At 36.6% G+C, this 72089-nt stretch overlaps 6 protein-coding genes and 1 long non-coding RNA gene across 7 annotated transcripts in view; 4 read left to right on the top strand and 3 right to left on the bottom strand.

Annotated features, from left to right (window-relative positions):
• LOC103431055 (protein ALTERED PHOSPHATE STARVATION RESPONSE 1-like) overlaps positions 1-4443 on the top strand; it is a 5621-nt gene extending 1178 nt beyond the window's left edge. Inside the window, exons 1-4 of the mRNA XM_008369204.4 lie at positions 1-489; positions 713-900; positions 1511-1734; positions 2635-4443. The exon at positions 1-489 is cut by the window's left edge and continues 1178 nt beyond it. Of these exons, the coding sequence (XP_008367426.3) occupies positions 1-489; positions 713-900; positions 1511-1734; positions 2635-3379 (1646 nt within the window). The 3' untranslated portion in view covers positions 3380-4443. The remainder of the gene's footprint in view (positions 490-712; positions 901-1510; positions 1735-2634) is intronic.
• Positions 4444-12611: 8168 nt separating this feature from the next.
• LOC103424388 (serine/threonine-protein kinase BSK1) lies at positions 12612-16867 on the top strand. Its single transcript, XM_008362469.4, has 9 exons — positions 12612-13097; positions 13232-13367; positions 13833-13966; positions 14077-14182; positions 14304-14389; positions 15131-15319; positions 15761-15925; positions 16012-16125; positions 16485-16867. The coding sequence occupies exons 1-9, from the start codon at positions 12771-12773 to the stop codon at positions 16737-16739; spliced, it is 1512 nt and encodes a 503-aa protein (XP_008360691.3). The 5' UTR covers positions 12612-12770; the 3' UTR covers positions 16740-16867.
• Positions 16868-19851: 2984 nt separating this feature from the next.
• On the bottom strand, positions 19852-20947 carry LOC139188922 (uncharacterized). The gene is made up of 3 exons (XR_011572340.1): positions 20810-20947; positions 20657-20683; positions 19852-20074 (listed from the first exon to the last, which is right to left on the bottom strand). It is a non-coding gene; the product is annotated as an uncharacterized lncRNA (long non-coding RNA).
• Positions 20948-20972: 25 nt separating this feature from the next.
• Positions 20973-25537, bottom strand: LOC103424387 (uncharacterized). The gene is made up of 8 exons (XM_070806994.1): positions 25339-25537; positions 24616-24661; positions 23281-23309; positions 22668-22858; positions 22058-22397; positions 21659-21806; positions 21494-21562; positions 20973-21288 (listed from the first exon to the last, which is right to left on the bottom strand). Exons 1-5 carry the CDS (start codon positions 25348-25350, stop codon positions 22283-22285), a joined length of 393 nt encoding a protein of 130 aa, XP_070663095.1. The 5' UTR covers positions 25351-25537; the 3' UTR covers positions 20973-21288; positions 21494-21562; positions 21659-21806; positions 22058-22282.
• A 16212-nt stretch (positions 25538-41749) lies between these two features.
• LOC103454654 (uncharacterized) lies at positions 41750-42586 on the bottom strand. The gene has a single exon (XM_008394255.4). The coding sequence runs from the start codon at positions 42584-42586 to the stop codon at positions 41750-41752; it is 837 nt and encodes a 278-aa protein (XP_008392477.3).
• Positions 42587-59338: 16752 nt separating this feature from the next.
• LOC103454652 (uncharacterized) lies at positions 59339-60288 on the top strand. Its single transcript, XM_008394253.4, has one exon. It carries the CDS (start codon positions 59375-59377, stop codon positions 60203-60205), a length of 831 nt encoding a protein of 276 aa, XP_008392475.3. The 5' UTR covers positions 59339-59374; the 3' UTR covers positions 60206-60288.
• Positions 60289-62088: 1800 nt separating this feature from the next.
• Positions 62089-63000, top strand: LOC103454653 (uncharacterized). Its single transcript, XM_008394254.4, has one exon. The coding sequence runs from the start codon at positions 62089-62091 to the stop codon at positions 62998-63000; it is 912 nt and encodes a 303-aa protein (XP_008392476.3).
• The last annotated feature ends 9089 nt before the right edge of the window (positions 63001-72089 follow it).

Below are 72089 nucleotides of genomic sequence, written 5' to 3'. Positions count from 1 at the left end.
TCTTAAACCCATTCGAGGCTTACGAAAAGTCCTACTCTGTTTACACTCCGAGTCGGGACTTAAAGGAGGTGAGAGACGAAGAGGGAATTCCGGAATTGGAAGATGAGGAGTACCAGCAGGAGGTAGTGAAGGAGGTGCAGAGGGACCACAAGCATGTGGTGGATGGCGGGAGGCATTCCAAGGCTATTCTGGACGATGAGGCAGCTGAAACGCAGCCCTCCTCCCTTTATCAAGCTCGGCCGAGCGTTGGGACCGATGGCATTGGGGTAGAGTATGAAGTAAATGTTGTGGAGAAGAAGATTGTGGATGAGGAGGAGAGGCGCGAGGACCGTGGCAATGGCGGAGATGCAGCTAAAGCTCGACCGGGGTCTCGAGATGCTTTTGAAGTTGCTCGAGAGATTGAGGTCCAGTTTCAGAGAGCTTCGGAGTCGGGGAACGAAATTGCCAAGATGCTCGAGGTGGGAAAGCTTCCGCATAATCGAAAACATGGTGGGTATGGGATTATACACCTTTTAATAGATTGATTTTTAAAAATTTGCTTGCTTGAATTTTGATCTATCCGGGAAGTTTTAACTACTATGCTTTTGATGTGTAGTAGTTTTAGTTCCCTAAAGTGGAAAGTTTACAGATCAGGGCTTTATTTTTAATTTATGTTGAATTTGAACTCTATCAGCAGATATTTGACTTTTGTTGTGTGGGTCTTTGTGATCAGTTTCTTCCAAGATGATGTCTTTGGTCTCTTCGCAACCTTCTACTAGCGCCGAGCCATCGACCTCAGCTGGAGTGGCTGCTCCTGCGCAATTGGGGTTCGATGAAGAATTGATGTTGAGGTCCAAAAATCTCTCTTCCACCTTACACAAGCTATATCTTTGGGAGAAGAAACTCTACAATGAAGTAAAGGTATGTTGTTTCCTCCTTTCCCATTACTGGTTACATGTTTATATGGTCATCTTATATACTTTTGAACTTAATGAGTATGAGCCATCAGGGTTTCTTGAACAATTCAAACTTTTCTAATTATGCTTCACCAGACAATTGACTCATGACCCTTTGTTGTTCGAAAGCATTGTCGGATTACAATTTCTTTTGTTTTCCTTATTCATAATTAAGTCTCGTCTTTTGTTTGCTTAAATGTGAATTTCAAATTGAGTTTCTTAATTTTTACATCTCTATATGAGGAACAATTTTCTTTTAGGTCCGACCAGAGCATATTGGCCCTCTGAAGGACTGAAGGGCCTCTTTGTTGGTATTTTGGTGTTCTCTCAAACATAGATCATGATTTGCCCACCAAAACTAGGCTACTCTCCGTCTAACAATATCTGAATAAATTATGGCAAAGTTCTCTTTTGTATTCAAGCATTAACCCCTAATTGAGTTTGAATAGGTCTTTTGCTGATGTACTCTTCCCTTGCTTATGATTTAAACCACAAGGCAAACTCAACATTTCTTCAAATTTCTGTCTATGTAAGTTGTGACCCTATAACGAGTTTTCATGCTTATAATTTTTCAGGCTGAGGAAAAGATGCGGGTGATCCATGACAGGAAGGTTCGTAAGTTGAAGCATTTAGATGAAAGGGGCGCAGAAGCTCATAAAGTTGATAAAACTCGAACTTTAATAAGGAGTCTGTCCACAAAAATCAAAATTGCAATTCAAGTGGTAGACAAGTTATCTGTGACTATAAATAAGATCAGGGATGAAGAATTATGGCCGCAACTAAATGAATTGATTCAGGGGTATGTCCATCTTCCAATTTCTGTGGCACTTTGTATGTTTCACGTTCCTTAATGAGGGGTGAAGTCATAGTTAATCTTACCTATATCATGATGTTATAGGTTTTGTCATATCTGAATATATTTTCTGGACCTTCTAATTGCTAGTCCTTGATATTTGACAAATTAATTTATCCATTGAATAATTAGCTCCGTGTGGCACAAGTGGTGAGGGGGTGGGGAAAAGGGTTAGAACTGTAATAGATTAAGGGAATTGGTCAGGTCCATTGGTACTTGTATTTTATTTTTGTGCTAAGACTTATTCAAGACGAAGAATGGAATTTTAAGAATTAGGCTTGGTTAGAGAATAGAAGTATTCAAGCTAGAAAGAGACGCAGAAGCAAACATTAGAAGAGTGAAAAATCTTAATCAGAGTTTCTTTATGATTTTTGTAATTTGATGGTTTTATCCACATTGAGAACTGCATGTTACAAGAAGAAGAAGAAGAAGAAGAAGAAGAACAACAACAACAACAAAGCCTAATCCCACTGAGTGGGGTCAGCTGTATGAATCCTAGAATGCTACTGTGCTTGGTTTTGTGCTAAGTCTTCCGTTAGCCTTCCTAGGTCTTCCTCTACCCCTTTTGCCCTGAGCGAGAACCGCATGTGTGGCTTCCGAAAACCCTTGTGACCTCAAAATTATGAAATAGCTCTTTAAGTCTCATACTATCTCCTGGTGTCTTGAACAATACATGCCTATATAAGGTTCTTAATAAGAATTAAGGTGCCTCCAGTAATCCATGAATCTCATTTTGGCAATAGGAAAGATTGGCTATTTACGCAAAGATTGCTTTGTTGGAAATTGTATACTTTATGGATAATATTCATGTCACATGTCTAATTCTTTTATTTTCTCACACTTCAGGTTAACCAGGATGTGGAAATGTATGCTCGAATGTCATAGTAGCCAGTGCCAAGTGATTAGTGAAGCCAGAGGTTTAGGTCCTATCAGATCTGGAAAAATGCTTAATGATGCTCATCTTGCTGCCACATTGCAGCTTGAACATGAGCTTATTAATTGGACTTTCAGATTCTCTACTTGGATTAGTGCGCAGAAGGGATATGTGCGAGCTTTGAACAAGTGGCTTTTAAAATGTCTTCTGTATGAACCAGAAGAAACAGCGGACGGAATAGTTCCCTTTTCACCTGGTAGGATAGGTGCACCCCCAATTTTCGTAATATGTAACCAGTGGTCACAGGCTTTGGAGAATGTATCAGAAAGGGAGGTGGTTGAGTCGATGCGTATTTTCACCATGAGTGTGCTTCAAACTTGGGAACAAGATAAGCTTGAAATGCGCCAGAGGATGGTGGCACAGAAGGATCTAGAGAAACAAGTTAAGAACTTGGATAGAAAAGACCAAAAAATACAGAAGGAAATTCAGGCATTAGACAAGAAAATTATGCTAGCGTCAGGGGACGGTGACGGTCTCTCGGTTGCTGGACAGATTGTATATCAGAGTGACACTAGAAATATTACTTTACAGGCTAGTCTGCAACGCATTTTTGAGGCGATGGAAAGGTTCACTGATTGCTCTACAAAAGTGTATGAGGAGCTTTTGCAACGTAATGAAGAAGAAAGGCTTGCTAGAGCGGATGAGAGAGCTTCGTAGGGCTCTGCGGTTAAATGGAGTTATGACCATCCCTTTTCAGCCATCTAGGTGAAGGATTTGGAAGCTCAAGATCTTTGAGAAAATTGCATTCCTTGGAGAAAGCTTTTCCTCCACTCTTCGCCTGTAATAGCTCAGTAAGCCATACTTGTGGGCCTGTGGCTTTACATCGACGGTGCAAGATATTTATCTGGGTTGACTATACAGTTTTAATTTAATGAGACAGGCAGCACAGTTGATTCACAACTTACACAAGCTAAGACGAAGGGCAAGCCCGAGGTAAGTTATCGCCGATTATAAATCAGCTTGGTCCACTGCCCAACAGCAGAAATGATTCTAACGCCGGTTCTGGCCAAAGTATTCGCTGAAGTGATGGTTGCTTGTGCCATCAATCGCGTTATGAGTGATTCCCTCTGCCTATGAATCAGCCAAGTCTACTTTCCGCGGAGGTTGGGCTCATTTCTTGACATAAAGTTTGCAATTTGCAGCGTAGGAGCGACATGGAAACAAGGGCTGGAGCTGCTTTCGCAAATCAAAAGTGCGAATTTTGCACAACTGGGGGCCAAAATAAGTCAAGTACGCAGATTTCCTTTTTGGTTTTGTGATGGCGATGAGCTTCGGCGCAGTAGTTGTCACATCCCGGCCCAGGCCCTCACCACATCCCGGGCTCGACTCCGTCGTAGTACGATATTGTCTGCTTTAGGTCCCTACCATGTCACGGTTTTGTTTATAGGAACTCACACAAGAGCTCCCAAAAGGCTTAGGTAGAAATGAGAATATACATATAAGGCTTACATGATTCACTTCTCTACTTCCCTGAGCAATGTGGGATGTAACAGTAGTAATCTCTGTATGGGCTGCTTTGAGCGACGCAAGTCCTGTATGTGCCCAGAAAATAATTTAGATATGTGCCCAGAAAATAATTTAGATAAATTTGTATAAATAATGCATTTTCATTCCTCCTCTTTCTTTTACAGCATTTCATTTATATCAATTATTGTACATGCAAGCTTTGGCAAAATTCAAAGTGACAGCAACATTTAATAAGAAAACGAACCGGGTTAATTTTTTTTTGCATTCGGCCGGTGTTGGTCAAGCGCGATTGGATGTCGATACTATGTGTAGATCAGTGATTACCAAGTGTGAAATGCAACTTTGTAAAGCAAAAGTGGGTTTTGGTTTTGGTCATTTTTGGATGTGATTGGGCCATTTTCCTTGACGTATGCTTCCCCAGCAGCCACACTAGCGTAATTTCGCAGAAAACTGAGATTATTTGGAAGTGATTACATTAATTAAAGATTAAGATTGATGGAAAATCCCAAGATGTAATGTAAAATCTCACTTTAATTAAACAGGTTCATGCTAATCTTTGAATGGGACTGCATTAACAAGGCTTATGATCCGTTTCCATCCAATACGACTTGACATTGTCCCAAAAGTCGTATGGACTATTCTATGATCCTCACAACTAGGCCTGGCAAACGGGTCGTGTCAGTCGTGTTCGTGTAACACATGTTATCTTAACGGGTCGTGTCGTGTCACACCCGTTATCTTAACGGGTCCTTAACAGGTCGTGTCACTTTACCCAACGGGTAAAGTGACCCGACCCGTTATGACCCGTTAAGAAAAATATATTTTTTTTCTTAAATTTGCACATACCACACATTGCCACATAAATATTACTTCAAAACATTAAAACACATTTGTCGTTTAAGTACTACATCTACACTCGAAAATAAGAGCCTAATAAAAAAATAATACATACACTACTAATCTATTACAAATTTTAAATGTGCAAGGATATGCAAAATGAAACAGTTTTTGTTTTCAAGGTTGTGAAATCTTTCTCAAAAGTTTAAACCTCAATTTACAAAATCCTCGATTTACATCGATCATCATGAAATTGCATTGGAACTTTGGCTTGATCTATTGCCTTCAAGAGTTATGTTGATGATGTTTTCAGTAAGGTTTTCCACGTCATAACTATCTTCTGCATAAACTAAGCATAGAAAAACCAAACATTAAAAATCATTCAAATTATGATAAGTTTACCAAAATAATTATGAAAAAAAATAAAACAATAGTACTATACCATACTTTTATTAAGTATAAACATAAGATTTTGTGATATCCACTAGTGTAAATATTTTAAATTGAAGATCGAATTCAATCATTGTATTCATATAAGGTCAAGGAGTGTAGTTGTAAAAAATCATCAAAATCGGAGTTAAATTAACCGTTAAATCGTGATTTTTCGTTTATAACCGTAAAAAAGTTTTGTCCCGTTACTTGATCTCTGAATGTTTGTTTTTTCCAATTTTTGGCGTATGCAATCTCGAAGTATATATAAACATGTTTGACGGTTGGATCATTGAAACTAGTTTCGTAGAATGAGTATCCCATCAAAACAATAGATTCACTAATACTTAATAGTTTATTCATACTTTTATTAAGTATAATATAAGATTTTGTGGTATCCACTAGTGTAAATATTTTAAATTGAAGATCGAATTCAATCATTGTATTCATATAGGGTCAAGGAGTGTGGTTGTAAAAAAACATCAAAATCGGAGTTAAAATGACCGTTAAATCGTGATTTTTCGTTTATAACCGTCGCAAAGTTTTGTCCTGTTACTTGATCTCTGAATGTTTGTTTTTTGTAATTTTTGACGTATGCGATCTTGAAGTATATACAAACATGTTTGACGGTTGGATCTTTGAAACTAGTTTCGTAGAATGAGTATCTCATCAAAACAATAGATTCACTAATACGTAATAGTTTATTCATACTTTTATTAAGTATAATATAAGATTTTGTGGTTTCCACTGGTGTAAATATTTTAAATTGAAGATCGAATTTAATCATTGTATTCATATAAGGTCAAGGAGTATAGCAGCAAAAAATCATCAAAATCAGAGTTAAAATGACTGTTAAATCGTGATTTTTCTTTTTATAACCGTCGAAAAGTTTTGTCCCGTTAATTGATCTCTGAATGTTTGTTTTTTGTAATTTTTGACGTATGCGATCTCGAAGTATATACAAACATGTTTGACGGTTGGATCTTTGAAACTAGTTTCGTAGAATGAGTATCCCATCAAAACAATAGATTCACTAATACTTAATAGTTTATTCATACTTTTATTAAGTATAACATAAGATTTTGTGGTATCCACTAGTGTAAATATTTTAAATTGAAGATCGAATTCAATCATTGTATTCATATAAGGTCAAGGAGTGTAGTTGTAAAAAATCATCAAAATCGGAGTTAAATTAACCGTTAAATCATGATTTTTCGTTTATAACCGTCGAAATCTTTTGTCCCGTTACTTGCTCTCTGAATGTTTGTTTTTTTCAATTTTTGGCGTATGCGATCTCGAAATATATAAAAATATGTTTGACGGTTGGATCATTGAAACTAGTTTCGTAGAATGAGTATCCCATCAAAACAATAGATTCACTAATACTTAAGAGTTTATTCATACTTTTATTAAGTATAACATAAGATTTTGTGGTATCCACTAGTGTAAATATTTTAAATTGAAGATCGAATTCAATCATCGTATTCATATAGGGTCAAGGAGTGTAGTTGCAAAAAATCATCAAAATCGGAGTTAAAATAACCGTTAAATCGTGATTTTTCGTTTATAACCGTCGAAATGTTTTGTCCCGTTACTTGATCTCTGAATGTTTGTTTTTTGCAATTTTTGGCGTATGCGATCTCGAAGTATATATAAACATGTTTGACGGTTGGATCTTTGAAACTAGTTTCGTAGAATGAGTATCCTATCAAAACAATAGATTCACTAATACTTAATAGTTTATTCATACTTTTATTAAGTATAATATAAGATTTTGTGGTATCCACTAGTGTAAATATTTTAAATTGAAGATCAAATTCAATCATTGTATTCATATAAGGTCAAGGAGTGTAGCTGCAAAAAATCATCAAAATCAGAGTTAAAATGACCGTTAAATCGTGATTTTTCTTTTTATAACCGTCGAAAAGTTTTGTCCCGTTAATTGATCTCTGAATGATTGTTTTTTGTAATTTTTGACGTATGCGATCTCGAAGTATATACAAACATGTTTGACGGTTGGATCTTTGAAACTAGTTTCGTAGAATGAGTATCCCATCAAAACAATAGATTCACTAATACTTAATAGTTTATTCATACTTTTATTAAGTATAACATAACATTTTGTGCTATCCACTAGTGTAAATATTTTAAATTGAAGATCGAATTCATTACTTGTATTCATATAGGGTCAAGGAGTGTAGTTGTAAAAAATCATCAAAATCGGAGTTAAAATAACCGTTAAATCGTGATTTTTCATTTATAACCGTCGAAAACTTTTGTCCCATTACTTGATCTCTGAATGTTTGTTTTTTGCAATTTTTGACGTATGCGATCTCGAAGTATATACAAACATGTTTGACGGTTGGATCATTGAAACTAGTTTTGTAGAATGAGTATCCCATCAAAACAATAGATTCACTAATACTTAAGAGTTTATTCATACTTTTATTAAGTATAACATAAGATTTTGTGGTATCCACTAGTGTAAATATTTTAAATTGAAGATCGAATTCAATCATTGTATTCATATAGGGTCAAGGAGTGTGGTTGTAAAAAATCATCAAAATCGGAGTTAAAATAACCATTAAATCGTGATTTTTCGTTTATAATCGTCGAAAAGTTTTGTCCCGTGACTTGCTCTCTGAATGTTTGTTTTTTGCAATTTTTGGCGTATGTGATCTCGAAGTATATACAAACATGTTTGACGGTTGGATCGTTGAAATTAGTTTCATATAATTCGTATCCCATGAAGTTCAATGGTGTGTGTGTGTGTATATATATATTTATTTATTAAGTAGATTTAAATCTATTTATTTTGTATGTATAATTATTATAGTTTTTAGGGGTATAAAATTTAATATATATATATATATAATTATTATAGTTAATATTTTGGGTATAATTATTATAGTATATATAATTATTATAATTATTATAGTTAATTTAATATATATATATATAATTATTATAGTTTTTAGGGGTATAAAATTGTTAAATTAATATATATATAATTATTATAGTATTTTTTTAGGGTTATAAATTATTAAATTAATATTCTGCTTATCGTGTATCGTGTTACCCACGTGTATACCCGAACAAACCCGTTATCTTAACAGGTGCTTATCGGGTTACCCGATAACGACCCGTTTCGTTATCGTGTCGACCCGAACACCTGTTAATTTCGTGTCGTGTCGTGTCGGGTTATCGGGTCGTGTCAGGAATTGCCAGGCCTACTCACAACACAGGCAGCAATCTTGGGTTTGCCCTTGACATTTTTCCGTTAATTAATTTTGGTTGTTGATGCATGAGGAATTTTCATGTGCATGTAGATTGTTCTTGACGACATACATTAATGTTAACTAAGTCTACACGCGCATGATCTATCATTGTCATTTTGGATTTGTTTTGTAATAAGTCTATTATGACCACGTGTCAGAACTCAGAATCAATCTATATGCGTCATAATTGACTTTAACATTGTCTTTTTTTTCTAAGACAAGAAACGATAGAGATTTTTATTAACCAAAGAGAATCATTACAACGGTACCACATACATGTGTTTTCTCCAGTGACCAATACATTGATTTGGAAATAATTTGCTTAAATAAACGTAATCAGTAATCCCCTACACGGCTATAACAAACAACAAACACAAGACCGCCACCAATACAAAAAGTGATAGTTGCAAAAGAATTATACGAGGCACACAAAAGTCATCGTCACCAAGCGAAGTGAAACCACATCAAGCCATCGTTGATAGGCGATGCCACATCACTCACTAGGAGAGACAATAATTGCCAAAAGCGGTACAAACTACAAAACTACTGTTAAGAACTCCGTTAACATTGACCTTTTGAGTTTATTTTGTAATGAAATTTCTTAAGTCAAACATAAGCACGTCAATCTTCCGACATTAAAAAATTAGACCACATGCATCTCAAATTACCATATAAATAAAATGGGTTTTCCCAACACTCCCTCGTACAACTAGAAAATGACAATAAAAGCTTGTGATTAACATGATTAATTAGCAATTTTTAATAGCTCTTCGATTGCCTAAACTTATTCTCTTTTTGCGAGTGGAAGCAAAAGCAATGGAGGAACCAACAACTACCACTCCCAACCAGTCCTCTCTCAATTTCACCAGGTGTGTTGAAAATCTCTTTTTACTTGTTTGTTCTTTTCTCCTTTGGCAACTGTGTAGGATCTGAAGATAGAGATGATTTTTGGTACAAAACTTTGCTGGTAGTATTGAGTTTCACCCAATGATTTCAATTTTTTCTTTTTTTTTTTGGTAAATTCAAATTTTATTGTGAGAGAGAGAGAGAGAGAGAGAGAGAGAGAGAGAGAGAGAGAACAGAAGAATGAAAAAACTAGCAGTTCAAAGGGAACTGCAAACAACTACAACATGAGCCGAGGAAACCCCTCAAAAGAACAATAAGCTAGCTTCAAGGAAGATCATTTTTTTTTCTAGGAAAACTAATAAAAATGGTTTGAAAATTTTGAGTTTTAACGATAAAGATAAAATAAAGAGTAAAATGAATAATATCATGATTGACTTTTTAGTGTAAAAATGTGATTTTTCGTTAAAATGAACAATACCTGGAGTTTTTCGTTAAAGTTTTTTTTTTTTTTTTTTTTTTTTTTTTCAAACGATAGATTTTGTTAGTTATTGGGAGAAGGCTTTTGGTCCATAGGAATCAATTACTTCTAATAAAACTAATTGGCTCATTGCCATTACTTCTAATTGGAGGTTCTATCCTATATAAAATTAATTGGTAATGTGAAAAATAATCAAAATTGACATTTTTCTCATTGTAGTTAACTGACTCGATGAAAATTGCAATGTAAATGTCACTTTTACATCTTAAATTTACATATCTTTGTTAAAAATACTCTTAGAGAAAGAGATTCGAACATCAATACAAAACGCGATCACACTGTTCTGACTAACTGAATATACAAATATAGAATGCCACTACTAAACAAAACAATTATAGCCGAATGATGCCTACATTGAATCAAACTGTTAAACACATAAAGTGGCATATCATGATTTGTCTCCACAAAGCAATATTGGAGCTTTATGTGAAAGAATATATGATTTCAATTGGATATTACACTTAATACACATCTATATATATTCCCCTTGTTTGGTCAAATATATATATGCCCTTTATTCAAAGGGGTCCCAATATTTTAAAAAATGAAGATTAATTGTGGAGTTCATTCATATCGAACGTTAAATATTCAAATTATTTATTTTTTAAGTTGCACTTCATAGATCATTCTTGTAAATTATTAGCTAAATCGAAAATGTTTGAGTTATATAATTGAGTTCAAAAAAATTGACGAACACAATATTCTATGAAATATTGAAATTTCATTTTGATAATTAAATGAGTAAATGGTTTCGAATTGAATTGACATTTTTGTAAAAATGACCTATGAATGGAGACTCAAAAAATAGACGGTTTGAATCATTGAAATTGATATGATGTGGATTCCACAATTAGTCATTTTTTATTTTATTTTATTTTTATAAATGAAATCCCTGTTAACAACCGAACAAGTTGTGGTATACATCTATCAATAATGATGAAGTACTATAAGGAAAAGCAAAAGAAGAAAAAGCAATAGAGGACAACTGAAGTACTGCAAAAAATCAGTTGGCTTTTCTTATATAAATCAATTTGTAGGTCAATTATGTTGCAAAATTAACAGGCCATGAGATTCTCTGTTTGTTCTAAACACTTTTATAATTTGAGAAAACAAAATAAGAGGAGTTTTTGCTTGATTCTGGAATTTGCCCTTAACTGTCTCTATTATTTATTTATTTATTTATTTTGTGGTCAACTATTCCAGGAAATTTGGTATTTGTTTAAACATGTTTTCTTCTGTTTTTCCTTTGTAGTAATATATGATTATAAACTACCCCAGTTGGGGATAGTTTAAATGATGGCATCAAATTATAAATCTAATTTAAGAGGGGCAAATCTTATGGGGTTTAAGGAAAATTATAAATAAATTACATAAAATATTAACACAAATTACAAAGATTAATGTAATCTTGCAATCCTAATACGGTTTCTCATTTTGAATGATATAGGTCATTGTAAAATTGATAAGTAAGATTATAAGAAAATTGCAATAGATCCCAATAAAACTTCATAATCAAACCTTGTTTAATCAAAATTTTAGTATTAATACGGAAAAAATGAAAGTAAAAAGATGCTCAAATTGCATTTCTTTTTGAAAATTCGAAAAAAAATATACTACTGAAAGTGATAATTAGAAATTTGAAACTTATTTCATAAAGGATCAGTATTCGAATCATAGGAAATGGATCATCTTCGGATCCATTCCACCTAATCCTCCTCATCAAACAATTCGGGCTCTTGAAATTGATCAAACGGCTAAAAACACGGGCTAACTCTAAAAATTATAATAAGATTACCCGTTGGATCAATTTTCAAAAACCCAGATTGTTTGATGAAGATGATTAGGTGAATCCCTTTCCCGAATCATAAATATTGATGCGGAAAGGTGTTGCCCTCCTATGTTTTGCTGAAAGAGAAAATCTAATAAAACTTTCTGTTTTTTTTGACAAAAAAAAAATAAAACTTTCTGTTTTTGGAGATTTGAAAAAAACATATTACCAAAGGAGATTAGTGACAATTACGGATGGGAAAACGTAAAACTATTACTAAAAACTTGCATAATATCTCATCAAAACTTCATAAAAACAAGATTAATGTTGTTAGAATGTTTACATTGACGTAGAAGGGTGCGTGTTGCGTCCATATCATTTTCTTCGCACAAGGAAATCCAATAAAGCTATATCTTTTTAGGGAAAATTTAAAAAATCAAATTACCAATAAACAAAAAAAAAAGTGGGAGTTCATAGATTTGATGCTTTGAGCTGGTGAGTCTATTTAACTGTGATCACGGGTAAAACGGAACTCTCCATAGCCTTTTTAGACTCAAAATGGATGAATAACTATGATTTACCACCAATTATCCTAATTTCAAAAAAATGAAAAAAAAAAAAAAACCAAAAGTGATTAGTGAAAATAATGGAAGAGTAGTAACTAATTAAACTGTAGCAACTAGAAAATGTTTTAATTACCATAACCTCTAACATTAAACCGCCAGGAAACTCTTTCTCTCTCTCTCCCCTCTCAACCCACTAGGCACTCCAAAGCAGAGGCAGCAAGGAGCCAGCTCATGGTTTTCCTCTAAAAGGCTTCCATCTTTCCAACTCCGAGAAGCTCAAAATCTCACTGAAATTCAAACCCCCACAGAAAACCAAGTCATGGGTTGCTGTGAATCCAAAGTTTCAGAGAAACAACCACCAGAGAAAATTCAAACCCAGCAACTAGCTCACAACAGCAGGAACCCGACCCACCACCCGAATCCCACCTCAGGATCCGACCCGGAAACCGGCGGAGCCCCACCCTTCTCCGAATTCTCCTTCGCCGACCTCAAAGCCGCCACCAACAACTTCAGCTCTGACTACATAGTCTCTGAGAGCGGCGAGAAGGCCCCAAATCTTGTTTACAAGGGTCGGCTGCAGAACCGCCGTTGGATCGCCGTCAAGAAGTTCACCAAGATGGCGTGGCCTGATCCCAAGCAGTTTGCGGTGAGCTTTTTTTTTATTTTTTATTTTTTGTGCTTTTGCTTCATTGGGTTTTTGAGTTTTTGGTATTTTTGGGGGGTTTTCAATCGTTTTTTGAATTCAACCTGTGAAATTATTTGTGGGTTTTGGTTCTGCAGGAGGAAGCTTGGGGTGTTGGGAAGCTGCGGCATCGGCGGCTTGCGAATTTGATTGGGTATTGCTGTGATGGGGATGAGAGGCTGCTAGTTGCCGAGTACATGCCTACTGATACTTTAGCTAAGCATTTGTTCCACTGTATGTCAACCAAAATCTATCATTTTTTTTTGCTTTTTCGTCTTTTGGCTTTAGCTGTTGCATCAAGAATGCTACTTTTTAGCTTAGCTTCTAAGATTTCTGAATGACCCTTTTGTGAAGTACCTCTAAATATATAGTTTTTAAACAATCAATGAAATGCAAGATGTCATTCACATTAGTTTTCTATGACATGAAACAGTTAGGCCATTAATCTTACCTGGTAGTATTGCTAATGCTATGATGTTTAACATTGCCCTTCATTTGGAGAAGTCGTGGCAAGGTGTGGTTTTTACTTTTTAGTATAGTTTTCTATCTAAAGTGGCTGTACTGTGCTTGTCTTCGTACTGCTAGTTTCTTAAGGTTTGCATAAGCAATCAATTCAACGTTTGAGTTTTGTTCCTCCAAATTGAGAACTAGTGGCTGAATTTGTCGAAGATTAATTTTTGGTCTCTGCTTTTCATACAGGGGAGAATCAAACCATTGAGTGGGCCATGCGTTTAAGAGTGGCTCTTTATATTGCTGAAGCTTTAGATTATTGTAGTACTGAGGGCCGTCCGTTATACCACGATTTGAATGCTTATAGGGTTCTCTTTGATGAGGTATTCCTTTTTCAGATCTGATCATCTTAGTTAAAAATATATGTATTTTCAATCATGTCCGTGTCCATTACTATTTAGGGTGATAATGTAGTATTTGGATGGACTTGTAGGATGGTGATCCTCGCCTTTCATGTTTTGGCTTGATGAGAAATAGTAGGGATGGGAAGAGTTACAGCACAAATCTCGCTTACACGCCGCCTGAATATTTAAGAAATGGTAATAACTTCTCTAGTCTAAATACTACCCATCTGTTTGATTATTTTTCTTGTTACTATATCTGAAGGACTTTTCCTGCTTGAGATGTGCTGACTTTACTGGTTGTTTATTTACAATGTAGGAAGAGTCACTCCAGAAAGTGTTGTTTATAGCTTTGGCACTGTCCTTCTAGATCTGCTAAGTGGGAAGCACATCCCTCCAAGTCATGTAAGTGGGGTGCTATATAATATGTCGGATGCACATTTTACAGTTAGTCTGTCCTACACCTTTATTGCTTATGCAAACTAGAGCCTTTAGTACTATAGTCATCTTGGAGTGTGTCAACTTGTAGTTGTCGCTTTTATATTAAACTTGATTGTTGGGATATGATATGCAGAAATATCTTTGTGTCTCTCCTGCATGTTGGATTTGAGCATCAGTTGTCTTTGTAACTTCCATATCTTATAGGAAACAAATAATCAGCAAACAAAGTCCCTCTTTATATAACTTGATTCCTTCTCCATATCATTTGCCCATCTTGATACTTGATGTTAGTCATAACGCAACACTACCTTCATTTTATCTCATTGCAAAACTGGTTCGATGGTTTTCCTAAATTTGCATAATTATAAATTTCAATTTATTTTTTGTTTCATTACATGAGAAGTGTTTTCTTCACTATCAACATGATGTCCAAATTATGAAGTTTAACAGTACTTCAATATGCTGGGTGTGTCCTCCGTCGTGCCGTTTGACTTGTTTACCAGTTTCTGTTATTATCTAGAGTTAACCATCATGTAAGATAATCATACTTCACAGTGTTTATATTGATGGAAAACATTGATAAGTATGTATATTTGTTTCGTAATTTATACGTCAATTCTACTTAAGGTGTAGGATGACATGTTTAATGCTGGCCTTTTTTAGAACATACTCTAGTATTTAAATGATTTAAATTCATGCAAACAGGCTCTTGATATGATACGAGGGAAAAATATCATTCTGTTAATGGATTCACATTTGGAGGGGAAATTTTCTACAGAGGAAGCAACAGTAGTTGTTAATCTTGCTTCTCAATGTCTCCAATATGAACCTAGAGAGCGGCCTAATACGAAGGACCTTGTTGCAACACTTTCTCCACTGCAGACCAAACCTGATGTAAGAGGCTTTCCCGTATTGGATTATTAAATTGTCGAGTCCATGAACAAAGCTGTTATTCTTTTCTTAGTGCTTTGTTCGTGGTTTTGTACTTGTGACTTAGTATGTCCCTGGCACAAGCTGTTTATTGATGGCTTAGTGTGGCTGAGTCCAAAAGGAATCACTTTACACTATTTTTGAAGTAGTGGAGACCCATGGACTGGAAAATGATGCGTGCACAGGGCATATATGGATTGTAGCGGCATCCTTGCCATAGCCGATGCCTTTTTAACTTCAGGCATTCCCCTGTGGTGCATCCTCATATCCTTACATGGCCAAAACTTTGTTGATTTGATGATCTAATAAGGGATCATATATGATCTGTACTCAGTCGTGCTTGTAAGATGATAAAGGAGGACTACTTCACAAGAAGAATCTAATTACCAAGGTTTTGGATTGCAGGTTCCATCTTATGTGATGCTTGGGATTCCAAAGCATGAGGAAGCCCCTTCAACCCCACAACGTCCCCTATCTGCTATGGGTGACGCCTGCTCTCGGATGGACCTCACAGCAATCCATCAGATCTTGGTTATGACGCACTACAGAGATGATGAAGGAACCAATGAGGTAGTTAAGTGGTACTAGGGCATCATGCATATCCTTGTTCAATCAATTTATGCTAAGAGATCTTTTTTGAATTTGGATGGCTTCAGTTATCTTTCCAAGAGTGGACTCAACAGATGAGAGACATGTTGGAGGCAAGGAAGCGAGGGGATTATGCATTCCGGGACAAAGATTTTAAAGCTGCCATTGACTGTTACTCCCAGGTATAACTTTGTTGTTTGCACATGCGTGTGTATTTTTATTTTTAATCTTGTGGGCTGGAATTACGCCAATAAGTTGACAAAATTTTTGCCTCGGAACCTTTACACCTGTAAATTATGTCATAAGAGTGGAAAAGTTTCTGGCCCCAACTGTTAGTCTTATCATGTTTGCTTTTCTGATATAACCGTTTTGAATCAAATTACTGCTGCTGCAGTCTTTCGTACTCGCTGATTAGCATAGCTGTTTGAGGCATTTTTGTTTGTTTCAAATTTAGGATGGGCTCAGTGAGTTATAATCTTGAACTATGGCCTTGAGTAGTGATGCTCACTGAAGTCGTTCCTTTTGTGTTTTTTGGGCGCAGTTCATAGATGTTGGAACTATGGTGTCGCCAACCGTTTTTGCGCGACGCAGTTTATGCTACCTGTTAAATGAGCAACCAGATGCTGCCCTACGAGATGCAATGCAAGCGCAATGTGTTTATCCAGACTGGCCCACGGCCTTCTACATGCAATCAGTTGCTCTAGCCAAGCTAGACATGCACAAGGACGCTGCTGACATGTTAAACGAAGCAACTGCGCTAGAAGAAAAGAGGCAACGAGGAGGCCGGGGATCGTGAGGATCAACTCTGTGTAATAACTAATAAGTGATAATCCATTATTTACCATATTACCAATTGACAATTGTTGTTGAGGCTACCCATAATTTGTATAAAATCTGAGCTGGGAATCCAATTTGTCTTTACCATCGAGAATGTATGTACACAGAGCCGCCTTCTGTTGCACCAGTGAATGTTTGCCTCTCTCCCACGCCAAAATCTTTCCCGGGCAATTAGTTCCAGTGTGTCATTTTGTTGCTCGATGAATTAAATCCAAAAATTAAAAACTATTTTTCGTGTTTGTTTCTCCAGTGCTTCGAGGATGATGTGTTTGTGAAAACTCCAACGCACCCTTTTAAGTATATTTGTAATTGCCATTACCTAATGCTAGTGAGAGTCGCCAGTAACCTAACGGATGTTCAATTTTTAAAATGATATGTATTTCTTTGGAATTTTTTAAAGGGCGATACCAGTTCGGAATCAACTCCACGGGAAGTAGGCAAGGGGGAGGCATTGGACAAGCCACGGTGGGCCTCAACTTGTGTTGGTTGAAGTTTACTAGTTTTAAGTTTAGTTCTGGTTCGGATTAAGTTTTAAGTTTTTTCATTAGACGGATACACTCAATTATGTATGACTTTCGGTTATGTTAATAAATGTCCAATGATTTATTCGTTGTTTGTTTGGTTGCCATTGTAAGTAGATTAGAACCCCAAAACCCGGAACTTTTCTAGGGTGTTAAACTTTCAAGCACACATTTCTGTTGCTTGCTTCCACGCTTTCTACAAGTTAGGAATGCCCAAAAGACCAGCTGCTATTGTTGTGTTTTTGACGCAGATAAAAAGGAAACAAGGATTCAAACTCCTTGAAAGGGTGAGGATGTGTAGTCCCGCATCACAAAGTTAAAAAACTTTGTAAGAGCTCATAAGGATTTGGGCTTACTCCTTTATAGTTAATTGGTTTTAGGCTGTAATCTCAACTTAAAAAATTGACTCCTTCAACTTGTCTTAATATGTAGACCATGACCATGTCTCATTGTCATTATCTATGACGGATGTAGGGGACATGGGCGAAGCTACATGGGGACAAGGAGGGGCGGCCGCCCCTTTGATCGCTTGAAGTCGCCACTGAGAGTGAAGATTTCGCCCTTCTAGTCCTCTGAACTGTCGCGAGAAATCTGTTGTGCTACTTCACTGCTTCTGTGTTTTATGCTTTGCTACTTCTTCTGCATTTTATTTTTAAATACTCAGCCCAAAACTATGTTGTTTTGGTCCTGGAAAAAAAAAAAAGCGTAGAACGGCGTCGTTAATGAGGGCTACGGTCAGTGGCGGATCCAGGATTTTAATACTGGGTGGTCCCAATATAAATGGTGCAATCAGTTTTTGTTAAGTACTATTTATATTTAATTTTAAATTTTAAAATAATTTATGACAGCACAATATACAATGAATAGTTACGATCACGGGATCCCTAGGATTCTCAAGAAAAGGATTCGGCGATGATCCTTTTTCCATATAAATGCTCCAAAAAATATTAGATGAAATATAACTTTGAAAATTTAAACGATAAATTACAATTTTTCATTCATAATATGTGTACAAACAACATTACAAGCTATAAAGACTAAATTTGTCTATGACGAGGTTTTTACACTCTAATATTTTTGCTTGTAATATCGTTTCATACTCCTAATTTCTACACATATCAATTAAGCAAAACAAAAAACCATATCAATTGATGAAGTAAAAAATATAAATGAACTAACCAACACATGATCCAAACTATAATTTAACATTCTACGTGATTAATTTAGACTAAAATGAAAATTTTACTTAAATTTAAAAATGAAGAGATTAAAAGGTAGTGGAGAAAAAACAGCTTACTGGTTGTGGAGCCGGTCGTCGAGGATGGGGGTGGAATTGGGGAATGGAATAGCCAATTAGGATTGTTAGTATTGGAATTGGAAAAGTCAGATCTCTTTGAAAGTTTGAATCTTTTTTGTTTTTTTTAATTAACAAAATGCTAAAAACTATATATCAAAGAATGGGATTTAGTATAGGGCCTACAGGCTCAAAGGAGGATGTCTTTCCAAACCATTTAACCAAAACCGTTTTACTTAAATGACTTGGCTCAAAACGACGTCGTTTTGGCCAGGTCATTTGAAATAGAATTAATCTTCTTCTTCCTCCTGGTTTCCAGAATGCAAAATACCAGAATGATGTGCAGCCACGCTCCTCCTCCTCCACTACATGCTTAGACTTGGGTGGTCCTCAGAGGCCCTCACAGCCACTTATTCGGACTTCCGAGTGGTCCTGGGACCACCTGGGTCCCTTAATAGATCCCAATATGCATACTTATAAGTCTCTCTCGAATCCCGCGCTCAAGAGCTACGGTAGAGAGAATCGATGGGAAGATACCTTGTATCTCTTCCATAACATGATATCTGAGTCAAGAGGCAATGATGAAAAGCCCAATAATTTTACCATTCCCATTGCTCTGAAGGCGTGTGTGAGGTTAAGGCACTCACATATGAGAAAATAATACATGGATTTGTGAAGAAACATGACAAGGTTGCATTGAATATGTTTGTAGGTTATGCGTTGATTGAATTGTATCCCAAATGTGGAGAAATGGGCAAGAATGTGAAAGTATTTGAAGAGTTTTTGCAACCGAATTTGTTTTTATGGAGCGCGACAAAAATAAGGTAGAAGCTTCTACCCTTTAATAGCCCTCCCCTTGACAATTCCTAGCTTTGCCACTGGTAGGGGAGAAGGTGTATTACTCAGCCTCATTGATGGAATGGCAAAACAAACTTATATTCGCAACAATGGTACTAAATAAGCAGAGCAAGTGTGGATTAGCTTCTTTTCCTCAGCTACAAGAAAAGGAGGTGCATTTTTCTTTAATTTATGTCTACCCCATCTACATTATTATGAATTTTCTGCGTTTCTGAATGATCTTATTGCAAGAAGCAAGGAACGCCATATCATAGACTTAGCACATTTTTTTAGTCTCCATATGCCTCGAATGTATATAGAGAACAGAAATGGTCAAATTTTAGCATTTACTAGTAAATATGCTTTCGTGTTGCTGCGGGACTTGAATATACTAGCCTTAACTATATGAATAAGACACATTTAACCTAAAAAAAATTCAATATAATCATGAACGAACAAAAGGGACATATGAGTGAACGGTGTCGGTAAGATAAGCAGCTTGGCTTTTATATACGTTCAACCGAGCTGATTACAAAAGATATGGTTGCAAAAAATGCTTTGTTTCCCTAAGCAACATGCATTTTGCACATATATTGCCCTTGAAGTTAAGATGGCAAAATAAATGTCATGCAGGCCAGCCACCTGTTTTAGCAATTAAACAAAAAAACATAAAAAGTGTTTCGTTCTTGTTTCAGCAGCTAAGCAACTAGGTAGAAGAATGTTTGTTCAAGTTGATGCAATGAGAGTTCTCCTTATAAATCAACACTAAGCAAAATTAACTGGGTTAGTTTGTGGATATGCAACCAAAATTAACACTAATAAAACTAGCACTTGAATCAAATGCATAAGCAAAAGCAGATGTTAAACATGAGAAAGATTACATGGAAAAGAAAACAATGTTAAATATCCTAGGTGCTCCATTTATAATTATTCTCTATTTCTATATATTTAAACTACCAATTATCAACACAAATATGTCATTTCCTTGCAACTACCACAACTACATATAAAACATACTTGATAGAGCACGTACTTGCTTTAACTACATCTTTATTAAAAAAATTCATTGGGTGGGAAATGCAGAGTGTTGCAATGGAAACATGAAGACCGAATATAGGAGTGTGAATTAAGTGTGCCGTATGCTATATCAATGTCAACAATTTATTTTTACTTAAAATAGCCCCAAAGATTATATAATAATACAGAACTCACCAAACCACTTACCCTAACAAAAAAATGCCGAGAATAAACCTGTGTCAATATGTAGCCAAAGGGAGACATAAACTACAGATCAACAGTGACTAAAAACAAAATCTCAGAGACCAAGCATGCACAAACATGCAGCAAAAAGAAAAAAAAAAAGTTGGAAAAACTGACCTTTAATTGTGATTCTAATGAAAACAGCGAGGTTGATTGAACCTACAGATCATGCGCAACCCTCTCCTAAAACCAAACCAAACGCAAGATAAGCTAAATAACAAATGACTTCATTCAATACATTTACAAAATTAACTCCAAATCACTAAATTAGCCTCTTGAATTTGGCGAGAGAACTCATAAGGAAACCCAACATTTTTTTAGAATATGATTAGCATTCTCATGTGTCACTTTCAATGTGAATTTCACACTTGTTTTTGACTCTTGCATTATCAACCACTTTTGTTCCAAATCCTGTATTCCAGTAACCAGTCCCAACATCTTGCAATTGAATAAAAGAGCATTGTAAGATTGTAGAGATGCATAGAACAGATAAAGCTAATGACAGACAGCTAAGCTACTTCATCTCTTCCATAAGTCCACGTCTCCACCCAAGCCTAAACATCCCGACATTGCCCCAATAGGTGTGGTGTCCTGACCTGCAAGATTTACAAAGAAGAAGTAGAGAAATTGATGCCACAAATTATCACAGCCACCAAACAAAGGGTAAGTCTACAAATGTCAATTTTCATGCCACAAATTTGTGATATATTACAATCTAAAATCACACACATACATCATACATAGACATACATCAGAGGAAAGGAAGCAAATATTTTCAGCAAATGCGATGGAATTCCTTACCTGGGAAAGGTTTGGCCCAGTGATGTGTACTATCCAGACTTTGCACATCCAGAAAGTGAAAAATATGACCTACCAAGGAAATCAGAGCATGCATGTGTTAGGTTTATCATTTGTCTGTCCAACTGTGCAGTAGAGACCAAAATCAAAGAGATCGGTGTGTTTTACCTTTGAATTTTCCTGTTTCCAGACTAATTTGCAGTGGTGGACTGCATATAAAGTTGCAGGCCTCCTTGATTTTCTTTTGCTTTGCGGGAGAAAAGAAGGCTCTAGGTTTGTTGGGGAGATGATTGAAGCCTATGGAAAACTTATACAGCTACCCAATGGAAAATTTAGGAATAACAAACGATATTAGGCATAAAAACAGAGTAAAATGTAGAATCAATCCAGAAACTGGTAATGGTTTTTTCAAGGATTAAAAGGGCAGTTAAACTGATTGGAATAAAAATAGTCACAACACATGACATGATTAGATGGACCACTGCGTTATCTGTAAGTTAAGTTGTGGCCCCATAAAACAGAAACACTTTCCAATGCATAACACAATAGATTTTGTTTCAAGTATACCTTGTATGACAGTGAATAAGTTCCTGCTGATTTTCTCCATCCATCTAGCCTGTTGTGAGAATCAGATGTACAAACTTGAACTCTGGAGCTTTGTTCACCAGAATCACTTCCTATTCCTAAAATTAGGCAAATTCCCAACAATAACAACAAAAAACCTCTTAGATTTCACTTTCACTTAATCATAGGCATCCACTCATCCATAACAAATGGAGAAATAAGCAGAAATCATCTTGAGACAACAGAGTCCAATGTTGCTGCCTCGGCAACATCTTGAATGTGGAGAATACCAATTAACCCCTTCTCTTCTCGCTGCCATAACTCATGCTCCACCAATTTGACACTACATTAATCAAATTCCCCAATTTTATCAATTCGATAATCCACCAGTTAGAAAAATCCAACTTACAAACCGCATAATGATCAATTACCTAGAAAAAGAAAAAAGGAAAGTTGGCATTTGAAATTGACTCTGGCAAAATTGAAGAACAAAATATGCAAAATTTTTGTGCTGAGCTAAAACAGCTAGCGGTTAAAGTACATCCAAAGTTTTCTTAAGATTCAAACAGAAAAAACAACCAATCAAAAGACAAATTTTAAGGCTCAAAGGTACCTGCCGGGTGAAGTGCAGTGAATTCGAAGATGGCACAGGGTAGAAGGACCTTGTTTTAGAAGGGAAAGATGCCTAGGCGAGTGGGAAGCTCCACCGATTCCACCATATTTGGAAGTTGCACAAAGAGAAGAAGAAAAAGAAAAAGGAGTTGGAGGAGGAGGTAGAGAACACAAGCATAACCATATAAGTGCCTAATAAAAACTAAAAAAGTTAAAACAATTATGGACGCCTTTGTATGATAATAAACAAAAAAAAAAAAAAAAGTGCAAAAGATACAAAAAGTAACAATAGCATCTTTATATTTACCGTTTACACTTGCGGTAAAATCTCAAAATATTTCACAAATATCATATGAAATGCACAATATTACAAATAAAATTGATTAATTAGCACAAAAAAAAAATGATAGTGGAGAACTGGAAATAACTATAAAATTTTTAAAATATCAATAGACCAAATTCCAGATTTGAAAGCACCTAAGGACGAAGATAAAATATTGCAGGAGAAAACTATTTTAAACAAAATGAAAACTCAGAATTTAGGATAAAAAAGAAGGAAAGCAATCAAACAGAAAAGAAGACAAAAGAGAAGAAAAAAAATTAAAGCAAAATACCTGAAGGTCGATGAAATTCAAGCTTGGAACTGAAAAAAGAAACATTCGGTGGTCAACACTCAACACCCAATCACTAAATAATTAAGTGGTGACCATGAACACATGAATAAATTGTAGAGTATAATTATACGGAATCTTACTGTGGAAAAAAAACTAAGTGAAATTATGTGTTGCGCACAATGATATCAAAGAAGAATAATTTCTATTTAATTGACATTAAATCCGAATAAATGATTCATAAAATTACAGATTTTCAATCAAATGCGGAATATATACAACAATTTTATTTCTGATTTGAATATAACCAACTACTTCCCAAGTTGTATCAGTATCAATGGCTCCAACATGGTGACCATCTGCCCCTCAAGTATTCATATCTGCAAACCCTCGTCCAAAGAAACATTCACCCAGAAATTAATCACTGAGTACGCAAGGTTGGCATGCATATTCACGTTTAATCATGGCCATGATGATAGGAATTAAAAAAACACGAAAATAGGAATGATGTACCTTTACTTAGATTTCAGGATTCTAAAACCTATCGCTGAGATTTGAGAAACATAGGAAATGTGTTTCATGATTTCAAATTAGATTTGCATAAGAGTTCAGAAACGCAGACATGCCTTCTTTTCATTCTCCTAAACGCTAAACGCTAAACCCTACCACAATCAAGCACCATCTATCTAAACATAATCAGAACCCAAAGCACATACCAAATCTCTAAAATCAATTTACCCAACCCCTAAATATATAATAATAATAATAATAATAATAATAATAATAATAATAATAGTAATAAAGCCTAGGCTTTCAAAACCAAAACTCCCAAATAGTACCAGAATTTTGCAATGTGCAGGGAATATACTAAAAAAACTTAAACCACAATCAAGCACCATCTATCTAAACATAATCAGAACCCAAAGCACATACCAAATCTCTAAAATCAATTTACCCAACCCCTAAATAATAATAATAATAATAATTCCAGTAGAAATTCCAATCCATTACAACAAAACATAGATCTAAAACAACAAAACACAGAATATCAGATATTGCTGGATGTAGATATCCAAAATAGCGGCACCCATCAAGTGATCTAATTACGTATCCATTCCCTATCCATGGCATACAAAGTATATACTCCCTGTTTACATGTTATAATACATTTAGTAGACCAGCAATCATAATTAACAACCCTAATTGTTGTAACTTGTATACACTAAGCTCTGCAACTGAAAATGTTTAATTAAATTTTCCAACTTAAAACCCTAAATTAAATCCTACAAATTGAAATAGCAGAGAAACAGAATTAGAGAGAAGGAAGAAATCACTAACCTTCGTGTTGTTGGAAGCTCTGATGGATGTTTCTTTTCATCGAGCCCTAAAAACAGAACCCACAATTGTAATATAATATCCATTCATAGGTTAAGAATCAAATTAACCCAACCTTGTGTATAGAAAAATTGAACAAATTTAGACATTTATATGTATGTATATTCCAGTAAAAAAGATTGAAATGCACTGAACCCTAAATTGCAAAGCTACGTCAGACTGATTGAAGAAGAGAAACAGAGGGAATGGGAGAAAACCCTAAAAACAGAACCCTCTCGCAACCTAATACAAAATCAAGCCAACAAATTCCATTTCAATTTTGACAAAACAAATCGAAAAAGAATAATGAAAACCTAAACGAATTACAGAGGAACTGATGGGTTTATGCATCAACAACGTGACTCAGCCGGATGGAAACGAAGCACAGCCTCTCTCCCCCCTTGAAATCTGAAATCCCCACCTCAAAAAACCACAAACTTTACAGAGATTAGAATAATTAAGGAACCAAGAAATACATAAGGAACCAAGAAATGGAAAAACAGTCTACCTACAGAGGGATGAGAAGCAAACAGCAGGAAAGTATGAAAAAGCACAGAAATGAGCACAATGAAACAACAAAATTCCAATGACAGTTTTAACAAAGCAAATGGCAAACCAAACAATAAACAATGAACTTAAAACAGTGCATTATCTGTTGAATCAGAGGAAAAAATTGAAAACCCATACCTTCCCATACATTCCTCTGCCATTCTCTCCTCACCGACCCTGTGCGATAACAAATCAACCCGAAAAAATGGACACAGCCAGCCTTTCTCCTCTCTCTCTCTCTCCCTCCCTGTCCATCCCTCTCTCTAAAATTGGCGAACATCCCATAGGTCCTGACCTAGCTAAATCTCTCTCTCACTCAGTCCAAACCCGTAGCTCCCATCTCTCTCCAATCCGTCAGTCCCTCTGCCCCCTCCTCTCCTCCCCCAACAACCCTCTGACCGATGCATCAGCCACAGGACACCCACCCCCACGTCCCTGCCGAGAATCCTGGAAATTTGGAAAAATAACTAAAATTTACTCTGTATAGAATTATAGCCATTTTTTTAAATGAGTAAACTGTCGGTTTAACCCTTTCACCTTACTTTCGATTTCACCCATTAACTTTTCTATTGGAAAATTAAGGACTCAAACTAATTTTTTTAGCCAATTTGCCCCTTACCGTTAATTTTTCATATATTCCATCCATATTTTCGTTAAGTGAGACCATGTGCACAACATGTGAGGGTAGTTAAGTTATTTCACTCTTAAAAATGATTAAAAAACTGAAAATAAAAAAAAAAAAACAAAACTTTCCCTCTATTTTTTCCCGCTAATTCCTATCCTCGATTTTATTTTTCCCTCCCATTCCTATGCATGAGAAATGACATATGGTGTTATTGTCTACCATTTTTATTTTCTCTAACAAATTAATAATTTGACAAATGCTAATGGTGCTATGGTCTCCAAAGCAGTGCATTAATATAAGAAACCTTAATCTTTTTTATGGACATGTTTCTTATATTAATGTACTGCTTTGGAGACAATAACACCATGAGCATTTGTCAAATTATTAATTTGTTAGAGAAAATAAAAATGGTAGTACATGCTTCAAAAAAAAGATTAACTTAGCTACTTATGAAAACAATAACACCATATGTTATTTCTCATGCATAGGAATGAGAGGGAAAAATAAAATTGAGGATAGGAATTAGCGGGAAAAAATAGAGGGAAAAATTTTATTATTATTTATTTTCAGTTTTTAATCATTTTTAAGAGTGAAATGACTTAACTATCCTCACATGTTATGCACATGGTCTCACTTAACGGAAATATGGATGGAATATATGAAAAACTAACGGTAGGGGGCAAATTGGCTAAAAAAATTAGTTTGAGTCCTTAATTTTCCAATAGAAAAGTTCAGGGGGGAAATCGAAAGTGAGGTGAAAGTTCAGGGGGTAAACCGACAGTTTACCCTTTTTAAATATATGATAATTACAACCAAAAGTTGACATAAAAGTACTGATATACCCTTATTGACTGAAATTATTCATTGCTTTTAACTGTGAAAAAACAGCAATTGGTTGAGATCTTAAGGAACTCAGCCTCTTGAATACTACCCTACTCTCAAACCCCTCCATTTCTTACACTCTTCTTCTCTATATCCCCCATATATATATACAGCATTACTTTGGGTCTTATTTGTATCCTCTGTTGGAAGAGACTCGAGCACAAGTGCATTCAAGTGAAACTATATACAAAGCACCATTTGATGAAATAATTGCTTTTAAGAGTATGGGAAAAATCTATATGATGTCAGATAAACAGGTTCAGTGATCAGGGAAAGTTTGGCCGGTAGTATTTTAATTTCTTGTGGTCAAAGTAATTGAGAAGAATGAAAAATTGAAGGGAAATACTGCACAATGGAAAATATATAGTTTTGTAATTAGTTTAGTTAAGAAAGGATATTGTAGTATTTTTACGTCAAGTCTTGGTTAGAATAATGAAATTTTTTAATTGTTGGTTAAAATTCTATTTAGACTTCAAAGTTTGGCTAATTTTCCAAATTTCCCAAGAATCCTCTCCCGTAAATCCCCGCGAACGTCTCCCTCCAACGCGTCAACCCTTCGGTCCCCCTTCCCTCTCTCTCCCCGAGTCAAAGCCCAGATCCAGCCCAAAGACTGAAAACCCGTTCTTAAGCCCAGTGGCAATCTTGTAAATAAAGCAAAATTTGGGCTGAAATCAGCCCGGTGGCAAGGTTGTAAAGTAATGTACTAGCAAGAGTTTATGAACAGTTCACAAAATGAAAGCTTTTTGATCAAATAACAAGAATAGTTGAAATTGAGTATATCATTAAGTATAATTGATTTGATGTGTAAGGTTTATACTAGTATGTTTTTCATGTACAAAATAGAAGAACATAAACATCTAGTGATTTAGTGATTTAGGATCTTGAATGCATGACTCCAGCTTCTCAAGCTGGTTCTGTGCGTTATCAGATTTGCTTGTCTTATGCAGTACAGCATCGACTTGTGCAAATTCATTTGCCTCGGTTTCTTCCTCGCTAGGCAATTTTTTTGGTGGGAATCATCTTAGAAACCAATGACCAGCTGCCTGGCTTTGACTTTGGCCCACAGATGAAGGACAGTAGAGATTCGAGCACTGCGAGAGTGATTTCTTTTACATCTCTCAACTTGTTGATAATGGCAACAGTCTCGGTGTCGTTGCTAAGAGAAGAGAATGTGGATTTGCTTTCGCTTCCCTTAAGATTCTTCATAGCCTTCTGGACTGCCTTTTTAACCATCTTCCTGGACCTCAAGTATTTGTTAACCTCACTTGTGAGAGCTCCAGATTCACCTCCTCGCGTTCTTCTTATGATCGATTGAAGACCCTGTACGTATGCCTTCGTTTGCAAGACCGCATCCTTGGATTCGAAAAAGCATAAAGTGTAACTTGTGAGTTACAATAAGGTGGACCTGAGATGATATAAAGTAAGACATTTTGGTTAATTTAAAGTTTATTTAAAGTTTCATCTCTTGATCATAATTTGTGTTTCATGTGAATGAGGATCTTAGCATGTGTGATTATGAAGGTTCTGGGTTGTGTCAATCCTACAACCTTGTTAGTTCTATGTTAAGAAATGCATTTGACAGAAGCTGCATTAAGGACGAGATGTAATCACTGTTACATGGCCACTAAAGTGACATTAATCTCCAATCTCAAGTATAAACATGAATATTACATTTTGTAGACCAAGTGGGAGAATGTTGGATTTATCCAATATAAATCGACCTTTTAAGTGGTATACTACATGTAATAGGAATATAATATTGGAGAATAATGTGTTGGAGAACAATTCAGAAATAAACAAAAATAACAGAAATTCTAATATTTTATTAACCAAAATATACTTGCTATACAAAACGAAAATTACACAATAAATACATAAATTAATGTTACTAACTTGATTACAGAAGGTAGAGGCTAGCGTAAAAGCTATGTCATTCGAACAATATTTTCGTCCCACTCCTGTGCTTGTGGTTCTATAACGTCTGCTCGACCAAGATTCAACTACCTAATTCTACAATCCGCACCGGATTCTAGAACTCTAGCGAATTTGCTTTTTGTGTGTTTACTCTCTGGAAAATTCGTACAGAAGGAAAGAGCAAGAAAAGATGATCCATTTGGAAACTGTGATTGCAGATATATAGGTTGTTTCACACCCTTTCAAATACATGTTCAGTGTATTTGAAGGTACACAACTCTTTCTAGGAGCTGTGTCTTTTAATCAAAACGTTTTTAATTAATAAATTAATTAAAAACTTAATCTGAAAATTAAAAGTAAATGAATCAGATTAATTTTAAATGGCCCAAGGCCCTTGTCTTGATTAATTAATATTAATTGTATTTAGGGTATATTATACAAGCCTAATCCACACAACCATAAGGCCCAAGCCTTCAATCCATTTCCAAATGGCCCATGTTGTAATTACTAGAATAAAACATTAAATCTATATAAAGGCCATTGGGAATCTTATTTTCCCCAATGTGGGACAAGAGTCTCAAAACTTTCAACATAATGTTGATTGTGATTTGATCTCTTAAAGATATCAATCCTATATAAGGTGTCTTATATTGGAAATAGGATTGATGGAATCCTTAATTGAATATGATTATAATACTTGACTTGGAGGCTAAGAAAGTAAATGGCAAACCAAACAATAAATAATGAACTTAAAACAGTGCATTATCGTTGCTAAGAGCCTTCTGGATTGCCTTTTTAACCATCTTCCTGGACCTCAAGTATTTGTTAACCTCACTTGTGAGAGCTCCAGATTCACCTCCTCGCGTTCTTCTTATGATCGATTGAAGACCCTGTACGTATGCCTTCGTTTGCAAGACTACATCCTTGGATTCGAAAAAGCATAAAGTGTAACTTGTGAGTTACAATAAGGTGGACCTGAGATGATATAAGGTAAGATATTTTGGTTAATTTAAAGTTTATTTAAAGTTTCATCTCTTGATCATAATTTGTGTTTCATGTGAATGAGGATCTTAGCATGTGTGATTATAAAGGTTCTGGGTTGTGTCAATCCTACAACCTTGTTCCATGTTAAGATATGCATTTGACAGAAGCTGCATTAAGGAAGAGATGTAATCACTGTTACATGACCACTAAAGTGACATTAATCTCCAATCTCAAGTATAAACATGAATATTACATTTTGTAGACCAAGTGGGAGAATGTTAGATTTATCCAATATAAATCGACCTTTTAAGTGGTCTACTACATGTAATAGGAATGTAATATTGGAGAATAATGTTGATTGTGATTTGATCTCTTAAAGATATCAATCCTATATAAGGTGTCTTATATTGGAAATAGGATTGATGGAATCCTTAATTGAATATAATTATAATACTTGACTTGGAGGCTAAGAAAGTAAAGTTTAGGTTTCGTTTATGGATGGAAACCCTAACTTTTAGCCTATATAAAACACCGGTCCCTATAAGCCCTAGAACACAACATAATGCTTCCCATAGAGTAGTTGTATCCGGCTAGGAGTTTAAAGAAGATCCTGGTGTTGCCGTGCCTTACTTCTTTTGTGTTTGATTTCCATGGCCGCCATTGGAATCAGGTCAATTACTCATTCGTTTGTGTTTTAATTGTATAACCTCATAAGGCTAACAATTGGTATCAGAGCCGCTAGTTATATAATTAAAACCTATTAGGTTTAATGTTGGATTATATAATATTCTCTTGAACTGCGTGTTTAATCCAAATTATCATTGCATATACTCGGCAACATCACCATGCTGTTTGAATCAGTTCAATTGTTGATTATGATCAGGTTGTATAATTATTCAGTTTTAATCAAGAATATTTTTCACTAATACCATGGTTGCAATCAAGGGAAACTTATTAAGAACTATGCTAATTGATACCCTGATTATTATCAGCAAGACAAGTTGCCTGATTATGCAGTGCATTACATAACTTTTGCTTGCCAATTGGAAATTGGACTACGCTTAGAGGCCCTTTTGATCAAGCATGAATTAAATTATGGAGTTGAAGCATATAATTTATATATAATATTCTTATAGAATTGAAGCATGAAATTTAAATAATGGTGATGATTGCTTCGAATTCCAAGAGTTTTCCAGATTATACCTATTATAATTACAGATAATATGGTTTAGTTGATAGCCTTTTGATCAGGCATTTTTGTTGCATAAAATATGTTTTGGTCGAACCACCAAAGTCTTGAGATTGCTAGTATTTTGATCAAGCTAGCACATGTAATTTTTATTTTTAGCCAAATTGATTAGTCAAATTTGATTACCACCAATGGTTCTGATAAGGGGATGTTAAAGAATATTGATTAGTTAGTTCATTGGATTAACTAGGACTGGAAACTATGGCATATTTCAGATTTTCTATTTCATTTTTAAAGTGATGTTTTTGGTTGGAATAGTTAACCATGTACTACGGATGTCTTTGTCAAATTTGTAAGCATATGTAAGTATACATTTACATTGGAAAAGTGATGCGGCCTTTCCATTTAGTAAGCTGACCTCTGCCAAAGCAGAGCATTATGTTTCATCGACTCAATTCGGATTTTGGGTTTTCATCTTTTCCTTTGGTCTTAATTGCTGACAAGATTTTGTGGTGGATTTAAAAGGTGAGTATTTGGTTCCTGCATAACTTACCTATACCGTGGCATCTCATTATTTGGAATATTATGTTTTTGGTTCCTTGTTTTGGTGGCATTGAAGAGTTTTCGTACTAGCATAACCAACTGATTATTCATAATCCAGTTTTAACTGCAACCTAATTCTTAGAATTAAGAAAGAGGCGTAACAATTCAAATATTGCTTGACATCTTTCTGAATATATGTGACAGAATTGTTCACTTTTAGATTGTCTCAATACTATTATTGGTATATGAGCTGTGCCTATGTCTATGATTGTGGTAATATATATTACAGTTATGTTGCAGGGAAGCATATGCCAAGTTTCATGCATGTCAACTATATACTTGTCAGTTAATGAATTTTTGATAACATTCCTATACAGGAAAGTAAGTCATACATACTTGGCAACATTTGTTAAGCAAATGGCATGTATAGTGTTACTTGCATGGCTAAAGCATGAGATGACATATTTTTAATATTGCCGTGGGTTTTGGACTATAGTGGATTGTAGTTTTGTTTCCACTAATTTTCACGAGATGTGAATGAACTTTTATGCCATTAATAGCACACGAAATGTGCATGACTAATCAATCAGGTTTGTCTACAATTTTGCTTTCTTATCTCAGTATAGTCATTTAAATTATACATGACTAGTTAACTGTTAAAATTGATACATAATTTGTGAATTGACTGAGAATGACAGAAAGCATCAAGTGACAAGAACAAGGGTATTATACAAATGAATAAGGTTTGTAGTAATTATGGGACAGTTCTCATTTGTATTTTTATCTATTTTTATATGAGAATTTTGGTTGGACATATGATTATATATATGTTTACAAAGAAGTCGTGAACATATGAAGGCATGAGGTATGTAATCCATTCAAAGTATGTGGCTTAATTGATAAGCATGCATTTCAAGCATGTATTATTGTTTGTGGTTTTTCCTATGCCTTAAGAATTTAAACAGTGCTTTGATTAGTAAATTTTTATGTGTCATAAGGGGAGAAGAAAAGAAACTTTTCAAGGCTAATGTATGGCACATATTGGAGATGTTTTCTATGGAAGAAAATAATTTTGGTTGTTCCTTTTATTTAATTTGGTATTTACAAAGCTAATGCATGATTTTAATGCTATGTTTAGTAGTTTTGTACTACGGAAAGAAATATATAAAAAGGAAAGGAACATGTTTAACTCAAGAAAACATTTGAGCAATTTTGCTTTTAAGTAATTGACTCCATAATGATAAGTATTGACATTCTTGTGGTGGAATGAAACTTGTTCTATATGTGATTAATCTCTTTCAAGTATGTTGTCAGGTTTTTTGAGATTAATTTAATGTCAAAGGGAGTCATGAAGGAATTAGTGCCATTTGTTGGCAAGACTCGAAGCTCGAATTAGGTTATCATAATTTTGTCATTTACAGTTAATTAAGCCAGTGACTTCTTGTATTGTTTCAGGGCGGAGTTGATCAATGTCTTTTCAACTAAAGCAAGCCGCAACATTTTAGTTCATGATGAGACTGTGTTTTGAGTTACTTCGGTCAACTTTGCATCTTAATTAGAATAAAAGGGATAATCTTCTGCCTATAGGTGTGGATTACTTCTTTTAGTTTAATTAAGATGACATAGTATGAGTTTTATTTCACAGAAGTTGTGAAAATCTTCATCTTGCCTACATGTGTTGAAGTTTTTCATGAAGGTACTTTTGTGACATAAAATCTAGTACTAGAAACTAGTTAATTTTCTTCCCTACAGGTGTAAATTAATTTAGTTTCATGAAGTTTATTGGGATAAAGTTTCATGTCATTAGTGACAAATATTTCCACAATGAGCCCCATAAAAGGTTATGGTTTGAAGGCATGAAAATCGGTTGCATCATGACATATTTTGTGTCTTTTCATGAGACTTGTTGATGCAAAGTATTGGACCCATGAAGGTTAATCAAGGATTGCTAAGGTACGTATTGTTTAAATTTTATGCTTGTAAATCTTTTCAATTTGAACTATGATGTCGATTTAAAGGATGAAATTTGACTACTAAAGTTTCCTTTGGACATTGAAATTGAAAGGATATGAAATTGAATTTGTTATGGACGCATAAATTCACGATAGATGCACATAATTGTTTCTGGCAGATTGCGTGTCTTGATTTAAATTGAGTGAATGACACGTCTAATGGTCACCAAATGACCTGAATTTTGGATATGTTTAACATATAAACGTCTAATACGTTTTTGCAAATTTTCGTAATTTTTTTCCATGTATTTTAATTATGGTGAATTTACTAGTAACCCATGCTCGTATAGGCAGTTTTACTGGCAGATTGTGTTGATCTTTTTGAGACATGACTTAGACTACTATTTTGACCCAAAACGGCTCTATATTTTTATTTTATGAAGATTAGTATGCCTATTTTGATCAGTATAACTTTGGTAGCAATCAAGCTTGTAAAGTAATTATGATAAATTCTAAAGTAAGTGTAACTCATTGCTGAAATTCTGTTTGAACTTTATGTTGGTTGAGATGTCTATTTTATTATGTCTAAAATATAGAGCAATTTTATTTAGGAACATCTTTGAAAGAATATATTAACGAGTGTTTGCCCAAGTGGGAGAATTAGTGAACGAAAATTGGGCTTCACACTCATTAAGTTATTTGCAAGTATAAACTTTGAAAACTTAGTGGGAGTTTTTGAGCATTAAGTGGTTTTACATGAATTTATTAAAGTGTTATTCTATCTTCCATGAATTTGTGTTACTCGAATAACAATAATATGTTTAAGTTGCACGAATGGCTACTTAGTACATGTGTACATATTTCTGTTACTTGCAATCATTTAGATTTCTCGATTGATCATATTGTTTTGGGGCTCATAAGGACTTAGCATAAATGTGGACTTATTAATACATATAAGATGGTTGTTGGATGCACGTTTTTGGTGTAAACATCAGTGAATGCTTTCATGCTTAGTTGTACCTTTCATTGAGGTAATATGCATTCATTTACTAAGTAAGGCTATTCCCAAACGCATATTTTCAAAATTATGATTTAAGTATTGATTTGCAAATTAAGTAACGATATTGCAGATCAATGAGAGTTTGAGTTTCGTGTTAGTAATGCCTTACATTTGCAGATGACCTATAAAGTATGTATAGAATCCATGTATTCATATTAATCTCCAGTTGGATTCATTAAGTCACATTTTTTGTGTGCTAGTCAATTATTTGATGAAATATATATTAGATATCAAGTTGTTATCAAATTGCATATTAAATGGCATCACATGGTTTGTGCACTACCTCAGTTGTGAGGATTTCCATCTTGCCCGCAGGTGTTGGAAATCACTATGAAAGTAACTGGTATGGTGCATAGATCAGTGTCAAAAACATATTAATTCATCTTGCTCACAAGTGTTGAATTAATTTGTTTTATGAAGTTTTTGGGATATTTTACTTGGACATGTGCCTATTTGGTATTTTTAGTTGTGTTTGTTGGCTACAAACATCGTTTGTATTATTATTGATCCAATGAAAGTGATGCATGATTGTTTTGGAGATGTATTCACACCTGTAGGTTATGATGGTTTCATTAGATGAAGGATATATGCATTGGCAGATTTAAGGCTTCAAAAAAGCATAAAGTGTAACTTGTGAGTTACAATAAGGTGGACCTGAGATGATATAAAGTAAGACATTTTTGGTTAATTTAAAGTTTCATCTCTTGATCATAATTTGTGTTTCATGTGAATGAGGATCTTAGCATTTGTGATTATGAAGGTTCTGGGTTGTGTCAATTCTACAACCTTGTTAGTTTCATGTTAAGAAATGCATTTGACAGAAGCTGCATTAAGGACGAGATGTAATCACTGTTACATGGCCACTAAAGTGACATTAATCTCCAATCTCAAGTATAAACATGAATATTACATTTTGTAGACCAAGTGGGAGAATGTTGGATTTATCCAATATAAATCGACCTTTTAAGTGGTATACTACATGTAATAGGAATGTAATATTGGAGAATAATGTTGATTGTGATTTGATCTCTTAAAGATATCAATCCTATATAAGGTGTCTTATATTGGAAATAGGATTGATGGAATCCTTAATTGAATATGATTATGATACTTGACTTGGAGGCTAAGAAAGTAAAATTTAGGTTTCGTTTATGGATGGAAACCCTAGCTTTTAGCCTATATAAAACACCGGTCCCTATAAGCCCTAGAACACAACATAATGCTTCCCATAGAGTAGTTGTATCCGGCTAAGAGTTTAAAGAAGATCCTGGTGTTGCCATGCCCTACTACTTTTGTGTTCGATTTCCATGGCCGCTGTTCGAATCATGTCAGTTACTCATTCGTTTGTGTTTTAATTGTATAACCTCATAAGGCTAACAAGGGCTGCAAACGTCCACGAGTCTGAGAGAGCCATCTAATAGCTCATTAGTCCATTTCTCATTCTGCTCCTAGGCCAAGGCTTGTTGTGTGAGGGGCATCTGAAGCAACCTATCAACACAACCATACAAGTCACCGATGCTACTTAGGTTATGGTTTATGGATGAGGAAGATGTGGAGGTAGCTTCGGAAGACGTCAATTGGACAAATGTTCATCAACTTGTTGAACAATGGGGTGTGGCCTTGAGGGGAAGCTGTTAAAGCGAGTGTGGAAAGCCATTGCTTCTTTGTATTTTGAGAGAAAATAGAAGAGAAGACTTTGTAGTTAATGTACAATTGAGATTGATGAGTTCTTTCGATATGCATGTACTTATTATATAGTGCTGGTTAAGGGAAGGGGACATGGAATCTCATGGACTTCAATGATAGCTAAAGGTAACACGATTTCGATTTCCATCTATATGTTCCCAAGGCAATGTTTACGCAATGTCTATTCCTACACCAGCATACCACCTCATTAGCTAATTTATTTTGCATATAAAATTCCAGAGGACACTATCATAATGTAACAATCATCCATTCATAACTAACATGTTAGACAGCGATCATAAATTAAATAAGCTGTAGCATGAGTGTCATTCGATCGGGGGCAAAGACCATTTATCTCAACGATGCTGATCAACGTGTGTGATAACTTTATTATTCATCTTATTTTGCAGGTCCCTCACATGATTGTTTGCCAAGAAGGAGGCAAGATCTACCAAATATGCATTAGTTTGTTTCATGCTTGTGTTTCTATAATTTACAAAAATGTAAGTTGCTGTTTGGTTAGCAAACTAGATGAGTTGGACTGTTCCCTAAACCGATAATGAACCAGCTTAATTTTTCATTAGACAAGCTTTAAGATCTGATTCTGCAATGTTAGTAGTTCATTAGTTTTTGTCCCATTAATTATATATTTTGCACATGTTTATTATTTTTCATACAACAATAGTTCTAAACATGTGAATTATTGATTATTGATTATCTTCCTTGAGACAATTTGATACGATCTGCGTAAATCCCATCTGACCTCATTCATACAACAATAGTCCTAAACATGTGATGCTTCTGGTAGGGGAGTGGGAACAGTTCTGCAACAAAGGGGAAGGCTTCTTGCTTTCTCAAGTCAATCTCTGGGTCCTAGAAATCAAGCATCATTTACCTATGAAAGGGAACTTATAGCAATTGTCCAAGCAATCAAGCAGAATTATTTACAAGGAAGACATTTCATCATAAAGACTGATCATCAGTCTTAAGTACTTCCTTCATAGTAGAGCTCACACATCATTCCAACAGAAATGGGTGACTAAACTATTGGGCTTTGACTATGAAATTCAATATGAGAATGGTTCAGAGAATGTCGTTGCAGATGCATTGTCAAGGGTTGCAGGTTCTGATCAATTACTAGAAGAGCCTAGTGATTTTCCCTTGAACCACTGGAATGCAAAGCCATTTCTTACCCTTATTTTGGCTGGATGGATGATATTAAAAGGTCTAATGAGAAAGATGAATGGATCAACCAAAAAATCAAGAAGTTGGGGTACAAACCTCCCAACCACTCAAATTCTGGTACTACGTTGCAGTCCGAGTATCAGTTTGACAATGGACTACTGAAACACAATTCCAGAATCATATTGAGTCCTACATCCTTTTAGAGGTATAAGGTGTTAGAGGAGCATCATGCCACTCCTGCAGCAGGTCATCAAGGGGTCCTTAAGACTTAACAGAGAATTAAGATAGGGTTTTGTTGGGAAGGAATGAAGACTGATATCAAAAAGTTTGTGGCTGAGTGTCGAGTATGCCAGCAAAACAAATATGAAACTATCTCTCCTTCTGGTTTATTGCAATCCTTGCCCATTCCACAACAAATTTGGACTGATATTAGTATGGATTTTGTGAGTGGACTACCATTATGCAATGACAAATCACTGATTATGGTTAGGGGTGGGTTCGGTTTAAATCGGTTCGGTTTTTTGTTTTTTGCCAAAATCGAAACCAAACCGAAATTTCGGTTCAGTTATTTTTTTTCGGTTCGGTTTTTTTCGGTTCCGTTTCGGTTTTTTGTTTTTTTTTTTCAAAAAATGAAAAACATTGAAATTTTAAATTTTAACATATCCAACACAATCATAACATAAGCATTCTGACTAGAATCAAAGACAATGAAAATAAACATTTAAAGTTGAACTAAAATCATCAATCAAGTCTTCCAAAGTCCAAACTAACAACCTCACAACACAAAAATCGTACAAATGACTTAGAAAAGTTAAATTGTATGATGTTGTTCAAAGATTAGGGTTGTTTGCTTGTAACTGCATGTTGACAACTTGATTAGTAAAAGTAATGCATGGGTGGATTTATTTAGTGTGTGCTGGATTCTTTTCCATCACAAATTACCCATGTAATCTACCCGAAATAAATGTTTATAGATTTTGTTACATGTTATATGAGAGTAGATTTGGAAAAGAAAACTGGGGCAGAAGCAGACAGTGCTATGGAGATGGATGTAGGTATTTCAGGAGGAGGTTTGGTTCCGAAACCTTATATGGGGGAGAAATAATAGGTTAGGGTTTAGAGTTTTTATAGGCCTTTTTTTAATATTTTGAGCTTAAAGTTTGGCAACACATTGGGTTTAGCACATTTTAACTTACAAATTGGGTTTAGAAAATAATACCCAAAACAAATAATTAAATAAAAAATTAATTTAATTAATTCGGTTCGGTTCGGTTTGGTTCGGTTTCTAGATCACTAAAACCGAACTGAACCAAAAGAATTCAGTTCGGTTCGGTTTTTTCGGTTTCGGTTCGGTTTGGTTTTCGGTTTTTTTCGGTTTTTGGTTTTTTTAACCCACCCCTAATTATGGTGGTTGTGGATAGACTCTCCAAATATGCACATTTCATTGCATTATCCCATCCATACATTGCTGCTATAGTAGCTCAAACATTTGTGAACCATGTGCTTATATTGCGTGGTATGCCTACTACCATAGTGAGTGACAGAGACCCAATTTTCTTAAGTGCGTTTGGAAGGGGTTCTTCAAACTACAAATATCAAAACTGTGTATGAGCTATGGATATCACCCACAGAGTGATGCACAAACTATAGTGGTGAACAGGTGTCTGGAGACATATTTGAGGTGTTTTACTAGTGCTCAACCTAAAAGATGGCTTCATTGGCTTCCTTAGGCTGAATGGAATTACAATACCTCATATCACACCTCTACAAAGTTTTCACCACTTAAGTTAGTGTATGGTTACCCACCTCCTCACATTGCCACCTATAAGAGTGGTACTGCAAAGGTTGATTTGGTTGCAAGTGATAAACTATTGTCTATGCTGAAAACTAATTTGGAGGTAGCAAGAAACAAGATGAAAATGCAGGTGGATAAACATAGAACTGAGAGAGAACTTGAGATTGGTGATTTTGTCTATCTGAAGCTTATCCCTTATCAGTTGCAGTCTTTGGCATCTCATGCCTTCCACAAGCTACAACCAAGGTTTTATGGACTCTTTGTTTGAAGTAATATCAAGAATTGGACAAGTTGCTTCTAAGAACTCCTTGAAGGTTGTAAATTATGTTGGAGTTTTTTTTAGTAGAAAATCTCATTGTATTGTCCTACATTGGTCACCATCAAAAGTTTTCCACACTTCATAAGACTTTGTCCCTCTTACAAAATGATTGGAGAAGCGGACCAAGGAGAGCAAAATAGGGCCCAAACCTTGAATTTGAATTTTAGGGTGTGATATATAATATATAATTAATTATCAAAAGATGGGCTTGAGGCTCAACCTCTAATAATTAAATTTAATAATTATTTACTTTGTGACTTTTGGGTGAATAAGGGAAGTAGGCAAGGGGGGAGGCATTGGATAAGCTACAGTAGGCCCCACTTGTGTTGGTTGATGCTTACTAGTTTTAAGTATAGCTGTTTGGTTTGGATTAAGTTTAAGTTTTTTCATTACATCGATACATTCAATTATGTATGACTTTCGGTTATGTTAATGTCCAATGATTTATTTGTTGTTTGTTTGGTTGCCATTGTAAGTTAGATTAGTAGAACCCCGAAACCCGAAACTTTTCTGGGGTGTTACACTTTCAAGCACACATTTCTGTTGCTTTCACACATACTACAAGTTTACTATTGTTGTGCTTTTGATGTAGATAAAAAGGAAACAAGGATTCAAACACCTTGAAAGGGTGAGGATGTGAAGTATAGTACCGCATCGCAAAGTTAAAAAACTTTGTAAGGGCTCATAAAGATTTGGGCGGACTCCCTTATAGCTAATTGGTTTTAGGCTGTAACCTTAACTTCCTTAAAAAATTGACTCCTTCAACCCGTCTTAATATGTAGACCATGACCATGTGTCATCATTGTTGTCTATGATGGATGTAGGGGACATGGGCGAAGCTACATGGGGACAAGGAGGGGCGGCCGCCGCTGGTCGCCTGAAATTGCCATTGAAAGTGAGGATTTTGCCCTTCTGGTCCTTTGAACTACCACCAAAATCTATTGTGCTACTTCACTGCTCCTATGTTTTATGCTTTGCTACTTTTGCATTTTATTTTTCAAATACCCAGGCCTCTTGGAATAAAAAAGACATAGAACGGAGTCGTTAAGGAGGGCTACTGTAGATTGCCATTGTTCTAAGAGTCTGTTAAGTTGTTTAATAGTACAAAGGAATTGGGTGTGTAGAGAAGTTTCAAGTCATATGAGGCTCCATTTAAGGCCATTATGAGCCACGGCTAGCATATGATGGCCAAGAGGAATTTTTATGCGATGTTGAGTGAGGGAATAGAGCCCAATAGGTGTACTTATAAGTCACTTGTTCATGCACGTAAGGTGTATGATGAAACACCCCGCTCAACCGTCTCTCTCTTGAATCCCATGGTCAAGAGCTACGGTAGAGAGAATCCATGGGAAGATACCTTGTATCTCTTCCATAACATGATATATGAGTCAAGAGGCAATGATGAAAAGCTCGATAATTTCACCATTCCCAGTGCTCTGAAGGTGTGTGTGAGGTTAAGGCACTCACATATGAGAAAATAATACATGGGTTTGTGAAGAAACATGACAAGGTTGTATTGAATATGTTCGTGTCTTATGCGTTGATTGAATTGTATTCCAAATGTTGAGAAATGGATGAGGTTGAGAAAGTATTTGACGAGTTTTCGCAACTGATTTTATTTTTATTTTTATTTTTTATGAAGCGCAACAAAAAGAGGGCAGAAGCTTCTACCCTTTTATAGCCCTCGCCTTGACAATTCCTAGTTTTGCCACTGGTAGGGGAGAAGGTGTATTACTCAGCCTCATTGACGGAATGGAAAAACAAACTTATATTTGCAACAATGGTACAAAATAAGCAGAGCAAGGGTGGATTGGCATCTTTTGCTCAGCTATAAGAAAAGGAGGTGCAGTTTTCTTTAATTTGTGTCTACCCCCATCTACATTATTATGAATTTTCTGGGTTTCTGAATGACCTTATTGCAAGAAGCAAGGAACGCCGTATCATAGACTTGAACACATTTTTTTAGCCTCTATATGCCCCTCTAACAGGAAGACCGTCAGCATATATTTACTGAGTAAAGCGTGTGAGAATTGAATCCTCCTTCGAATGCCCTTGATTTGTTGTTTTTATTATTATCTCTCTTGAGACAATTGGAATCTTGACAGCCTTGACATGTGATATAATCGATCTGTTTACACAAGCCCTATGTGATCCACTGACCTCGATCATAATTTCAAATGTTGCTGTAAAATTTACCTCTTAGGCTTGACTTTGGAAAATTACAGTTAAACAGAAATGGTCGAATTTTAGTATTGAAGTACTAGCAAGAGTTTATGATCAGTTCCCAAAATGAAAGGTTTTCGATCAAAGAACAAGAATAGTTGAAATTGAGTATATCATTACGTATAATTGATTTGATATTGTAAGATTTATACAAATATGTTTTTCATGTACAAAGTTGAAAAACATAAACATCTAGTGATTTAGGATGTTAAGGAGGGAGACTCTTGTTTTGATCATTTTCCTAAATAGGCTCTCAAGTCCTTCTTCCTGATCTTGAATGCATGACTCCAGCTTCTCAAGCTGGTTCTGCGTGTTCTCAGATTTGATTGTCTTATGTAGTGCAGCATCGACTTGTGCAAATTCATTTGCCTCAGTTTCTTCGTCGCATGCAACTTTTTTGGTGGGAACCATCTTGGAAACCAATGACCAGCTGCCTGGCTTTGACTTTGGCCCAGAGACGAAGAACAGAAGTGATTTGAACACTGTGAGAGTGATTTTTTCAACTTCTCTCAACTTGCTAATAATGGCAACAGTCTCGTTGTCGTTGCTAGGAGAAGAAAATGTGGATTTTCTTTCGCTTCCCTTAAGATTCTTCATAGCCTTTTGGATTGCCTTTTTAACCATCTTCCTGAAGCTCAAGTATTTGTTAACCTCACTTGTGAGAGCTCCAGATTCCCCTCCTCGTGTTCTTCTTATGATCGATTGAAGATCCTGTACATATGCCTTCGTTTGCAAGACCGCATCCTTGGCAGTGCTGCAAACGTCCAAGAGTCTGAGAGAGCCATCTAATAGCTCAGTAATCCATTTCTTATTCTGCTCCTGGGCCAAGGCTTGTTGAGTGAGGGGCAACTGAAGCAACTTATCAACACAACCATACAAGTCTCCGATGCTACTTAGGTTGTGGTTGATGGATATGGAAGATGTGGTGGTGGTTTCGGAAGACCTCAATCTAGACAATTGTTCATCAACTTGTTGAACGATCGGGTGTGGCCTTGAGGGGAAGCTGTTAGAGCGAGTGTGGAAAGCCATTGTTCTTTGTGATTTGAGAGAAAATAGAAGAGAAGACTTTGTAGTTAATATACAATTGAGATTGATGTGTTTCTTTCGATATGCATCTAGTTAATATATAGTGCTGGTTATTGGAAGGGGACACGGAATCTCGTGCACTTAAATGACAGCAAAAGGTAACACGATTTCGATTTCCATATATATGTTCCCAAGGCAATGTTTATGCAATGTCATTCCTACACCGGCATACCACCTCATTAGCTGATTTATTTTGCATAGAAAATTCCAGAGAACACTATCATAATGTAACAATCATCCATTCATAATTAACATGTTAGACAGCAATCATAAATTAAATAAGCCATAGCACGAGTGTCATTCGATCGGAGGCAAACACCATATAACTCAAAGATGCTGATCAACGTGTGTGATAACTTAATTATTCATCTTATTTTGCAGGTCCTTCACATGATTGTTTGCCAAGGAGGGGGCATGATCTACCAAATATGCATTTGTTTATTTCATGCACGTGTTTCAATAATGTAGAAAAATGTAAGTTGTTTGGTTAGCAAACTAGATGAGTTGGACTGTTCCGTAAACACAGATAGAACCAGCTTAATTTTTCATTAGACAAGCTTTGAGATCTGAGTCTGCCATGTTATTAGTTCATTAGTTTTTGTCCCATTATTAATATATTTTGCACATGTTTATTATTTTTCATACAACAATAGTTCTAAACATGTGAATTATTGATTATTGATTATATATGTTCCGTGAGACAATTTGATATGATCTGCGCAAATCCCAGGTGACCTCATTCATACATTGTTATAACTCGAGCAAAGTTAACTCTGAGCTTTGTGTAATTTCGGGAAATTACAGTACTAATTAATTGATTTTCATCTTGTAATTTTGCGAAGTTATTTTTTGCATGAATTTCTTATATAAATATTGTAGTAATTGGAACATCCATAAAACAAATGGAAATTTAAGCGGAAGAGTATATCTTTTGTATATTTCGATATCCAAAGTTGAATACATTTACCAAGTTTTTCATGTACAAAGTTGAAAAGCTAATATCTAGTGGTTTAAGATATTGAGAAGAGAAACTCTAGTTTTGATGAGTTGCCTAAATGGGAACTGGAGGCGTTCTTCGTGATCTTGAATGCACGATTCTAGATTGTCAAGCTGGTTGTATTCATTGCCTGAACTTCGGAGATGAGATTAGCTTGTCTTGTGTCCAACGACTGACTGCAATCCAGCATCCACCTTTGAGAAATCATTTACTTTTGTTTCTTCCTCGCAAGCTACTCTTTTTGACTGTATCATCTTGGAAACGAGTGACCAGCTGCTTTGCTGTGATTTTAGCCCAAAGATGAAGGACGGTAGGGATTCAAACACTGCGACAGCGACTGCTTCAACATCTCTCAACTTGCTAACAATGGCTACTGTCTCGTGGTCATTGTTGAGGGAGGTGGAATCTCATAGATTTGTTGATCGATTCCCTTGAGATTCATCATAGACTCGTTGATTGTCTATGTCACTGTCTTCCTAGAGGTAAAGTATTTCTTGACCTCACTGGTAAGTGATCCAGATTCACCTCCCTGTGTTCTTTGCATGATTGATTGAAGTTCTTGCACACAATCCTTGGTTTGCGAAAGGGCATCCTTGGCAGTGCTTCAAACATCCAAGACCCTGAGAGAGCCATTTAATATCTCATTAGTCCGTTTCCCATTCTCCTCATGGGCTAGGGCCTGTTGAGTGAGGGGCAACTGAAGCAACGTCTCAACACATGTGAAGATTGAAGAAGAAGCTTGAAGAAATCGAAGAAGCAACCGTAAAGTTTGCAGGTAAGAGAGCTTGAGAGTGTCGGAAGATGAAATTGTATTTCCTTGATGATCAAGTAATCTTACACTTAGCTATATGTATTGGTTTATTACATGGCTTGTAATATAAGCTAAGACTATGGATAATATTCTCTTATAACTTCCTTAACCACTTTTAACAACCTATAACAACTCTGTAACAATCCTTATAACTCCCTATATTATCTTGTGACAAGTGGCAATAGCTAGACCCCTGATATATCTTCACTTGGATCCTTAGCTTTGTCTTTGTCTTTACTCTTACACCCCCTCAATCTCATGCTTAAGTGAACTGAGCATGAGATTACCACAATGTTGCTGAAACAAGAGTGTAGACAAGCCCTTAGTGAGTATATCAGTTGATTGATCTTCAGAAGAAACATGATGTACATGAAGATCTCCTTTTGTAACTCTAGTCTAGCTTAATGTGTTTAGACTGAGCATGAAACACATGATTAGTGTCACGCCCCAATCCCGACATACGTCCAGGATCGACACGTGACATCACCAAATACTTGTATAACTCACATATCTCGTCTCTGGGATATGGCAAATCACAATTCGAGAATCAAATTACAAAGTAATTTTTCGTTTACCTTATGGCTGCATCTAACCTCCTTGTTAGACTGCATACGTACCCTCAATAGGGATCAAGCCATTCGTAGTTCACTTATCACAAAATCAGACATTTATTCCACTAAGTTCAAGCAGAAAAGCATAGCATTCCTTAATCATTTATTATAACCTGTTAACATGTAATTCCTGGACTCAGGCTACATAACCAATCCCCATGAAAACATGATTTCTCTCCCATCCAACATATAAATCATTATGTCTCATCATGATATCGCAATTCACAACACACATCATATTTAAGAGCCGACGAAACACTAAACCATTCTCTAGCCGCATTAATTAATTAATTTGATCGAGTACATATCTTCTAAATTCATACCTTATGAAATCATAATCAAATCATAGAAAATCCCGAAGGAGTCACTCAGACGTCTAACATCTTTTCTAACTCAATTCACAAGACTCTCGAAACCATTGACACAAATATATATAAAACTAATGCTAGAGTGACACAGTTAGGCCAAGCCTACTCCTCCAAATAATGGGATTTTAGGTCGCTCCACGAAATTCAACAACCTCGGGTTTCGGACTACTCAACGGAACCAACCCAAATATGATCGCCTATAAAATGTACCAGGCACAACCAATCATCATCACCTCTAGAATGTGTATGGTCCCCCATCGCGGATATACCAAGCAGAACTATAGGCATAATCTCATTGTGTAGATAATGATCACCCATTGCGGATATACCAAGCATGCTCACCCCTGAATACATATGGTCCCCCATCGCGGATATACCAAGCAGGACCACATCCTAGCTCTAGGTAGTGACCACCCATCGCGGGTTAACCAAGCAGGGTCAAGATAACCAAGTAGGTAGTGACCCCCCAACACGGATTAACCAAGCAGGCCCATCCATGTACCACGGCTACATGGTGCAGTTAGATCAACACACAAACCACTTACCCTTATCTCATCCACTATGATTTGCATCGTAATCACTTGCACTATCAACTTCTCATGGCCACTATCTTATCATACAAGCATAAAAGTTCTACGTAAACTTCTCATAAGATTTTGGGTTCACATCATCATAAAAACAATCATTCACATCATACATATCTAACTACATTTCATAAACGTTTCCAAACTACAGTAGATTCACAGTTACTAAACATAGATCGATGCTAAAAATAAAAATAACAATTCAATAGGAAGCGCATTTAATAAACAAGTATAACTCAATATGGTGCCACTAATACATATACTCGAGACACACGTCAACTAAGAACGACACGTCATCGTGATGAGCCAACTAAGCTCCATTAAGCCTCAACAACATACTAGAGGTAAGCAACCTCAAGAGTAGAGCACATTGACTAGAACGTCAACCGTCGATAAGGTAGGTCCATTAAGGTCAACAACCTAAGGTTATTCAATCCGGAAGATCTGCACATCGCATTTCCAATCTGTAAGTTCTCAAAGGTCCAACAATTGATAACTAGGGTGTTCACAAAATTGTATGACGAAACAACGATCAGATTGTCATCAATCATACAAACAAGTGGCGGTCCAATTTGATCACCACCCCAAACAATTGAATTTCGAGAAACCGAGCTAGACATAGGTTCACAGGGTCACTAGAAGGTATTTGGTACTTAGACAACACTCATGGACAGTCTCATGCACCGCCACACACGGTGGTAGCCAAGGTGGAGGGTTTAGAAACCCCGAATTTTCAACATTAACTAAATGAGCTCAAATTTACATGGTAGCTAGAGCTCAATAAGGGAAACACTTTTCACAACTAGGCTGACGATAAATTCTAACCGGAAATCGTCGAAATTCACTGGAGAAAACTGGATATCTAGGGTTCTAAACACCTAACTCTAAAATGAATACAAAAGCACGAACCAAGCATATCAACTTGAAGATTATGAAGAGTAGATGAAGTTTCATACCTCACTCGAAGGAAATGGTTGCCGGAATCACCGGAAAAATGACAAAATCGCCAGAAACCCACGGAACTTTGCTGCCTCGAACTGGAAAAATGGATAATAAAATGGAAAATCTAACATCACAGAGATGTAGGGCTCGTCAGGAGCTTTCCATGGACACCAAGAACACCCAAAATGGAGCTCGAATGAAGGAGATATGAATGGGTCAAGTTGGTAGGTTAAAGGGTTGAAATCGCCCCAAAAGGGGTCAAAATCAGACCCCTCCTTCTTTTTTTCTTTGTTTTTTTTTTTTTTAGAAACCTTCCCCCCCCTTTTATTTGATTGGTCATTCTCCTTCTAGCTAATTGGTCCTCTTATTTTTGCTTAAATCTGATTAAGCTTCTTCCTTGTGGAAGTTTAATCGATTTAAAATCTATAGTTTAGTAACACAACTTCAAATGTCCGTAATTATACCGTTATAATCCGGACTCGCAAACGACTTTCGCCAATACGTTCGTGGTTTCGAGATCTATTCGAAAACGCTACTTGTGACCTCGAAAGGTCAACGAGTAAATAATAATTTTCCAAACTTCACTATTCGTAACTAGTTTAATTGAAATCTAAATTCAAATAAATTAATATAAATTCTCGAAAAATAATATAAAATCTCAATAATACAAATACGTAGATTATAACAGTGAAATCCATGAAATGCTATACTATCGGGGGAGGTTGTATCAAATTTTTTGTACAAATTTAAGCTTAGGGTTTTCACCATTTAAGTATTTTTGGCCAGCTAAAAAAAACACCAGAGGACCTAGTCGAATGTTGAAGCAGGCACAGAGCGTACGTCAGGCCGCCTCCAAGATCAAGATTGTGTATGACCCGCGACATCGTGGAGCAGCTACCTCACAGTAGCATAGCAGTGTCGTTAATAACTGTGGTGTTGTTATTCAACAAAATTTTCCTATGCAGTGGGAGTCTTGGGTAGAAATTCCTAAGGGGACGAAGAAACTGGTGCGAGACAAGTTGTCGGTTAGTATATTAATTTTTAGCCTTTATCATTTTTTTAATTTTGTTTACAAATATTAAAAACCAAAATATATTATCTTAATATTATTAAATTTCTTACTATTATTTTATTGTTTTTCATATTCGTAGGTCATTTATGATCTTTAGGACATATCCCCTGAGGCCATGGCCTACTTAGAGGAGACCTTAGCAACCCGATACAAACATTGGAAGAACAATCTTCACACGCATTTTAAGTTACGGGATGATCCTGAGATTGCTCGCCTACATGGTTGCCTAATTGAGTTGCAGGACCGGCCAGAGGATTGGGAGTGGCTCTGCAAACATTTTACGGACCCAAATTTTGTGGTATGTACATAATATTTTAATAATAATTTATTATTGTTTTAATTATTTTTTAAGCTTGTTTTGTTAATTTATTTCAAATAGTTGCACTAACATGTATACTATGTGTTTAACAGAAGAAATTTGTTGTTGGCAAGAAAGCCCGGGAGTCAAAGACACTTTCACCATTCCGGTTCGAAGCCCTTTTCGTATAGGCTTGAGGCACGACGTCAGGTAAAAGTATATTAGTTTTGAAATTTTATACAATTTATTTATTATTATTGATTAATAAAATTTTCTTAATGTTTTTTTCTTCAGGAGGGTTCTAAGTTCCTAGAGATCGACATGTTCGAGGACATTTACGTTCGACCTGGTGATCAGACCATTGAGCAGCTTCATGTAAGTATATGTAATTGCTATTATTCTTATATGTATGAATTGTTCAAATATTATTTATATTTTGTTATTAAACATTATATGTTTTTTTTCTTTATTATTACATGCTGCTATGGTGGAAAAGTGCACTACTGTTCTCCAAGAAGCAACATCACAGCTTCCCCCGGAGACCCCGATCGAGGACGTCACGATACTTGAGGATGCAGGTTTTCAGATCCTTACTGATGTCCTGGATCAGAACTTCGGTCGTCATCATGGCAAGGTTGTTCAGTGTATGGGGAAAGCGCGAATTAGTGAGACATGTGTCTCTTCTTCCAGATCGAACACAGCAGAGGTCGATGCATTGAAAGAGGAAGTGACAACCCTAAAAGGTCAACTTGCAGTCCAGGACGAGCAAATGAGGGCCCAGGGCGAGGAGATGAAAACCTATGTCGTGCAGATGAGAGACCTTGTACTAGCCATACAGATGTTCGGCCTCCAAATCTCCATACCAGCACCTGATCTTGCTCCACCTTCGACGTTTGAGCCACTTCTCCCTGCCGATACCCAGTAGCTTGATGTATCAAACCTAGAAGACTACTTGTAGTTTTTTCTTTTTTGTTCGGACATCTTGTATGTATATTTTCATATATTTTATAATAAAATACTTTTCCTTAGTTAATTAATTATTGTTTAAAATTTAATTACAATATTTATTAAAAATTAAAAAAAAAATTTTTGACCAAAACAAAAGAAAGGGGTTTGTGTGATGAAAAGAAACCTATGTCGTGCAAAGCCACTAAGCCACTTTGCGCGACACATGTCCTACGTCACGCAAAGCCACCTAAGCCACTTTGTGCGACGCATGTCCCTACGTCTCTCAAAGTGGCTTAGGTGGCTTTGCGGGATGTAGGACATATGTCGCATAGAGTGGCTTTGCGCGATGTATGTTTCTTCTTCGTCGTGCAAACCTTACTGTCACTGCTTTGGCGCGATGAAGGTTTTGTTGCTCTATTTTTCAGGCAACGATTTTTGACTTTGCGCAACGAAGGTACCTACGTTGCGCAAAGTGTTTTTTCTACTAGTGTCGGATGTGGCCTTGAGGGGAAGCTGTTAGAGCGTGTGGAAAGCCATTGCTTCTTTGTGTGTTAAATGAAAAGATAGAGTTAGAGATCGAAGACCTTGAGAGTTGCGGTTAATGTTCCAATATACATTTCATCTTCGTTTTATTAATGTATAGTGTTGTTTGAGGATAGATTTGATTGATCAGCCAAATGTAACATGTTTTCAATTTAGATCTTACGCGATGTTTTATGCAATGTCTCTTCCCACACCTGCATTCCAACGCAGGCAACAGATTAATTAATTATCGCATATAATTTAAATATGCAATAGCACAATTGACTTTGACCCTGTGTCTAGCCACCCACCCTATATGTTTAGGCCTAATTAATTAATGCATAAAACTCAATTATGCGGGTAATTAAATAATAAAGTTATTTGTACTATACTTGACCAATCCCGAAACTAATGAGCATCGGTCAACATTATACCACCAAGGACCCATAAGAGTCTCCCTCTAACCAGGAGACCAATCACAACACGACACATGTCAACATAAGAGGCCAATCATAACGCGACACGTGTCGACATCAGAGGCCAATCACAGCACGACACGTGTCAATGTCAGAATGAAACTAAAAACTCTCTTATATAAATAGAGATCATTCTCTTACAATATTTCCTAATGTCATCTGTACTAAATCATTCACTAGTACTCACTAAAGGAGAGCTTGAACCTATGTACTTGTGTAAACCCTTTACAGTTAATGAGAACTCCTCTATTTCGTGGACGTAGCCAATCTGGGTGAACCACATACGTCTTGTGTTTAATTCCCTGTCCCTATCCATTTACATACTTATCCACACTAGTGACTGGAGCAATCTAGCAAAGGTCACAAACTTAACATTTTATGTTGTACCTCAATCCCCACTAATTTTATGCATCAACATTTGGCATCAGTCGCCCTAGCTCCTACAAGCTTAGAAGCTCCGATAGCAAGACCCTTGGCCATCCATTGAATGTTGATCACCTGAAGTACTATTACAAGTAAACTCACATTGTATAAGTGTTAAGCTTCAGCTGTTTGGCATCCTATGTAACGAAGACTATTTGGCATGAATTCAATAAAGAGGTGATTAGACAACTCGGTCCTAATCCTCTTACATTCCTAACAATGAAACACTCGGGTTCAATGCTTTAACATGAATGCTTCCAACATGAAACAAAGTCTAAGTATATGTCAGCAAGACTATACAAATAAACGAACAACTTAACAATATATTCGTTCAATCATACATTCCAACACATTTATACATAAGCCAACTGTGCTTTGAAAGGGTTCAACATACTTTGTGTCATTCGACATTTGCTACAATGTGCCTAGACACCTTGCCCTTATTCTCACCAACTAGGTGATGAAATGTGAAGAAGGAACTCATCTTCATGCCACCAACCAGGTGATGAAATGTACAACCCGTACTCTTCTTCATGCCACTAACCAGGTGATGAAATGTACAACCCATACTCTAATATCATTTGGCAACTTGCCAATCATGCCACCAACCAGGTGAAGAAGGAACTCATCTTCATGCCACCAACCAGGTGATGAAATGTACAACCCGTACTCTAATATCATTTGGCAACTTGCCATTCATGCCACCAACCAGGTGAAGAATGAACTCATCCTCGTGCCACCAACCAGGTGATGAAATGTGATGAAGGAACTCACCTTCATACCACCAACCAATTGATGGAAGCAACTCACCATTTATTCCACCTACCAGAAGACGAGTGGTACAACTTGTACATGTGAACTCCTAGCATTCACAAATAATCGAAAACCCTCAAGCTTGACAACTCAACTAGGGGAGTACTTATGCCTAACAAGAGTTATAGTCACCAACAAAGTCTTATTGCAAGCCAACAACAACTTCAGTGCATGGCATACGAAGATTAAGCTATTCGGCCCTCTTGCATTTGTTTCAGACATTTCCCCTCTGTAACAATGCAAACACTACAACTCGTAGAAAGCTTCACACACTCTTGATCAAAACAGTGTGAAGCAAAACCAACTTATAGTGCCAACAAGAGTTTCATCAAAGGAGTTCAACCACAATTCTCAAAAGCTTCACACACTCTGGATCAAGACAGTGTGAAGCAAAACCAATTTATGGTGACAACAAGAGCTTCATCAATGGAGGGCAACCACAATTCTCAAAAGCTTCACACACTCTTGATCAAGACAGTGTGAAGCAAAACCAATTTATGGTGCCAATAAGAGTTTCATCAATGGAGGGAACCACAATTCTCAAAAGCTTCACACACTCTTGATCAAGATAGTGTGAAGCAAAACCAATTTAAAAAGGAGGGCAACCATAATTCTCAAAAGCTTCACACACTATTGAACAAGACAGTGTGAAGCAAAACCAACTTATAGTGCCAACAAGAGTTTCATCAAAGGAGTTCAACCACAATTCTCAAAAGCTTCACACACTCTGGATCAAGACAGTGTGAAGCAAAACCAATTTATGGTGACAACAAGAGCTTCATCAATGGAGGGCAACCACAATTCTCAAAAGCTTCACACACTCTTGATCAAGACAATGTGAAGCAAAACCAATTTATGATGCCAATAAGAGCTTCATCAATGGAGGGAACCACAATTCTCAAAAGCTTCACACACTCTTGATCAAGATAGTGTGAAGCAAAACCAATTTAAAAAGGAGGGCAACCACAATTCTCAAAAGCTTCACACACTATTGAACAAGACAGTGTGAAGCAAAACCAATTTATGGTGCCAACAAAAGCCTCATCACAATTCTCAAAAGCTTCACACACTCTTGATCAAGACAGTGTGAAGCAAAACCAATTTATGGTGCCAACAAAAGCTTTATCAATGAAGGGCAACCACAACTCGTAGAAAGCTTCACACACTCTTGATCAAGATTGTTCGAAGCAAATTCAATATATATGGTTCATCCAAACCTTCGACTACTACAAGGTGTGACTTGCATCGCAATCTCTTGCTCAACAGTGTGGAAGCAAAATTTGTTTATGTTATCTCTCCCACATTTTCAAATTTCTAATTTTCCCAAAAAAAAAGGGAAATTGGGAAATTCAACAAAGCTTCACCAACAAAAGCTTCATCAATGGAAGATAACTACAAATTCTCAAAAGCTTCACACTATCTTGATCAAGATAGTGTGAAGCAAAAATCAATTCATGGTACCCAACAAAGCTTCACCACAAAAGCTTTACCAACAAAAGCTTTATCAATGGAGGATAACTACAAATTCTCAAAAGCTTCACACTATCTGGATTAAAATAGTGTGAAGCAAAATCAATTCATGGTACCCAACAAAAGCTTCAACTCCAAAGCTTCACCTACAAAGCTTCAACACCAAAGCTTCACCTACAAAGCTTCAACTCCAAAGCTTCAACTACAAAAACTTCAACTCCAAAGCTTCACCTACAAAAGCTTCAACTCCAAATCTTCACTTACAAAGCTTCAACTCAAAAGCTTCACCTACAAAGCTTCAACTCCAAAGCTTCACCTACAAAGCTTCAACACAAAAGCTTCACCCACAAAAACTTCACCCACTACAAAAGCTTCACCCACTACAAAAGCTTCACCCACAAAAGCTTCACCTACAAAAGCTTCACCCACTACAAAAGCTTCACCCACTACAAAAAACTTCACCTACAAAAGCTTCACCCACCACAAAAGCTTCACCTACAAAAGCTTCACACACTCTTGATCAAGATAGTGTGAAGCAAAATCAATTCATGGTACCCAACAAAGCTTCACCTACAAAGCTTAATATATATATTTTCGAAAATTCGAAAATTCAGAAATTAGGAAATTCGAAAAAAAAAAATTGCCTAGGCCTCCTCTTCTTTGGGCCTAATAACTTTCATAAGAAATATATATGAAGGAGGAGTTTTGGGCTACCACTTAGAAAGGAAATGCCTCATTCGTCAACTTCCTCGACTGGAGACTTGAGAGACTCCTACCATATGCTACTGCACCTTGATACTCGGAAGTCTCACGACCATTCAGTGACTTGGATTTTTCAAGTCTCCAACCGAGAAGTTTTCCTCACTTGGGAAATTAAAGGAGCACTACCTTAACATATATGCTTCACTCACAAAGCTTCAACATACAAGCTTCAACAAAAGAAAAATTCAAAGAACTTATTGAAGAAGGCTTTGGTGTATTTAACACAAAACGTTGAAATGAAGCAAAACTTATTTATTGATATCTCCGATAAGTTACAAATATGTACATATACATGAATCAAAATAAACAAACAAGAGAGAGCCCTTACAAAGGTTGCTCAGGAGAAGTCTCAGTAATCGGCAAAGCCCTAGAAAGAGTAGGCACCAGAGGGTGATCATTCGGAACCTCAGTACTGGGTAGAACCCCAGAAGGAGGAGGCACCAAAGGTTGATCATTTGGATCTTCATTACGCGATACAGCCCTAGAAGACAAAGGCAATAAATGCCTTTGGAGCAAATCCACAAACCTCTGATGATCAAGTAAAATCTGACCATCAGATTCCTGCAGCTAGTCAAGCTTCCTCTTCATGTTTGTAGCATAGTCATGTGCAATCTTATGTAACTGTTTATTCTCATGCTTGAGCCCTCTAATCTCTTGTTTGAGACTTATCACTTCAGCCGCCAATGATTCAACTTGGCTGGTTCGAGCAAATAAGCGTTAGGCCATATTAGACACAGAACCGGCACACTGAACATTGAAAGCCAGAAAATCTTTAACAGCTAACTCATCAGACCATTTGGAAAGTAGTCTGTTATCTTTGGGAGTGAGAAGGTTCATGGTCACCACTGCAGCGGTCATATCATTCTTCATCACAAAGTCTCCAACAGTAAGATGACTAGTAGAGGATAAGAAGGATGGGCACCATATGTTGTCTTGAGAAGACATAGCTGCATCTTCACTAAAGTTCAAGTCAAAGCGATGGTCGAATGGGCCAGACATTTTCAAAAATGATGAAGGAGAAATGAGGTCCAATAAATCTCTGAAGTACAAAAATAAAGGGAAAATTCCTACAAGCAATAACTCTCTGAATGTACTTCTTCACACAATTGGTGCCCTTATAAAAGAAAGGGCAACAGGGCCGTTGGTTCAAAAATTGAAAAGGCACCACTCTCCACACGCAACATCAGCTCCTCGGGTACCACAGATAACTTTGTCAAAGATCTCTGACAAAGTTTAGACACATAAATTTTGAAGGTCGAGCTACCCTACTATTACCCACAAGGGTAAAGGAACAACACCACTGCTTGATAACTGGAAAGTCCCTATATGTGTCAACCTCCGTGCTCCGTGGCAAGGCAGACTGGCAAAAATGCCCAACCTTTACTCATATTCGAGAAAACACTCCCATCAAGATTGCTTGCTCAAAAATCGAAGAGGCACCGCTATCTAAATCTCAAGAGCCAGACTCCCAACATGATTGCTTTCTCAAAAATTGAAGAGACACTGTTCTTCGAATCTTGAGAGCCAGATCTCCAACAAGATTGCTTGTTTGAAAACTGAAGAGGCACCGCTCTCTGAACTTCGAGAGCCAGATTTCCTTGGATGAAGCTTGTTTGCAATCTTCACACACAGCATCAGCTTTCCAGATACCACAGACCACTTTTTCAAAGTGCTCTGACAAAGTTAAAACACGTGAAGCTTGCAGCTCCCACTACATTGCTACGACCAAGAAGGGTAAATGAATAACATTATTAACTGTTGTTAGGGAGACTCCTATATATGTCGACCTCCATCTTCCACATACAGGCAGACCTGCAAAAATGCTCAACCATTCCTCATATTTGAGATGGCACTCCTAATGAAGCCTCTCGAAATACTCAACTTTCTTCCCCCCCAATAATACCTATGCAAACCAGCCACACCAAAGCAAGAGTATCTCATATCATCAGGGTCAAAAGCAAGAGTATCCCATATCATGCTTTTTCCCTGTCTTTTCCTTTGCCCTTGTTCTTACTTGCAAGACAAGGAGAAAGAGAGCAATCAGTCAGCGCTTGGAATCAAGCTTCCAGTCAGGAACTGACTGCCTGAAACCCCTTACCTGATTACTTACCTGACATTGCTCTCGAGTACTCATCTTCAACATCTTATGCTTCGAGAAAAGATACCACATCTGCCTGAGGAACATATAGGGCAAGTGAGAAAGATACAAGGAAGTATGTGGAGACAAGTGTAACAGAACATGTGCTGATTCATTTATTACTTCGTCAACAACAAAAGTATCCTATATCATCAAGGTCGAACGCCCTCTTGATTTGATGGACTTGTTTTGACCCTCAAATTCTTGAGTCGGCCTTACACTCTAAAGGAAACTAGAAAACCCTTCAGCTCAGTTCAAGAATAAGCTTGTGGAAAGTTACTTCTTCAAAAGCAAAAGTATCTCATATCATCTTTTCTTATTTTTCTTCTCTTTATCCTTCCTGCTGCCTGCAAGATAAGGAGAATGAGAACAATCAGCCTGAACTCGAAATCAAACTTCTAATCTGGGACTGATTGCTGGGAGCTCTGATTGCTTACCTTGTTTGTCACTTTTTTTTTCAGCAAATCTCTTAGCTCGGCGACTTAGGGGACTCCTACTACATGGTTTGTATCGTGCTTGACCAAGCTTGAAACTACAAGTAAGCTTCAAGTCAAATTGATACATTAGCTTGTGCATATCCACCGGTTAAAGATACCACCCTTGGATGGAGGAAAAGTACTTCCAGAGAAGATGCCACATCTACTTATGAGATAGATAAGGCAAGTGAAAACGATACCACACTTCGGTACTTAGTAGTTTCGTGATTACTCAGTGGCTTGGATCTGGCAAGTCCCCAACTGAGGAGATTCCTTCACTTAGGAACTTAGGGGAGCACTATTTGTACCATACTTGACCAATCCTAAAACTACTGAGCACCGGTCAACATTATACCTCCAAGGACCCACAAAAGTCTCCCTCCAACCAGGAGGCCAATCACAATGCGACACATGTCAACATCAGAGGCCAATCATAACGCGACATGTGTCGACATCAGAGGTCAATCACAGCATGACACGTGTCAATGTCAGAATGAAACTAGAAACTCTCTTCTATAAATAGAGATCATTTTCTCACAATATTTCTTAATGTTATTTGTACTAAATCATTCACTAGTACTCACTAAAGGAGAGCTTGAACCTATGTACTTGTGTAAACCTTTCACAATTAATGAGAACTCCTCTACTCTGTGGATGTAGCCAATCTGGGTGAACCACGTACATCTTGTATTTGCTTGCTTGTCCCTATCCTTTTACATACTTATCCACACTAGTGATCGGAGCAATCTAGCGAAGGTCACAAACTTAATATTTTCTTGTACCAAAGTCCTCACTGATTTTGTGCATCAACAAGGGTAATTTAGCCAAAGGTCAATAAAAACTTTACTATTTAGTCATATATAATGACATGTTTTTATTTTGGACTTAATCAATGATATATTTTTATTAATTAGGCATAGGTCAATGATGAATGCCACACTTTAAGTCATTATATGTAGTTAAAATTTGACTCTTTTAATCTTATCTCTTTCTCTCTATGAATGCTACATGGCCTCCTCGACCTTAACAAAGTCCACCAATATCCCAGTACTAAAATCGAGACCCCAGGTTACGAACTCGAACTCAGAGTTCTACCTCCATATTTTCGACGAGGCTTCGTGATTTTCCTACTAGGTAAGGGTTGGGAACTCATGAACTTCTTCCTTTTTATGGTTCTGATCTTATGCCAAAGTTTGAATGTGAAAATCCGTTTGATTTGGTGAAGGTTAAATGAAAATCAACTTAGAGAAATTTTCCCCATTTTCCGACGAAGGACCAACGATGTTGCAGGTATTTTCTAGCCAACTTCGGCCATGGCTCAACCCCAATTAGGTATATTTCTATTCCTTACCTCTTGAGCTTTATTTGGCTTTTGAATCTTTGAATTTGGTTGAGAAATGAACTCGTTATGGCTATTTGAAGTTTTCCGACCACCTCCCCTGCAATTCCGGTCATCTTCTTCGTTGGTTTTCGATATGAATTCATAGACCAAGAAACATACATTGCATTGCAGTATTTGAATCCACAAACCTATTTGAATCCACAAACCTATTTGAATCTCAATGCACAATCATAGAACAGGAAACAGACACTGCAACAAAGTGTCTGAATCCACATAACCGAAAATAGACATTGTGTTGCAGTGTCTGAATCCACAAACCTATTTGAATCTCAATGCACAATTACAGAACATGAAATAGACACTGCAACAAAGTGTCTGAATTCACAGAACAAGAAACAGACATTGCATGGTAGTGTCTAAATCCACAAACTTATTTGAATCTTAATGCACAATCACAAAATAGGAAATAGACACTGCAACGAAGTGTTTGAATCCATAGAACTGAAAACAGACATTGCGTTGTAGTGTCTGAATCCACAAACATATTTGAATCCGAATGCATAATCAAATAACAGGAAACATAAACTGCAACGAAGTGTCTGAATCCACAAACCTATTTGAATATGAATGCACAATCACATAACATGACACAGACACTGCGTTGCAGTGTCCGAAAAATGGAGGTTGAAGGTGGTGGGAGGTGGGGGAGGTTGAAGTAATGGAGGTTGAAGGTGGTGGGAGGTGGGGAGGTTGAAGTCTGAAGGTGATGGGAGGCGTGATTTACAATGAAGAAGATTGAAAGGTTTGGTGTTTTAAACAGTAATGGCATCATTTGTAATTTTAATTTGATTGAGGTGTTTTAATGTATCTTAAAGTCTCATTGACCTATTTATAATTCCAATAAATTTGATTGGCATATTGTTAATATCATAACTTTTAATTGATTTTATACAAAATCACCCTAAATAATAAAGTATGTGATTAGTTAAATTATCATCAAATCATTTTGCAGGTCTTTGAGCAAGCATCAGGCAAGATCTGCATTATTTTAGGACCATGCATGCACTATGTTTCCATCATGCAGAAAAATGAAATAATTAATTGTAATTTCTTAAAATTTATGAAAATGCATGAATGAGATCACATGGGATTTATATAAATTATATCAAATATGTCAAAGCTGTCAAGATTCCAATTGTCTCAAGGAAGAAAATCAATAATCACCAGTTGATCTCATTCAAAAAGAGGGCTTGATTCTCTTGTTTATTTTTATATGCAGAATAATAAAAAAGTTTAAATGATAAATAACTCAACTCATAGCCACAAATGTATGTATTTTGCAAATCATGCCTCCTCCTTGGCAAAGAATCATGTGAAGGACATTGCATAGACATTGCATAGAGCCCTCTGACATTTTATATGCAATATGGATCAGCTCATGAGTTGGTATTGCTGGTCTGAGATGAGACATTGCATTGACATTTGACAGGGAATATATAGATCCAAATCGAAACCATGTTACCTTTAGCTTGTGATCAAAGTGGATGAGATTCCATGTCCCCTTCCCTTAACCAACACTATATATTAACTAGATGCATATGGAAAGAAACTCATCAATCTCAATTGTACATTAACTACAAAGTCTTCATTTCTTTTTTCTCTCAAATCACAAAGAAGCAATGACTTTCCACACTCGCTCTAACAGCTTCCCCTCAAGGCCACACCCGATCGTTCAAGAAGTTGATGAACATTTGTCTATATTGAGGTCTTCTGAAGTCACCTCCACATCTTCTTCATCAATCAACCACAACCTAAGTAGCCTTGGAGACTTGTATGGTTGTGTTGATAGGTTACTTCAGTTGTCCCTCACACAACAAGCCTTGGCCCAGGAGCAGAATGAGAGATGGACCAATGATCTATTAGATGGCTCTCTCAGACTCTTGGACGTTTGCAGCACTGCCAAGGATGCCGTCTTGCAAACAAAGGCATACGTACAGGATCTTCAATCGATCATAAGAAGAACGCGAGGAGGTGAGTCTGAAGGTCTTACAAGTGAGGTTAACAAATACCTGAGCTCCAGGAAGATGATTAAAAAAGCTATCCAAAAGGCTATGAAGAATCTAAAGGGAATCGATAGCAAAACCACCTTCTCTTCCCTTGACAACGACCAGGAGACAGTTGCCATTGTTGGCAAGTTGAGAGATGTTGAAGCAATCACTCTCGCAGTGTTCGAATCACTTCTGTCCTTCGTCTCTGGGCCCAAGTCAAAGCCAGGCTGGTCAATTATTTCCAAGATGATTCCCACCAAAAAGGTTGCATGTGAAGAAACCGAAGCAAATGAGTTTGCACAAGTCGATGCTGCACTACATAGGACAAGCAAATCCAATAACGCACAGAACCAGCTTGAGATGCTGGAGTCATGCATTCAAGGTCAGGAAGAAGGACTTGAAAGCCTATTTAGGCAGTTGATCAAAACAAGAGTATCTCTCCTCAACATCCTAAATCACTAGATGTTTATGTTTTTCGATTTTGTACATGAAAAGCATATACTTGTATATAATCTTCCCATACAATTAATGATATACTCATTTACTTGAAATTTCAACGACTCTTGTTCTTTGTTCAAAAGCTTTCATTTCGGAATAGATCGTATACTCTTGCAAGTACTCACCAAAATGTAACCATTACCGCTCTATATATATTCCGATTATCATCTTGTTCATCGACTCGAATCTAAAAATCAAAAGAAAATGAACTTATCATTATTGACCAATTATCAGGCGAATAATTGAATGAATTATCATTTCCCAATGTCAAGCCTAAGAGGTAAAATTCAGAGTAGTAAGTGAAATGTTACTGGTGACATCACATGTGATTGGTTCAAATTATGTCAAATGTCAAGGCTGTCAAGATTCCAATTGTCTCGACGGACAACAATCCATGCTATTCAAAGTAATAAATATATGCTAATTAGATGGACAAATACAGACCAAAAATAGGTGTTCAAGGTCTATAAGCCTTGCTTTACTTCTTGAAGTTAATAATTCTGAAACCCAGAAGTTATTAGCTGTGTCAAATATTTTCTTCTTTTGCCAATAACTCAACAACCCTTGCCGAAGAGTGCGGACAAAAATGGACCAATGAACTAGATGGATCTTTGAGACTCCTCGATGTGTGTGGAATCATTAAGGATGCCGCGTCACAAACAAAAGATTGTATACACGAACTTCAATCAATTATGCGCAGAAGACGGGGAGATGACATGAGCTTCATGATTGAGGTTGAAAATAACTTAGCTCTAGGAAGGATATCAAGAGGGCAATGAACAAGGCCTTAAAGGTCAAGGAAAGTCAAGAACCATGAGTCTCCAGATACAATCAACATGTTGAAAAGAGCTAGAGGGTGCGCTGTTGGCCTTGTATCCCAAGCGACGGGCCTTGTTAGGGCGTGTGGGCCTTTTGACTCAGCAATTGAAGAATGTTGGCAATACTGCCAACAACACACCCTCTGCAGTCCACATGAAGCATGCAAGTATTATCCAACCTTGTGAAAGTTAACACTTTTTTATTTTTAGTTTTTTCCTTCGAAATGGGGCGTAACCGACAACATCATTAGGCAATCCATTCATCAAGTTGACTACAAAAAGCAGCCATTTGTCTTATTCACAAAATGTATAACCTAAGTTACATAGTTAACCATTGATCAAAAAGTGAAATTTTAACGTGACCATAAGACCATGCATGAAATATTAAAAATTTGGGAGCAGGAAAAGATAAAACAAGCATTGTTGTACAACCAAGAATCCACACGTGATGATGAGGATTGACAGGTAATTGTAATCACTGGCGTAGAGGCGTACGACGGGCCGGCTCCAAATTCTCATGTGCATACTGCACACGCGTGACGCGGCCTCCTCTTGTCTTCTGAAGAGGTAGGCATGCCAACCAAGAAGGGGTTTATGTTTGCGTCTCTCTAAATAGTTTACATTACACAACGCAAATTTGAATTAATTTTGCATGATTATTTAAACCAAGCCCCCTCGTACAGCCCCATCACTAACTATTAGTTTTGTACATGAAGCAAATCTCAGTGGCTAATGAATTGGAGATACATTGGGATATGATCGAGTTAAAATAATAGGGTTATGAGTTGGAGTTTGTGTTGGTGTTGGGGAACATTGCATGAACACCACTGAAAGCGTTTAGATCGAAATCGAAATATGTGATAAGATGCTTTATGTCTCCCTAGCTACCCTTTGAGTCATTGCATGCCCCATTATATATGTAGAGTAGGTGTTTAAGGAAAGCATAAGCAAACTTAAAATTGCAAAAACTGAACTTCAAGTCTCCAAAACCTCTCTCTCTCTCTCTCTTGCTAGCAAAGGAAAAAAAAAATGGCTTCGGCCTCATCTTTAAACCCGAAATCCAACTACCATGTTCGGTCGATAAGCTTGCCTTCGAAACCACACCCGCTATTTCAACAATGTGAAGATCATTTGTTGAGAATAGCAGCTTCTGATGTCTCCTCTTCGTTTTCATCATCATCGATAAGCCACAGATTGAGTGACCTTTTGGATTTGCACAATTGTGTGAACAAGTTGTTTCAGTTGCCCCTCGCACAAGAAGCCTTTGTCCGGGAGCGAAATGAGAAATGGGTGGATGAGCTTTTGGATGGTTCTCTTAGGCTCTTGGATGTATGTACAGCAGCCAAGGATGCCTTGATACACACAAAGGAATGCGTACGTGAAATCCAATCCATTATGCGCAGAAGAAGGGGAGGCAAAAGCGGGTTCACTAATGAGGTTAGGAAATACTCAGCCTCACGGAAGGTGGTCAAGAAGGCAATTTGCAAGGCCCTGGGGACTTTGAGGAGTTCTCAGAAGAAATGCACCTTCTCTTCCACTAACAAAGACAATGTAGCCGTGGCTTTGATTGGCGCGTTGAGAGAGGTTGAAGCAGTCACTCTCACAGTGTTTGAGTCCCTTTTGTCCTTCATCTCTGGAGCAAAGTCACAATCAAAGATGAGCGGTTGGTCTTTCGTTTCAAAGCTTATGCTCACCAAAAAGGTTGCTTGTGATGAAGATGATAAAACCGGCATAAATGAGTTTGCTGATGTAGATGCTGCACTGAACTCCCTTGTATGTCAAGAGGCAAGCAAATCCGACAATATGGTCGACGGTGAGAATATGCAAAGCGAGCTGCAACAATTGGAACTGTGCAGTCAGGATCTTGAAGAAGGACTCGAAAGTCTGTTCCGGCGATTAATCAAAAATAGAGTTTCCCTTCTCAATACCCTCAGCAACTAATTGTAAAAATTTTGCTGTACTATCATGAACATCCAGATTTTTGTTGCCCTAGAAACTAGATCTTTGTACATGAATGAAATATACATGTGTTGTCATTTGTAATACAAAATGATAAACACTTCTGCTTAAATTTTCACTGCTCGTCTTGAAAAGCATTATTTTTTGGACCATGAGTTCACGCCAGCTCTCAAACTAACATTAATCTTCGGGTTGCCTTATCAAATTTTCAATTATGAAACTGTGCATGGTACCAATCTAGTGAAATTAATGGTGAAATAAGTCCTTTTAGTCCAATTAAAAAAGAAAATAATTTACTGTATGTCTATCAAAACCTCTGTTTAACTGATGCCATCATTATGCCCTGCAACAAAAGCTCTGGTAACTACAATTAAATCAAGGGATGTGATATCCACACCCCTTTTTACTTCTCTCACACCCTTTGAATTTTCAGTCGTCGGATCAGATGAATTGAAGAAGATCAAAGGACAGAAATTAACAAGGGATGTGGGAGAAGTAAAAAGGGGTGTGTGGATAGCACACCCCTTAAATCAACTATGCCCGTTCAATTTAGATGATGAGAGGTAAAGTTTTTGGAGATTTCGTAATTTCGATTGAGATCATATGGGATTTCTTTAAGCAAATTATATGAAGTTTCAAGGCTGTCAAGAGCAACTTGTCTCAAGGGAGATAATCAATCTAATTAATCAACAGTTAATTAATAATGCTGTTATTCATCTCACATGATTTAAGCACTAAGCATATCCAAGCTGTCTTTCAGTTAGAGGGACAATAAGATAATTTGGCATGCTAACTGTGGAGAGAGACTTACATTAAACAGCGGCTGAGGCAGGTAAACATATCACACATTACTGTGTATTTTAATTTTTTTTCACTTAAAAATCGCATGATTAATTTGAGATATGAAACTTTAGTGTCACTATTTCATGTAAGTTTTTTTCTTGCCTCTAATGCTTTTTTTTATTAATAAAATAGAGACTAAAAAAACTTTTCAAGAAAAAAAAATAGAGATAAAAAAGATGTGAAGTCTAAAGATATAATGTTGCTTGCTTCTTGAAATATAATTATTTTGAAATGCATAAAATCCACGGGATTTTTTCAACAGTCAAAGTTTTATTTAAATATTTTTTTTTTGTTTGCATGCATTATTGGGTGAATGTGCAACTTATTTCAATTGATTGTTGTTGAAATGTGAATAAAATTTATCCAAGTTGTGGGATTCTGTGGCTAGTTGGTGCATACAGCAAACGCAACCAAATAAGAAGATGGCAGGAACTTCACATCGACGCTGTAGAAATTTTTATGTGACTAGTTGTTACTAATATTGTAATCTATATTACATCTTAATACCAAATAATTAATTATCAACACGAAGCTTCAAATCAGCCGTATTTTTGTATCTGATATCTTGAATTATTTTTTCAAAATAAAAATCTTGGATTACAGCGGAAAGTAACACGAAAACATTTGTTTACATGTGCAAACGCATAACGCACCATTATTAATTTCTGCTGCATCAAATAGAAGAGAGAGAAGAAAATGTATAAATTTACATGGGGAAGACGATAAAAAAATCTCCGTAGTCGTAAACGCCATCACAAATCTTCGTCGTTGTCATCGCAACCATCACAAAGCTCCATAGTAGACTCTGAATATCGCCATCACAATCTCTCTCTCTCTCATATCTTCATAATAGGACAGCCGCGCAACCACAATCATGCTAATGCGCATCCACAATCGCACTCTGGTCATATTTGATCAAATCATATGCTTATTCCATTGTTTCATCTGGCTTTGGTTGTAGAAATTCTATTTGCATCTGAAACATTTTCTAAATTAGGGTTTCTAGATTAACTAAAGTTCATATATGTAGAATTTTTGGTTTAAAGTTTCAATGTATATTTCATGTATGTTTGTACAAGAGTGAGTCCGGGTATATATGAGAAGAGGGAGGGAAAAGAGATGGGAAGGATGGCTATAGCAAGCAGCTGACAAGAAAGAAGAAGGCGTGTTGCCTACCTAATCTAAACCTTACACAAAGACATTACCCCAATTAGTCTCCTCCCTTAAATCAAGAGAAAGGTAATTTACATACCCTTACCCTAAAGATTACAATGAGCCTTACCTAGAGATTTACCCTAGGGGTCAGCTTGGTAGTAGACTCCATATGCAGCATCAATCATATGCAGCATCAGTCATATGTAGCATCAGTATCACAACACTCCCCCTCAAGCTAGATCAAGGAGGTTAATCGAGCCAAGCTTGCCTAGAAAACGATGGAATGGAGAAGATGCTAGAGCCTTGGTAAAGAGATCTGCTAGTTGATCATGGCTTCGCATGAAGATGGTCCAAATGACTTGAGTGTGCACTTGCGCTCTTACAAAATGACAATCAACTTCAATGCGTTTCGTTCATTCATGGAACAAAGGGTTAGCAACAATGTGCACGGCTGCTTGATTATCACACATAAGAGACATGAGAGTAGTACTAGTAAACCGTAAGTCTGAAAGAAGCCTTTTAAGCCATATAAGTTCACATGCAGTGGCTGCCATGGCTCGAAATTTAGCCTATGCGTTTGAGTGAGCAATGACATGTTGCTTTTTGTTCTTCCAAGTGACAAGATTTCCACCAACAAACGTGCAATAGCCCGTGGTAGATTTCCTATCAAGTGCATTCCCTGCCCAATCTGCATCAGTGTAGCCACTGATGGCAGCAGAATTGTTATTACGCATGATGATTCCTTGTCCTATCGAACCCTTGAGATAACGCATGACTCTCTTGCCAAGCTCACTGCATATGTGATATTAGGACGTGTGATGGTGAGATATATAAGTTTGCCCACCAATTGTTGATACTAGCTCACATCATGCATGGCTTTTCCATCTGTATTGAGCTTTAGTTTAGAGTCCACGAGAGTGATGGCAGGTTTGCAATCAAGCATTTTTGCTTCCTGAAGAAGATCTAATACATACTTTTGTTGATGTAGAAACAATCCCTTTGAAGAGGTTGCCATTTCGATGCCCAAAAAATACTTCAGCTTTCCCAGGTCTTTGATAGCAAAGGTTTGGCGTAGTGAGAGTTTTAGTGCCTTAATTTCAGCGACACTATCTCCTGTGATGATAAGATCATCCACATAGATAAACACCACCAATTTCCCACTAGTGCCAGTTCTTACAAACAATGAAGAGTCAACATTACTTCATAGGAATCTAGCCTTCTCTATAACTGAGTTGAGCTTGGCATACCAAGCTCTTGGGGATTGTTTCAATCCATAGATTGCCTTGTGTAGTTTACAAACCATGTTGCCTTTAATACCATCATAACTTGGAGGAGGCTGGATGTACACTTCTTCTTGTAACTCTTCATGAAGGAAAGCATTCTTCACATCCATTTGATAAAGAGTCCACCCATAATTGATTGCGACTGAGAGTAGAACCCTCACTGAATTCTTCTTGGTCACAGGAACGTTTCCTTGTAATCTACCCCAAAGGTTTGCGTGAACCCTCGAGCAACAAGCCTGGCCTTATGTCTCTCAATAGAACCATCAACCTTGAATTTAATCTTGTAAATCCAACGACTTCCAACAGCCTTTTTCCCTGGTGGTAGTTGAACCAAGCTCCAAGTTTTATATTCTTCTAGAGCATGAAGCTCATTTTCCATGGCTTGATTCCATTGTGAGAGGAGAGATGCCTCTTGAAAGCTTCTAGGTTCACTGTGTTTATCAATGTCACAGAGAAATGCAGCATGAGATGTTGAGAACTCACCAAGGCTGATACTTTCACTGATAGGACACCGTGAGGCATAAGTAACATAGTCTTGCAACCTAGTTGGAGGTTTTCTAATTCAAGGATGATTTCTTTTAAGCCCTTGAGACTCTGTAAGAGATTGTGAATGACCAGAATGAGACTCCTCGTCTTCCTTATTGGCAGGGATACGATGATCAGATATTGAGTCAGGTTGTATTTCTTCAATCTGGTTTGATGTATTATGCCCTGAGAACTTATGTATTGAAGCATGTTGTTGGATAGAAATTTAGTGCCATTATCTGATCTCAACACCTTAATGTCTGATTGAAATTGTGTTTTAACATGCATATGAAAATCTTTGAAAATAGCTTGGACTTCACTATTTGATTTCATAAGATACACAAAACTCATTCAAGAGAAGTCATCAACAACTAAGACAAAGTACCTAAACCCTCATATTGATTCAATTGCTGGTCCTTATACATCGGTGTGCACCATTTCAAAAAGTTTACTTGTCCTAGACATTGAGTTACCAAAAGGTAGTCTAGTAAACTTAGAAAATTGACAAGTATCACAAGTAAAATGTGATTTACAAAAATTTGGAAACAATTTAGACAAGATAACTTCATATGGGTGAGCTAATCTCTTATGCCAAAGTTGGTTTTCATCTATGGACTTCGATTGAGATTGAAGAGCCCGAGTAAAATAGGCGTTCTTGCACAGGTAGTAAAGTCCATTTATGAAGACCCCTTTACTAATCATCTTCATGGTGAGAACATCCTGAAACATCATGTTATTTGGTGAACAAATGGCATTGCAGTTTAGGGTGTTTGTGATCTTTCCAATTGACAGAAGTTGGAAAGGAAAGGTTGGTACATATAAGGCAGTGGAGGGTGTTTTGTGTGAGAGTAAGTTTATTTCTCCTTTTCCCAAAACTAAAACAGTTTTTCCATTTGCAACAAACACATGTGAGGGATTTGAAAAACGTTTAAAATGATGCAAATTTGTGATTTTGTTTGTCATATGATATGTGGATTCTAAATGAATTATTCAACAATCATTTTCAGTATTAGTTAACAAGGCAGTAGTGAATGCTTTGAGTATACCTGGTGCTTCATCCCGTGAAACTTTCTCATTTCTAGCAAGAAAGCCGGCAAACTGTCCCAACATGGCTGCATGATTGTTCTCTTCATTTCCTTGAGCTTGTGAACCTCCTCCGTGTCCCTTGCTTTAAAGATAAGCTACAAACTCATTGATAAGAGACAATGGATTAGCAGTGAACTCCATGGATCCTTGTAAGACAATAGAGGGATAAACATTAGCAAGTTAGGCCTTGTACTGAGGTTGAAATTGATGTAAGGACCTTGGTATCATTTTTCCATCTTTGCTGAACTTAGGCTTGAGTTCAGGATGAAGTTCCCAACAGTTGTCTTCCACATGACCAACGCCATCGCAATATTTGCATTTCAAGTGTGGAAACAACATAACCAATACAGGGAACAAGAGAATACCGAACCATATCTGCTTTTGCGCCATGACAATCTCACTCGAATTACAGGGACCTACACATATAAGTACAGTATACCGGGGTCTCCGACCAGAACCACACGTGCAAGTTTCCCTGCATGTGGCTCATCCGTGCTTTCTCTTTTTGAGGCGCTGCCTGTGACTCAGCATCGGAGAGGGGGGCGAAACTGCACACTTTTGTGTTCAAAGCATTGTCCGAGTGAATAAGCAGTGCTTACGAAACAAAGCTTTCTTAAAGAGGTTGGGCTGGTTCCTTTTCGGCGCTCGTCTTTTATTTATATGTATTTTCAAGGCAAGCCCCAGGAAAGTATATGTTGGCTCCCAGCTCCATCTCGGTCGGCATCTTGCTCTCGAGGAGGTGGGGTTTTACCCTTGTACACCTTAGCCTCTGAGGTTTTGTAATTTAAGGCATATGCACGAGTCTCAGTCAATCTCGAGTTGTGCTAAGCATTCATCACTTTCTTCCTTGCTTCTTCTCGTTAGATAGTTGCACAAACATTGTTGAACATGGGAAGCTCTTGATTCATCAAGACGTGACTCCTTAGATCCTCGTACTCAAAGTTCAAACTCCCCAACAGTTGGTAGATTTTGTCTTCCTCGGCTCGTTTTAGGAGAATGGCAAGATCTATGGTATGTGGAAGGTATACATCCAACTCATTCCACATAGCCTTGAGGTGTCCAAAGTGTTGAACAAATGCTTTCCCTTCTTGTTGGGCACTGGCAATGTCCTTCTTAAGTTGAAAGACACGTGCATAGTTTTTTTTATTTCTATACATATCCTGCAAGGCTTTCCAAAGCTCACATGAAGAATTGTAGTAGCTAAAAATCTCAACAACATGTTTCTCCATGGTGTTGAGCAGCAAGGATATGACAAGTGGATCCTTGCAAGCCATGCACCATATGTAGAGGAAGAGATGTTTGGAGCTTCCACACTTCCATTTACAAACCCTAATTTCCCTTTGCCTCTGAGAGCAAGAGACACAGCTTGAGACCAAAGGAGATAACTAAACTCATTCAAGAGAACTGAACACAAACGTTGATTGGTGTTAACCTTGACGTCTGAGAAATTTGAAGGAGAGGTATGCAAGATGTCACCCTTTATGTTTACTGAATTTTCTTCAACCATGGCTTAAGATTGAAGGAAAGATGTAGCAGAAAAAATGGCCAGAGGCAGGTTACAAAACCTGCGTTGATACCATGTAGAGTTTCTAGTTTAATGTCTATTTAATGTATGTTTGTACAAGAGTGAGTCCGGGTATTTATGAGAAGAGAGAGGGAAAACAGATGGGAAGGATGGCTGCAACAAGCAGCCGACAAGAAATAAGGAGTGTTGCCTACATAATCTAAACCTTACACAAAGACATTACCCCAATCAGTCTCCTCCCTTAAATCAAGGGAAAGGTGATTTACATACCCTTACCTGAAAGATTACAATGAGCCTTATCCTAGAGATTTACCCTAGGGGTCACCTTGGTAGTAGACTCCATATGGAACATCAATAGATGCAACATCACAACAATATATATATACACACATACGCTCTTGGATTGGTAATTAGGGCTTGGGTTTGATGAATCTCATGTATGCTCGTTCATGTCTTCTATCCCCCTTTCTTTCTGTGATTTTTATCTAACATAGTATAATTTTCCTTTTTTTTTTTTTTTGTGTGTAAATATTCTAATAGAAGTAATTTCGTGACTTGAATGGTTATGCAATTAACCTGGTTTAGTTGACATTAATGTTTAAGTATAGGCAAGGAATGTCGCTGCAAATGCAACTTGAAACTTGACCATAAAGCTTAGACTTTGTACTCACAGTTTTAGGAGTTTCTTTAGTAGTTTGCATTACATGTTAAATGAATAAATGCTTGCTATCCATTACCGCCGTTTATGGGTTAGTATTTTCCAATTCATATCTATTCGCATTTAGGGCTTACTGTTTTCCAACCAAGGAAAGAAAGAAGAATGCACTACAGTGCAGGTGCTGTACCAAACAATGGAGGTTGTTTCTAGGAGTTTCTAAGAAAGTTTTCTTTTACAGAGTTATCATTCATTTCACGTTTGACGTGATGCAGGGGTTAGTGTTTTCCAAATTCAATTAGTTTGTTTGATAAATTACTTAGTTGTGGTTACTATTATGCAGTTTCGTTGTTTGGAAAAGCCTATATCGAAGTCTAATACTGATATGCATGAACTCAATTATTGTGTCAGTTTTCTGTTAGGCATGTGTCAAAAATTGCATCAATACTCCATATTTTTGTTTTGTTGTAGCCATATTATTTTTAATTAAATACTTAGAGAGGTGTTATTCTTTCCCCAATGTTTTATCTTCCCACCCACCTTTTTATGAATTTTTTAATTACAAATTTGTCCATTTGTAAAATGACTTAGTTACCCCCTTTTGCATTACTTTTTTTTTATAAAAAATAAAAAAAAAGTTTGAGAGGGATAACTCTCACGCTATGTTTAGAAAATTTATCTCCCTTAAACCCTAACTCATCATTTCCATCTCCTTTCATTCAAAGAAAGCAAAAAGAATGAACTTAGAAGATGACATTTCTATGGAAGAAGTAAATGATTATGTCTCCGTCTAAGAGGTAAAAGATAATTTTATGTGGGTCATCTTGATTTGTCGACATGTATAGCTCTGTGACTTTTTATTTGAATTTGCATTAGGTTAGGGTGCAATTTGTTTCACGTTTTCCTATGAGAATTCTTGGGAAACTGGAATTCGTTTTCATTAGGTTAGGGTAAATTTGTTTACAAAAGCCAATTCCCATACAAAGCGGAGGGTACAGCGAGGCAATAGCGAGGGCGGGGGAGGTTCCATCAACGGCATCACAATCTTGTTGGCGCTGCTGCATTGCAGCAACGATCGCGATTCGTCTCTCTGCTGTTGCTGCTATTCCTATACACCACAACAAAATGGTTTGGCAGAAAGAAAAAATAGGACACTCACTGAAATGATTAATTCTATGATGATTAATGCTAATACTCCAAAATATTTATGGGATGAAGCATTGTTTACTGCATGTCATATACACAATAGAATTACATTTATGAAGACACATGTGTCACCATATGAAATTTGGAAGGGAAGAAAACCAAATTTGTCATATTTGAGAGTATGGGGTTGTGTAGCTTTTTATAAGGCACTCGATCCTAAGAGATCCAAGTTGGGTCCAAGAGGAATTAAAATCATATTTGTAGGATATGCAGAAAATTCAAAGGCATATAGGTTGCTTAATTTAGACTCGAACACAATATTTCAGTCTAGAGATGTCGAATTTATAGAAATTAAATTCTATAATGACTACTCAGTGTCTGGAATAGAGAATGATCAAACATCTTTCTCTAATCCGTCTACTAGTCATTCTCAAGGTGAGAAAAGAAAACAGTCTGAAACTGTTAATGAACCAAGGAAAAGCCAAAGGGTAAGAAAAGAAAAGACTCTAGGTTCTGATTTTATTTCATTTCAATCTATTGTATTTTTAGTCGCAGGAAATAGAACAAAGGTTCTTAAGAAAATACCCATATTGTTGAATGTTGAGGATGATCCTAAAAGTCTAAGCGAAGCATTGACTTCAAGAGATGCAGCCTTTTGGAAAGAGGCTATAGATGATGAATTTGAATCATTAATATCTAATCAGACATGGGTTTTAGTAGACTTGCCCCAAGGAGTTGCCAAAGGTTTTAAGCAGAAAAAGGGAATAGAGTATTTCGATACATATGCACCAGTAGCTAGGCTCACATCAATTAGAATATTGTTTGCATTGACATCTTTATATAATTTGCATGT

This window comes from Malus domestica, chromosome 10 (genome assembly GCF_042453785.1).
Source record: "Malus domestica chromosome 10, GDT2T_hap1".
Classification (NCBI taxonomy): domain Eukaryota; kingdom Viridiplantae; phylum Streptophyta; class Magnoliopsida; order Rosales; family Rosaceae; genus Malus; species Malus domestica.
The sequence above is the reverse complement of the archived record's forward strand: the minus strand, read 5'-3'. Positions and strand labels throughout refer to the sequence as shown.

Coding starts and splice junctions, on each gene's coding strand:
- LOC103454652 (XM_008394253.4), top strand. CDS start 59,375: ATGACTTTCCACACTCGCTCTAACAGCTTCCCCTCAAGGCCACACCCG.
- LOC103424387 (XM_070806994.1), bottom strand. Junction 22,859..23,280: donor TGAATTTCATCGACCTTCAG/GTATTTTGCTTT, acceptor AGTTTTTATTAG/GCACTTATATGGTTATGCTT. Junction 22,398..22,667: donor CACTGCACTTCACCCGGCAG/GTACCTTTGAGC, acceptor TGATTAATGTAG/TGTCAAATTGGTGGAGCATG.
- LOC103454654 (XM_008394255.4), bottom strand. CDS start 42,586: ATGGCTTTCCACACTCGCTCTAACAGCTTCCCCTCAAGGCCACACCCG.
- LOC103424388 (XM_008362469.4), top strand. CDS start 12,771: ATGGGTTGCTGTGAATCCAAAGTTTCAGAGAAACAACCACCAGAGAAA. Junction 13,368..13,832: donor AGCTAAGCATTTGTTCCACT/GTATGTCAACCA, acceptor CTTTTCATACAG/GGGAGAATCAAACCATTGAG. Junction 14,183..14,303: donor GCCTGAATATTTAAGAAATG/GTAATAACTTCT, acceptor TTTACAATGTAG/GAAGAGTCACTCCAGAAAGT.
- LOC103454653 (XM_008394254.4), top strand. CDS start 62,089: ATGGCTTCGGCCTCATCTTTAAACCCGAAATCCAACTACCATGTTCGG.